A 56,442-nucleotide genomic window follows, 5' to 3' on the forward strand; every position below is an offset into this window, starting at 1 on the left:
AAATATCAAAGAAAGCATGATTCATTAAACCTGGCCAGATTCTTCGACAAATTTATTTAAAAGCTGTACTCATCAAAAAGCATTCACTTCCTGTGACCGTGACAATGAATTCACATTGTTTCCCTTCATCAACAGAAAAAAAAAAAACTTCAAATGCTCCTTAGTTAACCAAAACTGCCAAATGTACATCTGTTCTCCATAGCCTGTCCTTTGATCTGCACTTGAAGTATAAAGGTAACATGCAGCGACAAATACCTATGATTAGCAGTTGGTAAACAGTTGTACAATAGAGCATATTGTAGTATAAGTCATGCAACTGTAAAAAAATCAGAACAATGTAATATCGGACAAGGTAAAAAGTAATTAATATCCCGTCTGCAGCAAAGAAACAACTCCTTTGAATAACTGCAGTTTAGAGATCCTCGTCTGGTCTCTTAGCTATCGATTTTGTGCAGAACTGACCAAAACTGACTTGACCCATTTTGTTTCTCTAAAAAAGCCTGTCTCCCAGTTGGGTCTGCAAACCCCTGGTGTTCATGAGTGCCCCCTATTGGTGCATCAGGTGGCATGGTAACTTATCCAGTTAAATACATTTATAAAAAAACAAACAACCAGTAAGTAAAATATGCAAAGGCCTTGACTCTGGTAGCTTTCTTTACCTATTGGGTTAAAGAAAGCAAAATGTTAGCATTGTTATATGGGACATTGTTAAATATGTAATACAATTAATATTGAAATTCAAAGACATGGATGATAGGTGGATACAGAGCTTTAACTGTTTGTTTCTTTCGAGGACATGCAGTGTAAAGTGATAAGTGAGGACAGTCATAGAGTGAGTTTTTGTAATGGGGGTGGTCTTCTAGGGAACTCCAATACATAACTCCAACATGAAAACTAACCCACAAAGCAACCATTCATGCTGCTTGAGGAGTAGTGGGAAACGTTTCCCCCCTGACGGCGAAAACCGAGCAAGGGCCAAAGCTGCAAAGACAACAGACAGGGAGCAGTCCCCACCACTCCAGATTAGGATTTGCTTGCTGAGCTACATATTCATACTTTCACACAAGCAAACCTAACCAGACATGTGCACCACAGAGAGCAAAGTTGGGAGGAAATGAATGAATTATTTCTTCATGGGCAGAGGGATCATGTGGCCTCCATGGTTTAGGGACCCATTGGGGTACATAATCCTAAACAGAGCATTTATTGTAATGCTAGTGGTTACCACCGTGAATCTGATGTACATAAACTGCTTTTAAGTTACCTGTATAATCTCAAAGACTAAAGCAATTTTAATATGATGCAAAACAAACACTACTGAAACATTTCCATCGCAGTCATCAAAGCTTTTACATTTTGAAAGCACAGACAAGCATTCAGTGGTTGGTGTTTGTTATCTGATTGGCAGTTAGCTTGCCTACTAAACTCTTTAAAGACAGACTCACGCTGAGGTAGACCTCATGTAATTCAAAGACCTGATGTAAAAACATTTTTGCACTGTGTGGCATCAGTTTCAATTGAACTTATATTGGTTTGTTTTAATAGTTTATCATCTTCAATTTTTCAATGTTGCACATTATGATTTTACAAAATTGCTAACACACTTGAAACTGATACTGTACAGCTTTATGGGAATTATAAGCATTTAACATGTGTCAAAAAAAAAAAAATTACAACTAATGGTTAATCATTTCACAATGATTTTAACATAAAATCAAATAAAAGAGCTAGCAATTATAAAAATCTGAAAAAAATTAAAATCTCAAATCTAGAAACACCAAAACATAAAACCATTAGATGTGCTCTATTAAATATTAGATCACTGAGATCCAAATCTCTACTAGTAAATGACCTTATCTCAGAAAATAACTTTGATTTATTCTGTTTAACTGAAACATGGCTGTATCAAGATGAATATGTTAGTTTAAATGAAGCCACTCCTCCCAGTCATTTAAATACTCATATGCCACGAGACATAGGCCGTGGAGGTGGTGTAGCAGCTATTTATCATTCCTCTCTCCTAATCTATCCTAAACCAAAGGCCAGTTACACTTCCTTTGAAAGCCTGGTTCTAAATTTATCTCATATCGAATCAAAAACCTGCCAGCCAGTCTTATTTGCGATAATTTACCGTCCTCCAGGCCCTTATTCTGAATTTCTATCAGAATTCTCTGAGTTTATATCAAACTTAGTCCTCAGTTCTGATAAAATACTGATAGTAGGAGATTTTAATATCCATGTGGACAAAGATAGTGATAGCCTGAGCTCAGCCTTTATGTCCCTAATAGACTCAGTTGGCTTTTTTCAAACTATTAATGAAGCTACTCATCGTTTAAATCATACTCTTGATCTTGTTCTAACATATGGCCTTGATATTAATGAACTAAAAGTCTACCCTGAAAATCCTCTGCTATCAGATCACTTTTTAATATCTTTTAACATTATCCTAGAGGATCTCGCACTGTGCAATAAAATAGTTACAAGTAGAAATCTATCCAACAGTGCTGTGGCTAAATTTAAAGAGGCCATTCCTGCTGCCTTAAACTCAGTGCACCATCCAATAAATAACTATGATATTAATTATAGCCCCTCTCAACTGGATCTGCTTGTCGATAGCTCTGCTAGTCTACTAAAATCCACCTTGGACTCAATTGCCCCATTGAGGGAAAAAACTATTAAACGTCAGAGGAAAGCTCCGTGGTTTAGCTCTGAAACTCACACACTCAAACAGACAACCCGTAAATTAGAGAGAATGTGGCGCTCCAATAAAACAGAGGAGTCACGAATACTTTGGCAAGAAAGCCATAGTAAATACATGACAGCCTTACGACATAGTCGATCTACATACTACTCCTCACTAATTGAAGAAAATAAAAATAATCCGAGGTACCTTTTCAGCACTGTAGCCAGGCTAACACAAAGTCAGAGCTCTATTGAGCCCATGATTCCTCTAGCCCTCAGCTGTGAGGACTTTATGACATTTTTTAACGATAAAATTCACAAGATTAGAGATAAAATTAGCCACTCCCTGCCTTCACCTGGGCCTGCTGTACCATTAAATGTAAATAGGCCTAACCTAAACTGTTTCACACATATAGGACTTCAGGAACTTAACTCTATTATTTCATCCTCCAAACCATCGACCTGCCTTTCAGATCCGATCCCAACTAAGCTGTTTAAAGAAGTTATTCCCCTAGTCTGCCCATCTTTGTTGGAGACAATAAATATATCCCTATCAATAGGCTACGTGCCACAGTCCTTTAAAGTAGCTGTAATCAAACCCCTTCTCAAAAAACCTACTCTTGATTCCAGCACTTTAGCAAACTACAGGCCTATATCTAATCTTCCTTTTATTTCAAAGATTCTTGAGAAAGTTGTGGCAGCTCAGCTCTGTGAATTTCTTCAAAACAACAGCCTGTTCGAGGACTTCCAGTCAGGCTTTAGAGCTCAACACAGCACAGAGACTGCTTTAGTTAAAGTAACTAATGATCTACTCTGGGCGTCAGATGAAGGACGACTCTCAGTGCTGGTTTTATTAGATCTTAGTGCAGCTTTTGACACTATAGATCACTATATTCTACTAGAGAGATTAGAGAAATTACTTGGAATCACAGGGACTGCCCTAAACTGGTTTAAGTCCTACCTATCTGATAGGTACCAGTTTGTACACGTGAATAATAAGTCTTCTGTGTACACTAAAGTAAGCTACGGGGTTCCTCAGGGCTCTGTGCTAGGTCCAATCCTCTTCTGTATCTATATGATCCCCCTTGGTAATGTTATGAGAAAATACTCTGTTAACTTCCACTGCTATGCTGATGATACCCAACTGTATGTATCAATGAAGTCAGGTGAGACAAATCAGCTATCTAAACTTGAGGCCTGTCTAAAGGACATTAGGGCCTGGATGGACCAAAATTTTCTTCTTCTCAACTCAGACAAGACTGAGGTCATTGTACTGGGCCCCGCGACACCTTAGAGAAACCTATGCTAGCCTAACTGCCCTAGATGGCATTACTCTGGCACAAAGCACAACTGTTAGAAACCTTGGGGTTCTATTTGATCAGGACTTATCCTTCAACTCTCACATAAAACAAACTTCAAGAACTGCCTTCTTTCATCTCCGTAACATTGCTAAAATCAGATCTATCCTGTCTCAGGGCGACGCCGAAAAACTAGTCCATGCTTTTGTTACCTCTAGACTGGATTATTGTAATTCTCTTTTAGCAGGCTGCCCGAGCAAGTCGCTTAAGACACTTCAGCTGGTTCAAAATGCTGCAGCACGTGTACTGACTAAAACTAGGAGAAGAGATCACATTACTCCTGTATTAGCCTCTCTGCATTGGCTTCCCATAAAATATAGAATAGAATTCAAGATTCTTCTTCTCACTTATAAAGCCCTAAATGGACAGGCACCAGTCTATCTCAAGGAGCTTGTAGTGCCATACAATCCCCCCAGAACACTACGCTCTCAAAATGCTGGACTACTCGTTGTTCCATTCATCTCTAAAAGTAGTATAGGAGGAAGAGCTTTCAGTTATCAGGCCCCACTTCTCTGGAACCATCTACCAACCACGGTTCGGGGGGCAGACACCCTCTCTACCTTTAAGGTTAGGCTCAAAACATTCCTCTTTGATAAAGCTTTTAGTTAGGAACCAGCTCATAGCTCATAATTAAGATGCAATAGGCATAGACTGCCGGGGGGGGGGGGTCTGGCATGCTCGGTTGGAGAGAGGTTGGAGAGGGCGTTAAGAGAGAGGTCATTTAGGTTAGAGAGGGACCGGAGAGGGTCCCATTCCTCTTTCAAACACTCCCTCTATGTCTGCTTACTCCCTTGTGTGTTTGCTCCTGTACTCCTTCTGGCTTTTGTCTTGCAGGTCCGTGGGATCCTCAGTGTGGCGTTACAGAGACTCAGCGGCTCTGTCTCCACCCTTTTCTCTGCACACACCCAACACAGCATAACGTGGATGGCTGTTCATCATAGGAATGGGATCCACACAAGGTTCCTGCTGCTTAACAGAAGGTTTTCCTTGCCGCCATGATGAATTCATGTTGGGTGTGGGATACATATGTATGTGTATATACGTATATATGCATATGTGTGTATCCATAAAATGAAGAGTCCGTCCTTAAGACTGCTCTACTGTAAAGTGCCTTGAGATACCATTGGTTATGATTTGGCGCTATACAAATAAAGATTGATTGATTGATTGATTGATTAAGAAAATCCTCAATTTCAATTTTTTTTTTTAAATGAAGGTTTACACTGCTGTTTTTGGCAGCAGCCTTATAGAAAGATGGACACAATATCTGCAGCTCGAGGACTCACAAACTGATTGCAGGAAATTTCAGGAAAACAATAATCAAGACAGAATCTTTTTTCGTCGTGTAAATGGATGTGTTTACAGAACGTGTTACACTTGGAGCAGGATCTGTTTCTGGAATGATACAAATGTGTAGATTGCTGGAATGATCAAAAAGCTGAAACAACTGGGTGGCCATCAAGCTTTGATTGCTCCATAGAGTGTTTTGCAAATCTTTATTTTGTTTTGGGGTTCTGAGCGCTACTGTGAGTCGGGACTTCCTGTTTCCTGAGAAAGAGATGGTTGTTTGGTTTCTTCTCTGTCCTGGGGTGCTGCCTATAGTGCTGTAGAAACTTGAAGGCTATTGATGTTTTTAGAAGAAAGTCTAGGGTGTTGTTATTGGACATGAGATAAAGAAAAACATCACACGCTAAGAACTGCATTTAGGTTAAAACATCCTCAAGCTACACTCAGTATGTAAATAGTGAGCCAATGTGGATGATTAGCTAACAACCATTAGATCATATCCACTGCTTTAACTGAAGTCATGCAAACAGATGATCAAATCACCTGCTTCCATTTGGATAATAGTCTATGATACATCATTAGCCTCAGGAAGTAACGATTACCATTCAACTATATAGAATAACCAGTGATTATGTGTTTGTGCAGTAACTAATTTTTATTCTCAAACAAAAGAAAGAAAATGTGATGACTATTTCATAAATCTCTCAAAGTAAATCATTTTAGCAACATTAGCCTTCATAGACCAGTCCTGAATAAATTCTGAAAGGCATCACCATGTGCTCCTTGAGTGTGAAACAAACAAATGATTGAAAAATTATTATGTTGCTATTGATTAGGAACCAATTGTGATCAGCTGATATCAGCAAAAACAAATTGCATTCTCATTAAAGCCGATCTCATACAGGCCGATCGGTTGACGAAGCAAATACTACAACTGGTGTTTCATAAGTACAGATACATTTCTCTTTTACAGCACTTTGCACCACAAATTAAGTCTTAAAACACTTTACACTGATAGTCGCATTTAACCATTACCACACTGATTCAAACAACAATGACCAGGGGCGTAGCACCACATTTTCGGCCCTATAGTACAAACCATCTTGTTGGGGCCTAACAGAAAGTTATGCTTTTTGCCCAGAACCTATACTAGTATTCTTGCATTATTATATAAGCTTTCTTTATTCTTCAGAATAACCTATTGACTCCATATCACATGCACGTATAAATCTGTACTACTATATTAGAGTGGTTTATTGAATTTTGTGTTTGTGACATACTTTTGCTACAATTTAGTGGCAGCTGGTAATTTTAAATTTAATTACAATTTTTTGGGGGGGTATAACTAAATATATATATATATATATATATATATAGGAACAGCAAAGATACTGCGCAGAACCCTCAAGCTCCCAGGCCTCTGGTAGAGGACTCGAGCTTGAAGGAAAAAGAGACCGCCCGTGGTGGGTGAGGGAGAGTTTTTTTATTTTTTTTATTTTTATATATATATATATGAAAAGGGATAGCTTGGAAATGAACCGCTAATCTTCAGATTAGAAGGACAATTTATATTATACATTCAGAAACAAGAATGTTACATCTGTCCAACTTGAGATAAAGCAAGACATATTAGAATGCTGTCATTTTGTTACTCATGGTTTTTGCTAAATACTATGAAAAGTAACAGCTGATTGACATTAAACTCTTTAGGAAACATCCTTTTTTTGATTCAGGATTCAAATTTGAAACAAAAGACACAGAAATGTTTAAAAATAATGTCATGTTATGCTAAATAGTGTTGACTTTTATGTCACAGACTGATAAAATCATAATTAAACAACCTTATTCGATCTCACCATTATTCTAATAAAATCTAATTTGTCCATCCACTAATTTTCTTCTGCTCATCCGTTGCCGGATTGTGTGGGCAGCATCCTTAGCAGGGAGGCCCAGACTTCCCTTTCCCCAGCCACTTCTTCCAGCTCCTCCGGGGGAATCACGAGGCGTTCCCAGGCCAACCAAGAGACATAGACTCTTCAGCGTGTCCTGGGTCTTCCTTGAGGTCTCCTTTCGGAGGGACGTGCCCTGACCGTCTCACTAGGGAGGCGTCCGGGGGGCATCCTAATTAGGTGCCCAAGCCACCTCATCTGGCTCTTCTCAATGCAGAGGAGCATCGTCTCTAGTCTGAGCCCCTCTCAGATGACTGAGCTTCTCACCCTATCTCTAAGGGAGAGCCCAGCCACCCTATGGAGGAAAGTCATTTCAGCCGCTTGTATCCGCAGTCTTGTCCTTTCGGTCATTACCCAAAGCTCATAACCATAGGTGAGGGTAGGAACCTAGATTGACAGGTATAAATTCACCTTTCGGCTCAACTCTTTTTTCACCACGACGGATCGGTGCAGACTCCGCATCAGACGCCGCACCAATATGTCTGTCAATCTCTCCCTCCATCCTTCCCTCACTTGTGAACAAAACCCAGAGGTACTTGAACTCCTCCACTTGGGGCAGGATCTCACCCCCAACCTGGAGAAGGCACTCTACCTTTTTCTGGTCAAGAACCATGGACTCAGATTTAGAGGTGCTGATTTTCATCCCGGCCGCTTTACACTCGCAGTTTTGGAAGGAAGGAATGTGGTAATTTGAGAGGGTGGTGCTATTGGTAGATTGAGAGAAGTGGAACTAAGCGGAGTCTTAGAAATCACCTGAAGAACAACAGAGGATTAAGTGTACAGTTCTGTGTAGATAGAAGGAATTATAGAGACAGTTACATACAACATGCATTGATTCTGCTCTTTATCAAAAAGTTAGTTCACCATTATGTCCTCTAGACAATTTACAGACAACATTTTATCACTTACTCAAGTTTTTGGACAGTAGGAGTGATCCAAGTATCTTAATCTGATACTAACTTCAATTGGCTTTGCATACATAGTTCAGCCAAATAATGAGGCTGTTAATTCATTAAATTGTTCGTGGTTTGGAGTTTTAAGTAAAACTGTGAGAGAATAGAGATGAAGCATCTACAGTCATAGGGCGATAAGATTACAGAAACAGGAGAGTCAGACAGGTCTTTAGTGGCCCATTCTTGGGCGGCTGGATGTGAACACTGGGCACTCTGTGTCTGTGAAGGTGATGTCTGCTGAGAGATGCTATCTTCACCTCACCAGTACAATAGCCTCATACACAGCGGACATTAAGCCACAGCCACAACCAGGGAAACCATACCTTACATTCAATCCACAGCTACAGACAGGAAGTGTGCGCTGCCTGCAGGTGATGTCAGGAATTTTTTGTGGGTTATTTTGGTTCCCTGTGTTAGCTTATTTGAAGAGGTATGGTTTTAAGCATAGGACAGTGGCAGATTTTGACAAGACAATAAAATTTGGCAGTTTTGAACTCCTACTTCAGAAAGAGAAAAGATCAAGATCAGTGATGTACAAAAATAGAGGAAGGTGCAGAGAAGTTGACTAGAAGCGTTAAAGATGGAGCATCTGGCTGTTGGCTCAGACAACACACTAGGAAGCGTAGGATTTCTGATGAGTATTAAGGATGCCTGAAGAGTGGATAAGTATGCTGATGACATCTCTAAGAACAAGGAAGATGTCCAAAGTTGTATTAATTCCAGGGGAATCATATTGAACATATTGGAAAGAGCCGTCATGGCACAGATGCTGATGTTTGCATCAAGAATGTTGATGGGGATGCACAGAGAACGTTAAAAGTAGAGGAAAAACAGTGGAAAGCTTTAATATTTCATAAATAAACAAATGTACGTTTTTGCATTATATATATATTCTTTTAGAACTAAATTACATTTAATGTTTGAAGTTTGTGTTTTGTTGAATTTGAATACAATTAGAAAAATATCTCAACAAAACAGTAAACTTTGAATATAGCTTTGTGAATACACATGTTTGAATGATTGTGCTTGTGCACTCTATCAGTAATTTGGAATTCAAACCATTTCCATGATCATTTAAGTTAGACACAGTCAGTGGGAAGTTGTTGGATTTGTTTTGGGTGGGGAAGAAAATAGTCCACACCCCTGTTTAATGAGCTCTGACAGGCTCAACACCAGATGAAATTAAGTAGAAACGCAAAGTGGAAGACAACACCTAAGAAATGTTACACTGATTTACATTTGCCATGAATGTTTTGAACTGTTATGCCCAATGGCAAATAGGCAAAATACACTGAAGCACAATAAGGAAGACAGGACTGATATTGATTAAAGAATAAAGTTCTAAACTGTCATTTTAAACCCAATTTGCTTCCTAGTTTATCACTATTAAAGCTTACATCTCTTTCTTCCTGTAGTGAAGTTAATGACCACACTTCCCTCTGTGTTTGACCAGACTTTACAGGTCACATTCTTGAACAAAATCATGAGACAAATAGTCAGTGGAGGAACCCCTGACCAGGTTTGAGGATTACTGTCACACTTAATTTTTCAGAAAGCACCGTCAACATCTCTTCTATCCAAGTTGCACATGACTATCATTTTTGCATTCTGTCTATTTGACCTCAACTTGCCTTTAAGTTTGTGACTGGTTCTTCTTCATTTTTTCCCCACGAGGAATCAATCCTGGTTATTGGAGGTGTAAATCTACAAAATACACTTTTGTTTTATTGAACACACCTATAATCACACATAGTTTACTGAATGATTTAACATTATTCATCTAAACTAGCTGGTCCAGTGTTAAATATTGAAATATATTCCAGTGAATTTCTGTTGACAGATATGACACAGTTTCTAGATTCAAGTGCATAAGAAGTAAAAGAGAAAAAACAAATATAAAAAAATGTGTAGCGTCCCCTGGTGGACTTTCTGTATATTAGGTTGACTAAAGTCTCAAGAACTTGGTGAATGGTTTGTGATTGTATGTCTGTTTGTTGCCCTGTGGTGAATATATCAAATTGTGGGGAGTAGATGGAGATCCACATTTAGACATCCTTAACCTAGTCCTTTTTATGCATGCTTTAGATCAGGGGTTCTCAACTGGTCTCACCCTGGGAACCACATTTTTGCCTCAGACTTTTTTTTTTTAGAATTCAACCAACCAAATTGAGTTTTTCAAAAATAGTTGTTGAAAACAACAAGTCCAACATGAGACACATTAAGCATTTATTTATTTTTGACCAGCTGTCCGCGACCCACCCAGTACAGGTCCGCAGCCCACTTTTGGGTCCCGACCCACCAGTTGAGAATCGCTGCTTAGATGTTGGGATAAACCAATTATCAAGAAGACTACACCACTAAGGGGAGAACGTGCAAACACCACCCAGATAAGTGATTCATGGGTAAAGACATGGGTTAAATGCAAAAAGGTCATTTATTGTATTCCTGCAAATGTGTATGTGATAAAGTAACTTCACTGAAACATGGATAAACAATCAGACTTTTTGCTTCTGACTGAACAAAATCAACACATTTCTTCAATCTTTATCCAGTAGTAATAGCATTTTATTATTTTTTTTAAAACTTGTTTCTTATTCATGATATACATCAACGAATGGCTATTTGGCTCAAATGTCTGTGCTGTCACTGCTTGTCAATGACATTCAACATATTTCATCAGACTTGCATATTATCTGCTGTTCTTTATTTTACTTTCTGTCTTCTTGTCTCAGCTTGCCAATGAAGAATTCCATCTCCTTTGACCCGTCTATATGCTTAACCATTAAAGTGTAATTACACGCCACAGCATTGAGTGTCAAAACAGAAGGATGAATGTACATCACTTTTGCAAGGGGCCAAACAAGTGGCATACCTGAGTAATCACAGGCCTGGTAGAACATGTTGGATATAAAATGAAAAAGGAAACCATTGAATTGAACTGCATACAATATAAATGGAGCGTCCTTATATCATGCTAGCAACAATCATTATGGACGCCATCATAGGCAAATGCACCTCACCTCAGTGTAAAGCTCTGCACGTTAACACATCTCGGCAGTGTTTTCATTACATCCATCATGTGTTTAATTTTGTCAAACAAAATACGAGTGAGTAAAAATTGATTTGTTGTATGTCACTTGGCTGCAACTGGGTTTATATTGTATTTAAAAAATAAAATAATAATTTGAAGAACTCAAAACTGTAACAGGTAGTAATACACTCAGAGGCAACAGCTGCTTTAAGTTAGCTCAAGCTTTCATTATTATGTTGCATGCCTGCCGTATGAGCAAACAGTACACATTTTCAAAGTTTACAATTGCTACAAAAAAACAATTTCCAAACAAAAACTACAGGTAGCAGCACTGCCTGGAAAACCAGCCCTGACTACAGAAAACTAAATTAATTTAGAAACCTTAATGTTGCAGTAAGTAATGTTTATTCACAGTTAATAAGTATGTTTGTTAAGTTTTGTCATTCAGTTATCAGTATAAAGTGTAGCAGATAAATGGATGCACAATGTGTTGGAATCTGAACAACACACAATTCCTCTAGTGTACCCTTCTTTCTAATGTAATTTTAACTCGTATAGACCACCATGCGTTACATAGGAAATGAAAAGGGTTGACTTCATGAAACTCCTAAATAGTTATCAGGAAATCCATAGCTAATTTTTGACTCTGACAGATTAACAATGTCCCCTGGGGTTCCTCAGGGCTCTGTTCTTGGACCCTTTTTGTTCCGCCTTTATATACTTTATATTTTGGAGAACTGTACAGTTGATTATCAGAGCTACACAGATGAAATAACTATATCTATCACTGAACCCAGTTGACTATTGTCTGATAGAGGTATTGTGTGACTGCTTATAAAATCTAAACTGCTGCATAAGTAAAAGAAAAAAACTTCCATCCATCCATTTTCCAACCCATCCTTTTCAGGGTCACAAGGGTCTGCTGATGCCTATCTCTGGTCAAGGGCAATTTAGAGACCCCAATCAACCTAAAAGTCATGTTTTTTGAATTGTGGGAGAAACCCACACAAGCACAGGGATAACATTCATTATGAATGTAGTGTGTGAGTGAGTGTTGGTGGTGGTCGGAGTGCAGCTTCGCTTCCGTCAGTCTGCCCCAGGGCAGCTGTGTCTACAATAGTAGCTTACCACCACTAAGTGTGGAGTGAAAGAATAATGCCTTAATTCTGTAAAGCGCTTTGAGTGTCTATGATAAAATGCTGTATAAAATAAAATGCATTATTATTATTATTATTATTATGAAAACTCCACACAGAGCTGAACCAAGTGTCCACCCAGGGCTTGAACCCAGGACCTTCTTGGATGTGCTGACCACTATTCAACCATGCATGAGTATAACCTTCCTCCAACTTTTTTTTTTATTTATTCCTTATTTATTCCTCTAAATCCTTAGATGGAGTGCAAAAATATTATGAATGTTCATAATCACTGTCAAGCAACAGCGTATACATTTAATATGATGCTGCTTTTCCTTTTAAATAATACACATACATGATTCACATGTTCTCTTCTCCTCAGTTTCGGATAGAAATATTGAATCTTTCTATTCATTTGTGTACCAAATGTAATTTGTAAGTTTACCAACAACTAAAGGAGGAGTTGGCTCAAAGTTTGGGATATATAACTTAAAGCAGGTTCAGGCACAATTTGCCTAATGTATCACATGAGCCGGTATGTCTTTTATGAGAAGCCACATGTTGTGTTCTTTTCTCTCTGACATCTGGGAGGCAGCCATACAGACAGTAAAGAAATGTACTGTGCAATGCTTTCCCTCTCTTTCTTTGAAACTAAATGCATTTATTTCCACGAGACTTGCAAATCAATACAAATACATGGGGGTGTATAAGATGGTAAACAAAGCCAGTATTAAGATTTCCTCCTTATTTCTAAAAATTATGACTTTGAGTGAGTGATAGCTTTTTTGATGCTTTGTTTTTCTGCTTTAGCATTAGCATTCACTTCCATAACTTGGTATTTTTCTTGAAAACATCTGGATCGATCTATTGTTACCACAATGATGTTTCATGTTGTGTTGGATAAGAGCAATCCACTAAACATCCTCATCCTCATCTTCCTTTCGCTTCCAGTTTTGTTACACTGGCTGATGCTCTCTGAGCTTCTGCTAAGAAAGCAAGAATAAACTATATACATATTTTCATTTAATCTACCATTTGCCATGGTTCCAACTGTTTCTGTTGCTCTCCCAGTTCACTTTTAATGAAGCTGTTGTGAAATTCCTGAGGAACTTATTGGGCTGTTGGGGGACAAAACTGAAAACAACACTCGGTTGCTGAAGAACTTTGGGGCTTTCGTGTTTGCTTGACAAAATTTTTAGTCCAAGTGATTTAATTTGGGATTCAGTTGGTTGGGGTCACTTTCAACTGCTTTCTAAAAATTTCAACAAACAAACCAAAATGCAATCAATTCCATAAAATTTTCAATGAAGTCAGTCAAGAAGCCCCATCTTTTGTCGGTAAATACTGACATCTTGTGGCTAAAAAGGCAACATAATTTATAAATTTTTTGTAAAAATTATAAAGGACACAAACACACACGCAAACGCTATATTTGGTGAAAATTGGGAGAAAAACTCATATTAGACAAATTCAAATAACTATTTTTATTACAGTAATGCATAATTATTCAGACAAATCTTATATTCTTATTAATATAAGAAGTAAGTAGCTTGCATTTGACTTAAAAAGTGAGGAAGGGTCATGTACATGATCACGTCATGTACATTGTTGTTGGTGTTCAGATTTTTTAAAAAGGTCAAATGTTTGTCTAGTTGTTTGACATGTAGATGATGTATGTTTGACTGAGCCCATCTCATTTCATGGCTCCACCTCCACCACTGAGCCCCATGTCATGTGACTTTGTGACAGACAGGGTGAGGCTCTGGATCCACTTGTCCTTCTGCTCTTCAATACAGGGAGGCCAAGGCTCAAACGGAGGAAGAGGTGCAGTGAGGTCAAAGCCATGAACTACGAGCAGAAACTAGCTGAGAAGCTCAGCATTCTCAACGAGAGAGGGCATGGGGTGCTGATACGAATGAACTACATTAAAAAGGTGAGAGAGGCGTGAGAAAATATGATTTAAATGGTGCAAGATGAACTCCGAGTTTTGTTTTCAAAATATACACAGACCAAACAAGCACTTCTGCAAGTACTGGCGTTAAATGAATGGTTTCACAGTGACTCAAACTATCAAAATGTATATGTTTTAGTCAAAATTATATTTCATACAAGTCAAATTTTAAAAGAAAAAAAATTAAATGTGGTGATTTATTCCAACTGCCACCCTTTATGAACAAAAGTAACAGGTAGTGCACAAGTTTTGAATAGTCTGAATAACTTATTTGTAACATTTGTGCACTCTCCGTCAAATGAAACTAAGCCTTCATCGCTGCAGAGGAAGTGCAAACAGGAAGTCCCTCAACCTCGTCATTTACCCAATGTTGGTTTCAATGTGAATTGAAGGCTGCTAAACTTAGAGAAAAAAAACTGAACAACAGCTGGATAGGGTTTTAGATTAGTGTTTACTGTAATTAACTGATTTCACCACAATAATGCCATATAAAACTGCAAGGTCAGTGGGTTAGGTTGAGAATACCTCTACATTTCAGGACATTCTAACCAAACAAAGAGGTACATCTTGTGATATTTGTGACGTTGGTGCATTGCAACTTTCCAACATGCTTCTGATGTGGCTAGGGCTGTCATTTTGTATGTGTCTGGTCATTGTTTTACAATGTATTCATTCTGGTATTCTGGCTGAAAAATTCTTCAGCTCCACAAAGCAGAAATAGATTAATCAAATGAGCTTCTTCTTCTTCTTCTTCTTCTTCTTCTTCTTCTTCTTCTTCTTCTTCTTCTTCTTCTTCTTCTTCTTCTTCTTCTTCTTCTTCTTCTTCTTCTTCTTCTTCTTCTTCTTCTTCTTCAGGCTTTAGGATACAACTTGAAATGTTAATAAAAGCACTTAATTAAAAAAACTGTTTACAAATAATTCAAAAAATGAGACTCACCTTCATACTCTCTATTGAGCCTGTAAATCTTTTACAGTCATGTGCAGACGTCAAAACGAAGCCTTCCTTCCTGACTGACAAAAGCCACGAGTCTGCCGTCAAACATATTAACAAAAAGTTTCCAAACATCGACTTCAGAGGCAACATTGTAAGTAGCCCTGCCTCCTCTTGTTTATGTGTTCAATGTTTAACTATTGGTTCAATTGGAAGTTAAAAGCAAATCATAGACAACATACAGTTCAGCACTCTACTCTGGAATAAAGCCATGAAAATCAAATTAATATTTAAATTCAGCCTTAGGTTATCAAGCAATAGCCAAGTGTAAAATTAACAAAATGTGAAAGAATAACCAGTTAATGCATGTAGTTGCATAGTTATACTAGATACTACAACAGTGCACTCACATTTTCCTCTCAAATATCTATGTGTAAATATTTCAGCAAAATCTGACCAGTGTCCAGCGACAGAAATCAGAAGTCCTGGCTGCTGCATCAAGCTACTACGAGTCATTCCTGGATGTCATTGAGTTTCGGGTGATTCTTTTTTTTTTTTCCTTTAATTTTGTTCATGTGGAAAAAAACCCAACTTTAAATGTTAATTTTTAACTCTGATATAATAAACATTTAGTCTGTAGACTAAGGGCCCTATTCTACCGTCTTGACTTAAGCTCTTTTTTACGCGCCTAGGCGCTTCTCTCCTGCGCATATCCACCGCGCGTAAGTAGACCAAAACTGTGGCATGATGTCATTTTTTTGGGGCTGTCTAGAAATCATGGAACGTGGAGTTTTCCCAAAGCTCGTAAATGTAATTGAAATCCATGAAAATGATAAAACGCATTTTTAATTTGAAACGTCTTCATTGATAAACAATGCAACAGGTTGATTTGATCGGATTATTGCACTGTGAGGATTGGCCGCACTCTTCTGTCCGAGCCACAGTTAAAAACTCTATTTTTTTCCCTCCGAAACTAACGACAGATTAACGTTTGTTTGTGTGGAAAGCTTGATTTCGGAAATGATCAGCGCATCATCATCATCATCCATCATCAATGCGGCACCTACTCTAAAGCATGACCGTGTGATGCACTGCACGTTTGAGGAAATAACCACGCAGAGCGGCCTGCTTTAATACAGAGGAGACAGATGTTTACAGTGAAACAGAACCATTGGCTTCCAACATAATACGCAATTTTTATTATAAATTGTTTAAAGCCTTATAGAGCCGATGTGAGCAAGTCTTATTATTTACTTTGTAGAGGATCAAACTGTGGCTTTACGTTGGACATGGTATGAATATAGTTGGAGATCACTGTGACCAATGGACAGAAGTCTGTCAGAGTTTCATTGTCAAGCAGCAGCTGAAGCACAACTTTGGTGGTCACAGCTGATCAGCTTCACAACGCAGCACCCACTGCCCTACGGCAAAAGGAGAGGATGACACGAATAAAATATAATGTAATATAACACATTTTGTCCCGTGTAGAACTGTTAAATGCACATATTGAACCCCATGACAGCGTGACAGTGTCAGTTTGGAATATTATGAGTCCAAGTCCATATTTCTAGTGCAATATAATGTTTAACCTTATCGGGGCGCTGCACTTATTCCAGTGTCAGAAGTGCGTAAGAGGAAAATAACTTAAGTAGACGGGAAAATGCGCATAAGGCCAGATTTGAATGGGAACATCCACATTTCGTAAATTAAACAGCATCAGCGACAGTGATTTGTTGCTTTTATAACCAACTCTTGTTTGCTTGTTTTAGGACCACGTGTATGAGTTGTTAAACACCATTGATGCCTGCCAGTGCTTCTTCAATATTGTAAGTATTTTTTTTGTCACGTCATGTAATTCCATGTTGTGTAGGGATTTTTTCTGACAATCAGAGCAGTGCTGCCAAATAATATTTTTGCAAAAATGTCTCGCTAGTTACCATTTAATGGCATTAAAACATTAAAATTGCTCAAATTTTCATTTTAGACGGTGAACTTTGATTTTACCAAAAACTACTTGGATCTGATCACCACATACACCTCTGTTATTATTTTGCTCTCACGGATTGATGAGAAGAAGGCACTGGTGGGCATGTACAACTGTGCTCATGAGATGACAAATGGCAGCAGGTGAGAAAATGCAGATACAATTAAAGAAAAAGTTGAGAGAAAAGCAAAGATGGAGCAAATGGTTGGATGGATGGATGGATGGATGGATGGATGGTCAACAACTGTATGAAATAAAATTAAAGCTCCCAACTACTGTGCATGGTTCAAGCAACAAAAGGCAATTGGGCTTTAAAGACATGTTTGATGACAATTTTGCAAAAATCTTCTTTGTCGGTGGTTCACACCAAAAGTTTGTGTGTGCCACCAACAAAGACATACGGTAGTTTTAGCCTCTCTACATTTGTGTAAACCTAACTCTGGTTTACAATAATGAAAATGATTAATGTATTGTTTGCCACAGTGACCCTTCCTACCGACGGCTTGGTCAGATGTTTCTGGAATATGAGCATCCTTGGAAGAAGCTCACCGAAGAGTTTGGTCCTCACACTAGGGTAAACCAAATCAATGTTTAAACAATTTGTTTTTTAGCAAAACCTCATTAACGTTACTGTCCTGTACTTGTCACCCTGTAATTGTGGCGCATTATTCTTAATGTTCTCTCTCAGTCCGTAACAGCAGCATTGCTTTCGCTGAAAATTATCTACCCGCGCCGGAACCTTCCTGTTGAGCAGTGGCGGAGTGCCCAGCTCCTCAGTCTGCTCAGTGCTCCGGCTGCAATGCTGGACCCGGCCTGCAGTGATACTGTGAGTCTGGTCTCATGTCATGTCATTGTAAAGGCTTAGGTGGCAATTAAATACTATACAGATTACTATTTGTTTCCCATAGATGTCATGTGAGTTCCTGCCCATGGAGGTGATGGAGCGCTGGATTATTTGTAAGTGGTTTTCTTTCAAGCCCCATCTTGTCTCATTTTCAATACCTGCTTATCCTGTACAGGGTCACAGGGAATCTGGGAGCTTATCCCAGCAGACATAGAGTGTAAGGCAGTTTAAACCCAATAGGATGCCAGTCTATAGCAGGGCTTAATAGAGAGAAGTTGGGGACCACCAACGTGACTTGAACCCATGATCCCTGCCACAGAGTGACCCTCTTACAAGCCTTTAAAGTGTCATTAACCATAGTACCATAATCAGGATTACGTCCCAGCACCAAATGGTCCATGATCCAGCAGTGGGGAACCACCAATCGAAACGCTAAATTTGATTGGAATGATAAACAACGTAACCTTATGTCCCACTCCAGTCTTTTGAACGCAAACAACAGTAGGATTTATTTGGCACTAATTGTGACTTTGGTTTGTAGTCGGCTTCCTGTTGTGCCATGGCACTCTTAATACCAACCAGGCATCCTTAGAGCTGTGGAAAATGGGTCTACAAAGTGGCTTTTTCTTCACCCTTACAAGAGATGAAGTGATCAACATACACAAAGTCTCTGAGGACCTGTTTGACAGCTTTAAAGGGTAATATTCTCTATAGTACCATTATAGAATAACACATCTTATTTCCAGCCTAAAAAGTAACAGATTTACTTTGTTTAGAGGTCTGATGTGACATTAGAGCAACATTTGATAATAGAAGTACTTTGAGTGCACTTGTTAATTATTGTCATTCTGTCAGATATAGCAAACGAGTTGCCGACATCCGAGAATGTCGCGAGTATGTTTTAACCAACAGGTGAGCTGGTTAGGAACTCGAAGGTTCATGGTATCATGGATAAGTTGTAAGTGTCCACTATTCTGTGTAATTACCAGCGGAGCATTGCACAAAGAAAGGAGGCAGTATCTGAGAGGAGCGATGAAGGAACTTTTTGCAGTTCTGGAAGACGAACCCGGACTTTTGGGACCAAAGGTAAAAAAGCCTGTCAGGGATGTCTGAGGAATTCAAATTTTTCTCTACAGAGTTTCGACAGTACAAATAAATCTGTTTATGTGGTCGACCAAACTTCGTCCCTTTGATCTAGCTTCCACTGAGCTTACATTTGCTTGATTTCTAGTCATTTCATGTTTATGTATGTAAGTTTTACTCAGTCAACATTTGTCTTTTTCACTGCGTTTAAACCTCCAAGGCCCTGTTTGTGTTCATGGCTCTGTCGTTTTCCCGTGACGAGGTTCTTTGGCTTGTCAGACACTCTGAGAACATGCCAAAGATCAAGATGCCTGAGGACTTCATTGATAAGTATGTTACAGGCACACAGGATAGAATACTCAGACACAAATAACACTTTTCCCCGCTTACCTTGTGGTTATTGAACACTGTCACCAGCAGAACGTTTGATTTAAGGATGAATTTAATGATGTACTGTGCAGTTCATTAATAATGTGCTCTCTTTTAAAAACATGGTCATACAGTATGCTGTGCATCTCAAATGATTCTCATTTGTATCTTGTACTTGTTTCTGTTTTCCAGTCAGATGGCTGAGTTGCTTTTCTACATGGAGAAGTTTAGAAACCTGATTAGAAAATACAAGCATGTTATTCAGCGCTATCATGTTCAATACCTGGCCCAGTTCGATGCCCTCATTCTCAATGACACCATACAGGTACCCACAAAACAATAGGGAGTGTGTAGATCATCTATTCATCATCTTTCTGCCTTTTCAGAGAGAGTCTTACATTAATGGAAACATATTAGGTCTATATAGAGAGGCACACACACGTTTTTAAAAGGCTTACATGCACATAACAGACAAAAACCAACAAGACATCCACAATTTGATTTTATAAGTTTATACAGTTAGTTTAGCTACTATGAATACATAAATTAGCAATGCTTTTATTATTATTATTGTTTTTTATTGTTCTACAGAATATGTATGTGTGTCCAGAGGAGGAATCAATCCTTTTAAGCTCATTCGTCAGTACGCTTTCTGCTCTGCCAGTCAAGAATGGTAACATAATCAAACAGGTTTATCTTCAATGAATGAGAGCAAATGACACATTAATTTTGGTTTTTTGTATTGTGATTATCAGATGACAATGATGAGTTTGACTTCACAGCCCTGAGACTTGACTGGCTAAGGTTACAGGTAACCATATTTGCTCTGACGTACAACAAGGCCATGAAGTGTATGTGGAGTATGTGGGATTATTCTTCAAGCAGTGGAGCTAAATATGAATTATTGGGTGTTCTTTATTCTTTCATTTCAGGCCTACACAAGCGTAAATAAAGCCCCTCTTCCTATAAAGGATTATCCTGATCTTTCAAAGGTGATGAGCATGATTCAGTTTCACACCCAAATGGTGGACAGCATAGAAGAACTGTTGCAGGAGACGTCTGAAGTGTCCATTCTCTGGTCATTGTCTTCTCATCTGTCCTTTTCCTCCTTACATATACTGGATGTCTTCAATCTTTATCCTCCAACATCTGCTCACTCTCTCTGCTCCATAGTTTTTTCCCACGTGTCTTTGAGAAGATGTTCAGTCAGAGTAGTGAGGAGGTGAACATGAAGCGTTACCTCTTGTCCTTCCCGTCCGTCTGTTCTCAATTCAGTCAGTGTGGACATCCACTCTGCCCAGAAGAGGTCAGTGTTACTTCATCTGCTATACATAGGCTTCCATCCATCCATCCATCCATCCATCCATCCATCCATCCATCAGTCTCAATAGATACTCACAAAACTTACATTTAATTTCAGGACTGTTATATTGCATAGTTTTGTTTTCAACTTTATTTCAGTTAAACAGCATTGATAAACATGAAAAAAAAAAAAAAATTGATAATACATAGTACACATAGTACATACATTCAAATCACAAAGAGGATTTTAAAGCTTCATAAAAGTGTATTGTCCGGATGGCTTTCTTATTTGTCAGACCCCTTAATGTCTCAAAGTAAGATAGCATAGACTTAAAGACAGCCTATGTATGCTCAATGACAACATGCAGAGAAAGAAATAGGCGTGAATGAAACCATGATACATTAGTAGAGACTCAACTTTCCTATGTTTTGTTTCACAAAAGCATCTCTGATCCCGAAAAAGAGTCAAATTCCTAAATAATAAAAATGTTGAAATGATAGAAAAGTTGAAAAATGTGCAAAATCTGTGGTCAGAACAAAGCTTGCATTGAAATACATAAGTAAATAAAGATGTTCATTGAGAAAATTAAAGAACATGAGCATGAATAGTCACTTTTAACTCTTCTTTTTTTTTTTAAAAAAAAAAAAAATTGTGTTTAGATAGAGGAGATGGAGAAGAGGAGCCTGCGTCTTTGTGTAACCTTCTTAGAGCAGCTAGCCAAGCAGACCAGCAGCGTTCTGTTGGAGCTTTGTGCTGAACAGCACAAGCTATGTGACGAGGTGAAGTCTGTCTCTTGATATAAGTTTTTGTGTGTGTGTGTTTTTTTTTTTCAGATTATATTAAGTGTGTTTTTAGTATGAGTTTCTGTTTAGAGTTCTGATTGATTTCCATGTCATTAAAAGTTCTGCATTTGATGTTAGAATACAAATAGCTTTATGCTTTCATTGCTTTATTGTTCCTCAGCTGCAGCCCCAGCGCTGTGCAGAAACCATCAGCGCTGCTCGCTATAGAAAGCAGAAGAAGCCATTGCAAAAAAAAGGAGAAGCCCAAAAACAGAAACCAGGATCTGAGAGCCTGAGGAAAGACCGGGCAGTCATCACAAAGTCAGACTCAGGCTATTTTCTACCCACATGGTTACCAGTATTACTTGTATTTATATTCCTGCCAGATGTTTTACATCTAAACTGATTTATATTTAAAGTCAGGGTCTCCAAATTAAGATTGAGTGTTTTTTTTTGGATTGTTTTTGTGAAAAGCTGTAATTGGGGAGCAACTGCTTTTGTTTTGAACAGGGTTGTTGGCAGAATTGGGTTGTGTCAATAATGCACAAACTTTGCAGTCAATGTAGGAGGAAAGCGAAACACTTTTAAAACTCTTGGATTGGACAAAAACTACTCAAGTGTTGAAAATATTTACTTTATTATATTTACTGCATGCAGACTCTTTCAAATCCTTATTCTCACCTCAGGGAGCATTTTGTTGTGGCTTCTGTTATTAAGTCGATGGGATTAAACTGAATTTGAGGCATGACTGGTTTATGTTTTAAATAAGAAACCTTCAAATTGACAGTCAGGAGAAATTGCTTTTAGAATATATATCTATATCAGGGCGCTGCAAATATAGACCACCAATGTCAACACCAATGACAATTTCAATAGTTTTGGCTGGCAAGTGTTAACCTATGAAAAAATTCAAGATCGTAAAACACCATTAAATAAACATAAACAATTATTTAATATAGCCTCCATATTCTCCCAACAAGATATATCTCATGACACAGCAGCGCATCCGTTGTTTGTGTTGGAAACACACAAAAAAAGGAGAAAATGTCAACAACAACAACTCAGAACAGCCTCAGTGAGGTGCATCCACAAAGCCAATCCTTCCTTTTGTACCATTCACTGTGGAAAATATGAACAGTTTTCTGACCTTTGCTTTGCTGAAGGTCTGGTAGCTCAGGTGTTGGTCTCCCATCTTTTAAAAGCTGTGTTAAAAGAAAGTTTATTTATCGTCTCTAGCGCTGTCATCCTGCCTGTAGTGTTATCCCGCTTCTAGCTAGAAAACGTAGCAGCAGCCACGCTCTATCAATTCACTAAAGCACTGTAAACGGATGTATAGCATTTAGCATAACACGGTTACGTCCAAAGGCAGCGTAGCGATCTTCCTTTTTACATAAATAGTTTTCATATTAGGGAACTGACTGCACATGCTCAAACACATGGCAGAGCTGCAATGTGCTTTTGGGAGGGGGTGTGACCTCCTCCTGCCTTACAGCGGAGTGAGACTTGAGAAGCGTCTCTGCCGTACCAGGATTTAGCGATGTTTACTCAAATAGGCAATGAAAAGCACAAAATACTGACACTTTCAAACTTATAGGTACTGTAGGCTATCGGAAATTGAAAAATATATTGTAATTATATTATAATTAAAACAAATAATGAAAATATCAATTCACCCTTTGGTAGGCACTGCCTACCCTGCCTACCCTGACTGCACATCACTGATATATATCTATATATTTAGATATATATAGTGAAATAATACACAGTGTACTATGTCTGATCTTATCTACTGTATTTATGACAAATCATATTTGGTTTCTTTTTTGCAAATCAAATAAATCATATTTTTTGAGGGCAGATCCTCAGGACTGGGTCAATGTCCAAATATTTATCTTTTCTTTATAGCCATGCATCCTCATCTCTCACTCACTCTCTCTGTCTCTCCTCTTGTTCTCACAGTATGGATAAACTACACCTGATGCTGACAGAACTCTGCTCCTCCTACAGTCTCTGTAGTGACCTGGTTGTCTTCAATCACGCGGTTGTTCCTACAGAGTTCCTCCTCTCCCATCTGGAGAAGCGCCTCATTGAGTAAGACGAGGGTGGATGGGGTTATTCATATATTTGTGGATGCAATGAATATGGATGAGCCATGGAGGTGGAGAGCATCCTTCACCCAAGCCCAGTAAACAAAGTGCTGTCAGGGATATGCCAATTAGTACAATCACCTTCTCTCTATCTGACAGGATTATACATACTATGAATTTAATGATTTCATATATAACGGGGTTTAAAGTTTGTAATTAAGTGGACATTTTGTTGAAATGAATGTTGTAACAATGTTAGTTTGACTGATGCTTTAGTGCAGGAGTATCAAACTCATTTTAGTTCAGGGGCCAAATACAGAGCAGTTTGATCTCAAGAGGGCCACGGATTTTATGGTGGAAAACGATTAATTTCAACATTATTGTGCCCTGGTTGTACATATACATGATATACAAAAAATTTAAGAAACTGACAACAATAAGCAATGCATGACGGATGTCAGTCCCAACTGGGTCTTCTCTTTAAATTTCTTTGTGCACACACTTTAAAGGAAAATTATGCCATAACTTACATAACTTATGTCAACAGTTTAACATTAAAAATAACTGCCATCGTTCGATATATCACTATCCAAGCAAAAAGTGACTGATATCAGTCCCTGCAGGATCTTCACTTAAATTTCCTTTATTTTGTGACAAATTTTTATTTAATTTGTTGACATTTTGCAGAATGATTTGAGAAAAATCTTAGGATTTTGGAAAAATTGAGAGTTCTTTCAACAATTTAAGACTAAAAATGACTGCCATCTTGTGATATAAGCTTTGCGAAAACTGTGAGTCGTGCATATATTGAGGAGTTTCATTGAATGTGTGCATAGGGACTGAGATATGTACAAATGTATCCTTTGGTAATTACACGACTCAGATATTTATTTATTTTTTTGCTCCATTTTAGTTGAACTAGATTTATATTTCACACAGTAAAAGTATAGAAATACCATTGTTTAAAATTGTTTTAATAATAATAAAAAATAAAAAATAAACTTTGAAAAATTTCAAAAATCTAATTTATTTTTTCAGATAACCCCAAGGTTGAAAAAGACTGATTTTATGGCTCCGGAATATATTTATCATTTAAATAGTTTGTATCATTTGACACCCCCTGCAGTGCCATTGCGTACCCCCATTTAAGAAACATTGCTCTAAAGGGCCGGATTTGGCCCCCGGGCCTTGAGTTTGACACGTGCTTTGAAGTATTCTTCATCAGTTTTCGACTAAATAGGAAAACGTCTTGTCCATCACTTACTTGACTATTAATTTTCTGACTTTTCCTGTGAAAAATGCATCATTCTGACCAGAGATCTATCATGTCACATTTCAGCTCTGTGTCATTTCAGTGCTAACTGCTGTTTACAATAGAATTCAGTACCAGTGTAACATGGAGCAGTGTTTGGTCTTTCTGTCTCAGTTGATAGTCATCTCCTCTTCCACCATAAAATTAATACTCACAAGTAGCTGCACACTCACACTGATTGGATTTTCTTCCAGAGTTTTAAACATAGCCATGCAGGGAAAGTACCAGACTGAAGGACCGTGAGTGCACGCTGACCCAGTGAGGGTATAGTGCTGTGTCGTCATGGCTCGTTTGGTTTTAGAGGTCCATTTGCTCTCACTTACAAAGTGACGTTGGTAAAACGTGTTTCCTCCAGAGTCATCGTGAGAATGGCCAGGTACAACCAGACCACCCAGGAGATAGCCCGTCCCTCTGACCTTCTGGCAGGCATAAATGCCTATACCACCAATCTGCACAGCCTCTCCAGTTACATCAACATAGACGTCACCAGGCTGGTTAAAAGTGTCCTGCTGCAGCAAACGCATCCACAAGACTCTCACGGAGGAGAGACTCTAACAACCCTCTACACAAAATGGTGTGTATAGGACCTGACAGTGTTTTCTATCGTCTGTTAGAATGCAGGGTTGGGGTCAATTACATTTTTCAGTTACAATTACATTTTCAATTACTCATGTTCAATTACAATTCAATTAGGATTACAGTGATCGGCATTTTTCCATTTATAATTAAATTACAATACTTTTTTATTCTCAGAAAGTCAATTACAATTATGTTCACGATTACTAAAGTTCAATTACAATTATGTTCACGATTACTAAAGTTCAATTACAATAAATCACAATTACTGAGTCTGTGATAAATAAGCCCATAAAAGGTAACCTTTCTCTTGTGTTAGCTTTCTGTTAGCGTCTCTTATGTTAGCGTCACTATGTCTGGTGAGACATCTCAGTCTTAATCAGAGAACCGGGGGTTATGTGAATAACCTATATGTTACCTTGTTAGGCTTTCTAATCAATGACAACATAGGTTTTAATATTTTTGGCGTGGACATCTGAGCCTTTTTTCTGTCAGTATATTCTCGATTTCAATTTTTTTAAATATTAAAATGTGGGAAAGCTTGACATGAAACACATTTTAATCATTGTTAACTACATTTGTGTAGAACTGTTCATAGAACTGTAACATGATTACCCTGTTTTGCGTTAAATCATAATTGACAATTTTTATAGAATTTGCATGGCAATTACAATTACAAGGTCAATTATCTAAACTCAATTACAATTTAACTATGATTATGACAGCAACAGATTTTTTAAAATACAGTTTCAATTATAATTAAGCAATAATTGTAATTAATTATCAATTACGCGATTACAATTATAATTGACTCCAACCCTGGTTGAATGCAGATGTGTTTTTAAGATTGGGGTTGGTAGATGTAAACATGTTCATGTTTAAAATAAACCATCTAATTGTCAATTATTCAGTTTGGTTTGTTTCTTCAATCGTAAATGTATACATTTATTTATGTATATTTCATGGTTTCTGCTTTAGGTACCTGGAGAGTCTTTTGCGTCAGGCCAGCAATTCGCTGATCATCCACTGCCCTATGATGCACTGCTTTGTCAGCCATACTACTGAAAGCGAGCTGCCTTTCAGAGCAGAGGAGTTCTCAGATGTTTCAGGTCAGCTCAGCATTTCACATTATTATAGCAGCCAGCCAAATAATACTGACATTCATGATAGTAAATAAAACACTACCTGAGGAAACAACTCAAATAAAATATGTTTTTTTCTCTATCTGTTGGGATATTTCACCTAGTATTCTATTTTTTGTTGAAGGCAACCCCATTGCATACAGTAATATTGGGTTAATTGAACAAATCTTGTCTGTAGCAGTCGATGTGCTTCTAATATGCTCAGGTCATACACCGATGTATTTTTTCTTTTGACTTTACAATTATATTCAGCTTTACAAAGTGTCATAAATTGGTGAGGGACACAGAATACTATAGATTAGGGGTGTGTATTACCTGGCATCTGGCGATACAACTCATATTTCGATACATAGGTCACAATACGATGCAATACGATACGATATATCCCAATATTAAAGTATAAGGCAATTATTGAGATTTTTTTTTTTATATATGACTTAAGAAACAACTAATCTGTAAATGTTTACACCTTCATGAGAACATTATGTATAAAATATATTTTATTCGCATATTTTACCCTCAAAACATTGGCTTTAACATGCCATGTGCCAACAACCTAAAATAAAAAAAATTACATACAATCTGCCTGTTGCTTTTAACCAACTTTGGCTTTAGTGCAACATGACTTAAGTGCAACTTAACTCAGGTATATGCCTAGAACAATAAATAAATGCAGAAAGTTTAGAAAGTTAAGACTTTCTTTTTTCATATTATTGAAAAACACAAGCTGGTCAACATGCCCAGATTTCAGCGCACTTCTTTGTGGAGTTACTATGACTTCTGCAGTGGAAAAGACTTTATTAATAATAATAATAATAATAATAATAATAATAATAATAATAATAATAATAATAATAATAATAATAATAATAATAAATAAATAAATAAATAAATAAATAAATAAATAAATAAATAAATAAATAAATAAATAAATAAACACCCTTACTATAAATATAAAGTAAAACACAAATTATCTGCATTGCGGCATGAATGAAATGGTAGAAAATCACTCATTGTGTTAACATTGTGACCCATGGTGATGGATAAAGATAAACAGATATTTTATTCATCTCCAAGAGAAATTCCCATTTTCCAGCAGCATGTCAGGGACGAAGACACAAGAGAGCATGCAATGATCTAGAAAAATATAACAATCATGAAATAGCCTAAAAACTGAAAAATATGAACCGATATACTGTACGTAAGTATGAAACTTTACCACAGAATGAATGTAATTTCTAAAGATCAAGACAATCTGAACACATTTATCATCCATTTTTGTTAGAAGCCCATTTGAAACCAGAATATGGCAAAGCATGCTGGGAAAACTGTTCTTCAGATATTGTCATGAAATATTGTCATATTAGCAATATTTTCAACTTTACTCAATAATACTGACTTCACTTTCAAGCATTTTTCTGCTTTTGGTATAATTTAACCAAATTTTACTATTTCACATTTTTCTTTAAAGAAATGTGTCGAGAAGATAGGATTTAATTTATTCATCTTTTTGGAACAAACTATAATCTATTACCCAATTTAATAATGACTGCACCCTAAAATACAACGTACATACAAATAAATGATCTGCTGCTGATCACTTACATCAGTAATGATGTGTTATTGATGCAGCTGCACTTGCACTGTATAATGCGTATACCTGGTCTGTAAGTTAAGGTGACATTTCTCAAGTGACACAAAGCCCTTTGTCTCCTTAGCAACAGTGTTGCCTTGTTGGAGGCTTCTTAATGATACATCCTGTGTTGTGCGAGGAGTTTATAAGGATTTTAAAACCAAGTGCACAACGGAGAGCATCATAAGACTTTGGCAAAATGCATAATCTGAATATATCCTATAAATATTGAAACACATTTTGGTAAATGATTATAAAATGTATTGTTTAGATTGTTTTTCTTTTAAAATTGGTTAAAAAAAAAAAAAAAGTTGTGGAAAATAGGGCGTTCTTTTATTAATAGAAATATTCCAGTCATAAAGTCAACAGTACCAGCTTATGATTGTTCCTATTCCTAAAATATCTTTGTACATTCTGTGCAGAGTTACAGTCCCTGGCAGAGGTTTTGGGTCCTTATGGTTTGAAGTTTTTGAGTGAGAATCTGATGTGGCACATCACCTCTCAAGTCAGCGAGCTGAAGGTACAGCATGTGATGCATGTTTTTTTTTCATAGAGCTGGAGGTGGACAATCTTCTGTTAGATGATGTTAGATTTAGTAATTTTTTACATAAGCAGAAACAACTTTGGCTGCTGCACAATAGAATGTTATGACATGAAGATGAACAGTGTGTAAATATGCACTAAACCAATAACTAATGAATGGATTGTCTTCTCCGCTCTCTGTCAGACTTCATAGCTCAATTCTATTCAAGATTGAGTTATTTGATTATTTTAATTTATTTTGAATAGGCTGAGATTGAAACTGCTAAAAGTAATTTAATTCAGCTGTTCAAAAACAAACCAGCTTCTTCTTCCTCAAAAGTAAAATAAATGAATAAATTAATTGATTTACTGTTTGTGGGACTCAGCTAAACTAAAGGTTTGGGGTCGGTGTAAAGATAACATGTGACTATATGCTGCATTAGCAACAAACAAAAAAAAAAAAAAGGTAAATTTGTGCAAAGTTATGATAACACAAGGGGTAAAACACAGGTTTAGTAGTCTATCAGGATACATTACCACTTCAAATATGTTTGATGTATCACTGATACTTCTTTAGTTGTTAGCGGCGTCTATAATGAAATAAATGTTGCATGTTTTGGTCTCAATTTTACTTCCATCAGATTATAGAACAAACGAAAAAAGATATAGAAAAAGTTTTAAACATGCTAGACCGTCAGAATGCGCTCTATGTTAAAAGTAACAACATTATCACATTATCTAGCAATCTTTTTGTGAAATAGCTACCTTTTCTTGTCATAAATACATATTCAAGACTCCCCATTACATCATATATCGTAGTGTTTAACACCTCAAATTGAAATGGAGAGTTGCAAAGAGCCACTGTCTGTCAGAGCGTTAACATGTGTCACTTATTCTCTTTTTTTTTTCTCTTTTGGTAGAAAATGGTGATGGAGAACATGGACACCCTCGTGCAGATGAGGAACAGCTTTGATAAGCCAGAAGAAATGGCCAACCTTAAAAAAAGATTGACAGGTGAGAAGTGAAAAGGTGGGATTCAATGGGGAAAGTGTGAAGATGAAGACAAATGGTTGAAATGAGTTATAGAAATACAGGATGAAGGAGATCCAGCATCAAGCACCAGGTGAGGTGAAAGAAGGATGAAAACTGTTCAAAGATGATTTGAAATTGAAAGAGGAAGTTTAGGATTGACATATGAGCTCTTTTCACTTTACTAATCTCTACGTTATCTTAAAAACCACATGTATGAACACCTTACTGCCTCTGATTTATAAATACCTATTTGTCTGATAATATATGGCTTTTTAACCAGTTGAATCTGAAATATACATACATCTACATTTCACTTTCCACCATAAATATGCTTTTTTTTAAAAAATATGTGTCTGAGTTATAGTGGTACAGTTTTTCATTTTTTGCTGTGCTGATAGTAAAGTGGTTTTACTTCAAACTTTGTCCGTGCCGTGTAAAGGTGGAAATAACAAGCCAGCAAAGCAATAATGACCCCTCTTAAAAATTGTCTGATAATTTTTAGACATAAACATGTATCTGTATATATTTTATGTAATTTATTACTCATTAGATATTGACGTGCTGAAAGCTTTTTTGTACTCATTTTAGACACCCCACAGTTCATGTGCACTTCTTTGCCCGTCTGGGGCAAACAGTTTTATTTATTTTATTTTTTTTAATTTTTTTTATTTTTAAGTTTAGAAATTATTATGGCTACTTGCTTTGAAGAGGGAGACTCGTGTGCAAAAAGAACAACACACAGCATTTTAAAATAGTACTTGTACATTTATTATGTTTCCACTGAAGTGCTAAATATTATTTATTTTTTTCCATAGGTGGAGAGAACGTGCTGAAGAGAATGACCATCATTGGAGTGATTCTATCCTTCAGATCCATGACACAGGACTGTCTTAAATATGTAATATTCAGCAAGATTTTTGATGATTCAGAATTCTTTTTTTTTTTTTTTTTTTTTTTTTTTAGCATAAAATATAACATATTTTCAAATATAAACTCAATATTAATAATATTGATTACTAATTTTTGGTTCACCCAAAGTGGTCACACCACAATGATGTAAAGTTCTTTTTTTTTTTTTTTTTTAATACAAATGCTTTAGAAATGTTTTGAATTGAAATTCACAGGTCCTTCGTAAGCATTGCCCGTATTTGATGGGGCCCATTGAGTGTCTGAGAGACTTTGTCTTCCCTGAAGCTGACATCCAGGTAACACTGCTCTCAACATTAAGAGAACATTATAACAATACAGTCATTCACATTCTGTACAACATAGAACTAGGGTTAAATCTTTATCCTAAATTTAAGTCTGTGCACATACATAATAAATATGATTGTACAGGTAGGCATATATCATGATTTCAAAATATAGCAAAAATGTTATGATGTTCTGTTGTAAAATTTCAGGAACAATCTTTATAAAGTACCTATATTTTCAAATTATGAATTTTCTTTACTATTGCTAAACTTAATGGATTACTTTACTAAATGCAGAATTGTTTGAAAATGTATATGTTGTGGACCATAATCTTAATCTGTTTAAATAAAATAAAAAAAATATTCCAAAAATATAATTTTCTTAATTATGCCAAATGCATTTTGTGCCCTATCAGGTACAGTTTTTATAACTTTGTCAGTTTAATGCAGTCGTCACTGCAAAATGAAAGGGAAGGACATTACCACAGTACTCAAATTATCACTTTTATTTATCAAAATTATATTTAGTGTTTGTTTAAACTAGATTACATAGATTGTGTGCAGGACATTTTCCTCTAAGTGAACCGACAATTTTTTTTTCGACAGCAAGGTGAAAAAGCTGATAACAGCATGCATAAAAACGGCAGAACTTCAATGAGATCTGAGATCTTTAACATTTAAGACACAGTTTCATGATTCCATTTTGATGTCAGCCAAGTAAAATATCCTATCTCCCTTTGGAGCAATTTGTGCGACTGTCCCTCTCTTTTTCTTAAGTCTGGCCTGTGAGTGAGCCATGACAGCTTCGGCGTAGGTCAGTAGAGCTCCAAAGACGTCAGCAGGCCCCTCATGCCTTCCTGCGAGATGCCGTTCACTGCAGAGCTTCTGCTCTCTAAACCACATTAGTGGAAACTCTGTGCCCAGACAGAAGAAGCATGCATGCAGCCAGAAATAGGTCAAGAGCAAAAGCCATGTGTGAAGATAAAAGTGCAACCACAACTGACTTTGACAGACATATACTTAATGGGACTTAAATCTAGTCTGTAGAAAGAAGCATCTTTCTTTTGTGTTTGCTTATATTCATACGTTCAGGTCGTCATGCTTTTGTTAAAAATTTTATTTTCATTTATTTGTCAAAATGTACTCTATTCAAAAATGACATAAGGAGTTTCAGTCTTGCATTTCTTGCTATTGTGAAAACTCCTCTTACACCTTATTACTTATTATCCTTCTGGGTCTAAATTTTGATGGAAAATTGTCAGCAGAAAAGCATTTGATCATTGTATAAGCATCATGATTAACAGAGTTAAATACACAAAAACAAACATTGTGAAACACTCATGCATTAGGCTGGTTTTTAATTTAGATTCATTTAAATCATCATCATCCTCATCATCATCATCATCATCATCATCATCATCATCATCCATTCTATTCAACACTTTGTGTTGTTTTTACCTAATCATTGTTTTGACACCAGCCAAGGCAAATTTATTCATGATCAAAAAGTGCAACAAAAAACATTAAACAGTTTGAAAATCATTATTAACTTTTAAAATCAGCATTATAAACATTAAATCAACAACAACATGATTCAAAATCTCCCTCTCAGAAAAAGAGTGGCTTTATAAGGGTTAGGGTTAGGGTTAGGATGCTGAGCTGGCAGTTTGTTCCACTTTTTTGCAGCATAACAACTAAAAGCAGCGTCACCATACTGTATTTGCTGTGAGCTCTGGGCTCCACTATCTGACCTGTGTCCATAAATCTGAGAGACCTGCTGGGTTCATACCTGACTAACATCTCACTGATATATTCTGGACCAAACCCATTCACAGATTTATACACCAGCAGCAGAACTTTAAAGTCTATTCTGAGGCTCGAAGCCAGTGTAAAGACTTTGATTTGATTTAATTTTATTCCGAACACGACCACAACAGTACAAATTTTTGTTTAAGGCTTAAAGATATGAGCTGCATTTTATTCTCGATGCTTCCTGACCTTTCAGGAGACTCTGAGTGTGTTTGAGCTTGCATCAGCTGCAGGACTGAAGTGTGATATCGATCCTGCTCTCGTCGCAGCTATCAATAGCATGAAAACAGGTAACGCCTAATAACTACTCTGTATGATGGATATTTCTATCTGTTGGTATGAGATCTATTGTTTTGTAGGAGTGTTTTTAGTGTGTTTTCTTTTTCAATGCAGATAACACATCACTTGATGAAGAGTATAAGCTGTTCTGTTTGTTGCTCGTCTATATCGGCGTCTCCCTGCCGTTACTGGCCCTGAACCAAAACTCATCCTACAGCCAAGTGCATGGAGGTAAATGTTGACATGTTTACTGCACCATGGTTTTCTCCAGAAGGCACTCAACCTAAATACTGTTGTATTGTATTTACAGCTTATATTCACAAGCTCCTGAAAGTGTGAAACGACATGTTATCCCTTCTTAAACTGTTTGCCTTTTAGCAACATTGTGTGAGAAAACCATTTCCGTGGAGAAGCATTTACAGATGCCTCTGCGTATGTGCATTCATATAGTTAGTCGTAGCTTGTGTCCGTGCTGACCCCAACTGGTTGGCTCAGAGCCTGGGGCTGAAACATTAAGAGCTGAGATTTCTATCAAAGCCCATAATTGCTTTGTTGCCAGTGATGTTTTTGAGTTTATTTTCCAATCTCATTGATATGAATTTTCCCCAGGAGTTTTAAATATCGCTCTGTGACTTCCAGCTGCAGTCCTAAGTACCGCTTTGAGCCTCATTAGGTCTAAATGCTTTGGGTACACTGTCGTGTGTCTAAGTTGTTTTTTTTTTTTGCATTTGTTTGCAAAGGCCATAACAACAACATCCACTGTCTAGCGACAGCTGTCAACCAGCTGTCTGCTGCCATGTTCACTGTGCAGAACAAAAACATAGAGCAGGAGCTCAAAGAGTTTCTTCTGGTGAGTTTTGTTTTTATTTTTTTGTTTGTTTCTGAGCTGTTTTGTTTCATGAATTAACCACCAAGGAAGGTTTGTTAATATAACAGTTTAAAGCTTTTTCAGACTGAAACAACAAAACGATCAACAAACTAAAACACAAACTCTTATGCTTGGAATTGAAACGCTAAATAAATAAGGCAACAATTTCATAATAATAACTGTTTAAAAAAAACTGTTGGTCAATGTCAGAATCAGAATCAGATATACTTTATTTATCCTAGGGGGAAATTGCTTTTTTCTACTGATGCTCTAGAAATATTTTGAATAGTAAGAAGAAGCATTAAAACATACTGTAGAAAAGAAAGAAAAGAAAAAGAAAACATTCATAATTAAATAAAAGACTCTTGATTAAATAGGGATTAAATACAAGTGCACACCTCCAGGAAAATATAATACAAATGTACAAATATACAAATATAATACAGATAAATACAAGTATAGTATACTGAGCCATCTACCAACGACACTGTAAAATGGAGATGTCCATAACTCCATCAATCCATTTTCCAAGCCGCTTGCTCCTTTTTCATGGTCGCTAGGATGTCACACCTATACCTTTTAATTCCAAACAGGCTTTATTATATCAAGCCTTGCAGGATATTAATGGATGGCGTGGAACAGTACTCTCATCTTATGTATTCTCTTTTGCATTTGGCAACTTAAAAAAGGAAACATAGTCAAAAAAAAAAATAATAAAAACATATCTGTTTTTACAAGAAACAAAATGTCCTCGGATGAAAACAAAACAAAACATTATATTCAAAGCACTTATACGAAACTGACAAACCATTCTCCATCTCTGAGGTCGTAAAATATTCATTTTGTTTGACGTGTTTCCATCTTTTTTTCACAGCTGGCTTCGTCCACTCTCCTCCAGCTTGGACAAAATGTCGAAAAAATTGAGAGCAAAAACAGGGAGTCTGTGTACCTGCTTCTGCACATGGTAGGTTGTCACGTTACTCACTGTCTTTAATGTGTTTTTAAGTAACTAATAATTAATAAATTGAACTAGCCATTATTTAATGAGGCAGAAACAGGAGAAAACATGAGTCAGATTATTCAAAACTATTCTTACAAACCACAGATCAGTATTAACATCATCACCAGGACAGAGGAGGAGCACTCAATGTAGGCCAGATGGACATTGTCAAGGCAACAACAAACAACTTTCTATTAACGTAAAAGAAGTCTAAATTTATAGAAGCATAACTAGAGAAAATATTAGGATGACCTGAGACAGCACTAGAGGGATTGCTGGAAAGCCTGAAAGCTTAACGTTATGGTTCCCAGTCTACTTTAGTGGTTTTTCTTTCACATTTGGACCACAGGACAATTGTGGTTAAGGGTCTTGTCCAAGGACACACAAGGTCATGAAGATTAAACTGAATAAACCTGAAACAACTGTCTGTGTTATACAATTACAATGCAGGTTTTATTACCATAAACTAATATCTAATTTAAATGTATACAATAATGGATTATGAAAGTATTTTTTTTTCATTTTCTGCAATAAATGCACATTACTCATTGCCATTTCTTACTTTTACTGAAACGTTAAAGAGAAAAACAGTTATTTTCAGCAGTTTAAATCTAAGTATAGACTTGCTTTATTAACTTTACCACTGATTCTTTTAGATCGTGGAGGATTCTCCTTTTCTGAGCCAAGACATGTTGGAGAGCTGCTTCCCTTATGTTCTCCTCCGCAATGCCTACAGAGAGGTGCACAAACCCATCATTGTTACTCTGGGCTGAAGAACACGTTGCACACTTTAATCTTTATCCCTTATCAAGCCAAAGCCATCATTTTATCACCCACTTGCTTACATATAGAGTTTTACAGTTATACAATTATACAGTGCATACATACATACATACATACATACATACATACATACATTATTGCTTACTGCACTTTGATTTCTGTGATTTTTCAACTTTTTGTTTTAAAACCATTTTATAATGTCTTTTTAATAGATGAAAACATATAAAGAAATCAAATTTATGTGGTCTTTCAGTTTTATTTCAACATCTTTATTCCCAATTATTTCAACCATTCTTCCTTCCTGCATCAATTTTTTTGTGTGTTTCTACTTTGTGTTTAAATGATTCATTCCATTTTGGCAAAACATACGATGGACAAAATTTTCTGCAACCATGACTTTCATCACATTTCATTGGGTTGAGGTAATGTTTAAATACAAATCATTTCCTCCTCTTCTTGCACTTCCACACCCTCTGTTGCAGGTATATCTGTTCTGTTGCCACACTGGAGACATGCATGCTCACATCTGCTGGTGGCCAGGGTCGACATTAATGTGTGTGTACAAGTTGTGCATAGGGATTCAGTCACTGCCTGGGCCACCTCGAAATAGACTCAAATCCCGGCTGGGGTTTAACATTTGTGCGACTCTGCCTTAAAGAATAAACAAAAGTGCTGTCATTACTCAAGTATGACATGATACAGAAAATGTAATGTCTGTAACTTAAAGCTTTTCACATAAACTATCACTTTCAGTGTTTCCCAGTGGCTCTGTGCCCTAAGGACTGTTAATGGTGGAAACTGGTAGTGATAAAAGAACTCTCTAATGATTGTTGGGGTGACGCAAGTGCTCTTCTACTGGCTTAAACACTTTGGAATCATGTTCATAAAGCACCTGCTGCAAAACAAACAAACACACACACACACGCACACACACACACACACGGCTTTTGTGGGTGTGAGAAAAAAAACCTGCATATTGCAGAAACACAGTCAAACATACACACACACGTTGGATTTACAGCAACACACAGAGGAATAAACATGTATATGTCTCAGACCAAAGACAAACATTCACGTAGTGTTGTGCAGCATTGCAACCCTGAGGTCATAACACCAAGATGTAAGATGAACAGAGCAGCTGATGGAAAGCTCAGCTCCCTGACATGGACGATCGCACTGGAACGGTAAGGATGTCTTTCATGGTGCATTTGCATTTCTTGGCATTACACACTCACACTGTCACTGCTGTAATTGAGACGTTACACTCTGTGCCCCTTGTGGATCGTAAAATATGCAGAGGGATAGATTTGTATATGGTGTATGTTATTTAAAATGTATCTGTTTTTCCTTTGGCATGGAGTTATTTGACATATGTCATATAATGTATGCAATTTGAAATGTATAGAGTGTTTTCAGAACTTTGTACCATTTGTTGTGAATATAATTTTAGGCCAAAGCAAACAGTCTAATGCTTTAGAGCAATTTATTCTATCTTTATTCTATTTTAGCGCATGGCTTAGTTTAAGGACAAAAGGATGATAAGTAGTTTAAATGTAATTAAAATTAGCAACAAATATTGCCCACAAACATGCAATTTAAGCGCATATGAATGTCAAAAGCTGTGGCTTTACACTCAGCAATGCATTGAGATTTATACAACATTTGGATTTACATAGCATTTACATTTCTATAAAATTTAGATTTAGGTAAGATTTAGATTTAGATATAACGTTTAGATTTAGGTAGCATTTACATTTATATGACATTTACATTTCTATAAAATTTAGATTTAGGTAAGATTTAGATTTAGATATAACATTTAGATTTAGGTAGCATTTACATTTATATGACATTTACATTTATATAAAATTTTGATTTATATAACATTTAGATTTATATAACATTTAGATTTAGATGTAACATTTGACATTTAGGGGCAGATTCACTAAAGGTTTAGGGGTATTAAACGTGCAAACGTCACTCTGCTAATAAAAGCTACAAACCCCAGAGAATCAGGATTGCACTGCTGCTGCGTGTCAAAATGCGCCCTCAATCCATTGAGTGAGTTTCCCTCCAATGTAAAGTAGGCGAATCTGACAAGGGGAGCAAAAAAATGTGAGGTGGAAATACAAATGAATGAATGCAGGGGACGCAATGCCATTCATCAAACCAGGAAGTGTTTGTGGTGACTTTTTCATGCACTGAAAATAGTACAACTCAAAAGCAGACAAAGAGATCACGGCTGCACTGAATGTTGACACAAAACATAGCGGAGATGGAAAAAAATGCTCCAGTTGACATTTCTAGTATAAGAAAATAATTCAAATGAAACAATAGTTAATATTTAACAGCTACTGAATAAGAAAATGCAGAGTAAAGTGTGTTCAAGAGAGAGGATGCTGTGCGCGGAGCTCTGTCGCTATCCGCTTCAGTGATGTTTTGACCATTAAACTCTCGTGTCTCGTTAATGGCAGGAGCATCAGGCCAGAATCAGATGCGTAATTTACGCAGTGATGGCACAATGTTCACATATGAGAGTGTGCATGACACAGCGCTGCTCGGCGGCTCAGACCTGCTGGATGATGGTCAGGAAATCTGGTGCCAATCGACTGATTGACAGACTCAGATCAGTGACAGATCAATAGGATGGTTTCTGTCCAAATCTGCCTGTTTTTCATGAACTGATCAGAGCAAAGTTACAGGACCTGACGGAACACCCACATTAGGGGCAAAATTAGGGGAAAAATAAGTAGGTTTTAAAGTTGTTTTAGGAAAAAAATAAATAAAATTTTATTTGTTTATTTCGTTTTCTACAATCTGAAATGTTTGTGCAGCAGACAGAGTCATCGTGTGCTTCTTGTGCTCTCACCTCTCCACATTGAATGAGCAAAACACTCATTTATATAGGGTGGTCTCCACCACTTCTGCACGTGCACTAATCATTGCTGCAATCTTAGTGAATTCCTTGCAGCAGGTGAGGAAACTGCATCACCAAAGGATTTAGGGACGCAACTAGTTTACCACCCTTTATTTCAGATTTTAGTGTATTCGCCCCTGATTCCTTTTACATAAAAACATTGTTGACAATTACATATAACATGTTGTTTTACATGCATTTCTGTCTTAAATGTGAGGAAAATGAGCAAAACATAAAGAATGTAAGCTAAATAATGAAAAATAAAAAAACTACATATTAGCTATAACATCATCACTAAATTTTTATATTCAACCCACCATATCTTTGCATTTGATGTAAACTTGGACTGGCACCAGCAGATGCCCCAGGCCTGTAGATAATAAAGCTGTTACAGAAGATGACATTTTTCCGAATAAATATGGCCTGAATTTACCTTGCTACATGTATCTATTTGTATTGAAAAAAAAAAAAACTGAAGTAGATCTATGTAGGCAAAAGCAATATATTTGGCAGACCTTGTCTTGGGCAGAGAAAAATGGTATGCATAGGGATATAGTTTAATCCTATCGCAGACACATTTGGCACAGGGCAATGAAGCCAGTAGTGATCAAATGTGAAAAGCAAACAAAAAACACTAAATTTACCCGAACATGAAGTTATACAGTGAAACAGGATAACTAAATGATTCTTAAATGAGACTAATGTCTATCTATCTGTGTCTGTATGTAAGCTACCAAATTACATTTGGGGTTTCAGTTTTCACCTAAGGGGCTTTTACTCCCCTTTTGGACGAGAATATATGCACAGACTTGCAGTAAGTAAACAAACATCCTCATTTAGGTCATAATGAAGGGTGTTTGTTTTTGCAAGCCTCTGTATATTTTGGTGATCGAGCCCCTAATTCTTGTCAAAGACACATCAAACCTTTGAACCTATGATCCCAATGAATTTAGAAAAAAAAAAAAAAAAACCCTTCCGATGTGACTTAACTATTGTTAAAACAACACAAAAGTCTTTCAAGGCTATACTCAGCATTTTTTCCCCAAAAGATTTAATTCCCATGAAGAGATACATTATATTGACAAGTTGATTTATGAGGCCATAAAGATTTTCCCTTTGAAGTTGAAAGTGGGCGTAAGAATTGGTGTAGATCTGGAGTAACTTGAGGCAGAGGAAGATCAGATGTATATATGTGTATATATATATATATGAAAACAAACGAATGGAGTAAACGAAAATAAAGCACCAGTGTTTTTACAGTTGTTAAAGGTAATGAATTAAAGAAAAGACAAGGCTTTGTATTTGTACATGTTGATTCTCTTTCTTATTTGTACCAATTTTTATTTTTAATTGGATGAGGCCACAGCAACCACAAAAACAACAAAAAACAGGGCTGAAGTTGGAGAATTGTATGTCTTGGTGTGACTTCTGCTTGTCATAATATGCTGTGCCATGTCAAAGAGCATGGGAGCATGAGAGTCAGTCTGACCCAACAGCAGAGTCAAGACAACCAGGGAGGAAGACGGACAGCAGCCAGGGGTTTTCCCAAGTGATGTTGTTGCACAGCTCTCACCAAACTCTATAAATAAAAACTAGCTGTAGATTGAAGTAATGGAGCTGTAAAAGTGGTTAACGAGGATTGCCACTGTCTTTTTCTGATCTTTTAGGTTCAATTTCTGTCTTTTTATGGAGCCCAATAGTACGTTGTACATTTTAGGACATCCTCAGGTCTCAGAGTGAGGTATCAGGTATCAGCAAAACATTCGTCAAATGAAACGCCATCAACTGACACGGCCTCAGGCTTCAAAATGAAAGTAATCAGAATCAATGGCCTCGAGACGTAAAACACTATATGACGTATTTTGAAGAAACCAAATACACACGATGTCATCAATATGTGCTGCTTCGGGTACGAGAGTAATTCGTTTTTTAAAGGTTGAGCGATATCAATGTTTAATTCAACTATGTATTTATTAATCAAACAATACATTGATATATCTGAACTTTTTTTTTATAAAAGGAAAGAACTGCTTTTCAACTTAGCTTGCCATGACTTGTTTTACTGACTGAGGACGCTGAGTCTGACAACATCTATTTCGAAGCCTGAGGCCATGTTATTTTACGGCGCTTCATTTGACAAGTGAGACCTTTTCATCTGGCAGAGGTTTTGCTGAAACATGAGTCAGTTTGGTTTGATAAATGACAGAGGTTTTCCTGTTACCCGATACTTCATTCTGAGGCCTGAGGATGTCCCAAAACAGGGGTCACCAACCTTTTTGAAGCCGTGAGCTACTTCATCTTCATAGGTACTGTATAGTCCAAAGGGCTACCAGTTAGAAAAGCACTTCTACAGGCAAGATAATAAGGAAGGCTAACAGTAACTTGAAATAGAGGAAAATGTTGAGGTTTCAACACGAAACACTTTTTTTCATGCAATTGTTTCATTTTGATTGCATTTTATTGAAAATCCACCTTGCGTTTTTCAAAATCTATATCATTATCACAATGTTTCAGTGAAAATTCACATTTAAAGATGGTTAATTTATTACCAATACTTTATCAGCAGTATTTCACTTAAAGGTGCGGTATTATGCTATTTTTCACCCATATTTTTGATTTGAGCTTTATTTTCCCAAACTCGCCTGTTTGCCAGACTTTTAGCCTTCTGAAAAGTGATTTTCTGAGCAGTTTTAAAAAGGGGCTGTTTTGTGCCCTACTTATGCATATTCATGAGTAGGCGTCTCTGTAGATGCAGACTCCACACAACAGTTTGCTATCCACACACTCTGGTTTATTGTTTTCAGCCAAAAAACTGCACATTATGGTAAAACACATGGCTATGTAAGCGGCTATTGTGATTGTGAGTCAGACAAACACTGCTTTACGACGTGGGTGTGTGTTTGTGTGGCAGCAGCAGCAGAGTTAGTGAGTTAGTCAGCTGCTGCTGCTGCTTCAAACACTCACCGGAGCTGCTACGTCGCTTTCTTCTTCTCCTCACCACTACTTATTACAGGAATAGTGTATTGAAGATGATAGTCCAATGTTTTGTCCAACCGCTGCATCGCACTGGGTCACTAACACGTCAGATCAATTCAAAGGCGATACGAGGCAATATAACTGGTACTAAAAATGGAACTGCTCTGGGTGCTACAACGTGGCTGCCCACTGCTTCTCAGGGAGGGGTTAAATGCTGAGAACACATTTTGTGTGTGTAGCTTTACATGACAATAAAGTATTCTATACTGCAGTGTTTGTTTTACTTGTGAGACAGTTTGAGAGGGAGGAGCTCACATTCTTATATAGAGGAGGAGGAGCCAGCATTGTCGGGGCAGGAGTTTCCGCTCGCTGACGTCATCCAACTTCCCCGTTTGGAGCTGACTTTTTACAAAATGTGGGATAACAAGGGAGGGAGGAAACAGAACTTTTTCAACTTTGGCCCTCTGAATGAGGCTAAATGGATGTATATCACTGTTGTAAAACCATTATAAAAGGATTTTTTCATAATAGTACCCCTTTAAGTACTAACGGATGGAGCTCATTGGTGACAAGACCTCCTGAGGTCTTCTTTTCAACAAATACTATTAGTGTATTTCAGAGAATAGATGAGCCACTTGGTTGCTGAGATTGGATGATAAAAATGAAAAATGAATGCCAAAAGTACAACACTGTGTTGATCTAAGTGTTGCACAGTGTTGATATAATGTGTGACCTTTTGTGCATAACAGCAGTCAGCCTAAAACACTGCTGGGGACGCCTTGTGAAGACAAGTTTTGTTTACGGGTTTTGGTTTTGGGTGCCTCTGTTTGACTGAAAGGCTCTCTGTGTGGTTCCCTAAGTTGCGGCTGCGGTGGAAAAATCTCATTTGGGAATTGAGTACGTTGGGCTTGAAAGCCGTGCAGTCAACACTTCATCAGTGGGGTGAGGTCAGCTCACTCACACTTCGCACAACGACTGTACACAAACACTCAGGGTAGGAGACACCCACAGCAGCCCTCCCCTCCTTTTTTTCTATGTAAAGCACAGATACACACTCACATGAGCACACACACTGACACAATTTGGGCCTGCGCAGCCAATGAGAGAGAAGTGGAGTAGGTCCCCCCAGAAGTGGGTGGGAGATGTGCTGAAACTGAAGTCTGTCTTCATACAGGAAAAGTTGTATCTGGTGGTTTGGAGGAACTTTAAAGATCGCTACTCGGCTGCAGGAAATCCACAACTGTTGCATTCTAACAGAACTCTGGGTTCAATCAGAGCACAGATTAAGAGTGGAATGGCTGAACTGGTGCGAATTCGTAGGAAAAAGCTTCAGATTCCCATCACTAGGTAAGACAAGGAAGTTTGACAGTTGTTTTGCAGACTTTGTAAATTTCCTGATTAACCTTTCAGTGACTTATTCGTCAAGATCAGAAGACAAAGAGACCAAATCAATGTTTAGAGATGTTCAGCTTTTTCTGCCTTTACTGGATAAGGTAGAAAGAGCAACTATCAATCACATGACGGCTGTTATCAGCAAATCTCTGCAATCCCACTATTTATTGCACCTTATCACATTCAGTAGCACTTCCTTCAAGTGGTCTCTGCCCTGCTTTCATGAGATTATATGTGGTTCTGTGGTGATGCCATGAATTAGTTTCAGCAAAACAAGATTTTGAATTTTTTTTGTTAGATAATTTTTTTCACTTGAAATAAGTTAAATTTTTACCCCTTGATTTATTCTAACAAAGACACTTTCTGGGTACTTGCCTAACAAAGTTGTCTGCATTATTATTACAGATTTCAACAAGTCTGATCCAAAGCCAACTTGTGATTTTTACTCTTTAAACAAATGCGCTTTGATGACTAATGTCCCATAAACATCCTGTCAGGGACTGGTTAGCCGTGAACAGCCAAATCAAAAAGATTTTATCGTCAAAGATAAGTATGGATTGAAAGTGAGCCGTGGCATTCAGATACATGCTATTTCTGTGCACTGACAGCTTTTAAAAGCCCTTACTAGCTTGATGAACTCTTGAAAAGCTGTGTCTCATCTCTACAAGATAGCTCTATGGTGTTGTAGTCTGAGGCTGTTTGATAGCTGGTTGCCACATACATCAGAGAGGGTTTTAAAAGTTCAGATATAATTCAGACAGAGGAAATGGTAAGTAAAGAGGATGTAGTTTTGAGATTGTGTTCAATGGAGCTGATGGAAACCAAATCTGAGATGAAATGACTACCTTAGCCAACAAGCTTTTCAAAGAGAAATGTGCTTCTGCTAATACTCATCATGATTTGATAAAATGTTTTAAAAGTGAGCTGTTTGTTATTAGAAAACAGATCAGATTGTGGACAGCAAACTCCAAATTCTTGTGACTAAACATTAGTTACATAAGAACTGAGCTATGGGAAGTTTTCCCCTCTTGGAAGGTTTAGCAATGATGCCCTTTTGCCACTGGCTTCTTTTTTGGTGAGCTTGGCATTTAAATCATTTCCAGCTGGACTCTTTGTTTTCACTTCTGCTTTAATCAGAGATGAAAGCACTTCTCTTATGCTGTATGTGTTGTTTACATCTATTCACAAAACTCTTCGTCTATTGCCTGCTATTAGACGAAGGTTGTCTATTGTCACTTTGACAATAGGAGAATGTCCCACACCGTACACTTTTAAACTTCACCTTAAACTGTGGATGAAAGAAAGCCAAGTCTGTGAACACTTTTAACTGTCTGTTATTGTTATATGTAATATTTGTAAATGTATTTCTATTTTGTGTTACCTGCCTACGGACAAAAGTAAGTACGTAAGTAAGTAAGTAGTTTATTTATAAAGCGCTTTTTGCAGATAAAATCACAAAATGCTGTCCAGCGTTGTGGTAAAAGTACAAGTGCAACACAATAGAATAATAAAACGAGAGTGCATAAATATCATAAGAACAGCAACATTAAAGGACAAAAGGACAAATAAAAATTAAAATCCAGTTAACTAAAAGCTTTACTGTAAAGTGTAGTCTTCAGCAGTTTTTTAAAAGTGACCACACAGTTGAGCTCCCTGAGAGACTGGTGCAGGTTATTCCAGAGTCTGGGAGCTACAGCCTGGAACGCCAGGTCTCCTCTCGTCTTAAATTTAGTTTTTGGGGTCTTTAGGAGACCCTGACCCGAAGACCGAAGGCATCGCCCTGATGAGTAGGGGCACAACAAGTCCGAGATATATTTAGGGGCCTGACCATGTAATGCACGGAACGTGAGAACTAATATTTTATATTCTATGCAAAACTTAACTGGAAGCCAGTGCACAGTAGCAAGAATGGGGGTAATATGGGATGTTCTAGAAGCACCAGTTAAAAGTCTGGCAGCAGTGTTCTGAACTTATTAAAACAAGTAAAAACAGAATTACAGTAGTCAATACGTGATGATATAAATGCGTGTATGACCAGTTCCAGATCTGATTTTGATAATAGATGCCTCACTTTAGAGAGATTTCTCAGGTGGTAAAAACAGTTTTTAGTCAGTTGACGACAATGTCCCTCCAAAGACATGGACTGATCAAAAACAACCCCAAGATTTCTGAGGCTGGTTTTAACAGATGAGCCCAGATCACCAAGAGAGTTTTTAATTAGAGAGATGTTTTTATCAGGAGCAATGATCAGAGTTTCTGTTTTGTTTGAATTTATCTGGAGATAATTTGATGACAGCCAGTTTTTGATACAGGATATACAATCTAAGAACTCTGATAAAAAGTGAAACTCAGAGTCATTAAAGGAGCAGTACAACTGGATATCGTCAGCATAAAAATGATAAGACACATTTTTAAAACCACGGATCAACTGACCAAGAGGCATCAGATACAATAAAAACAAAACAGGCCCCAGAACAGAGCCCTGGGCTACTCCACATGACAGGTTGGACACATTAGACATTACATCATTAATAGCAACATTAAAGGTTCTTCCATTAATGTAAGAGGTAAACCATTGGAGAACAGCACCAGAAAACCCCATCTCAGATTTGAGTCGATCAACCAGTATACTGTGATCTACAGTATCAAAGGCAGCTGTCAGATCAAGTAAAACTAAAAGATGGAAACGAGCTCTTTTGCTATAATCTGGCATATTTACACTGTATTACAGATGTTCATGACTATGCACTGTCCCTATCTCTCAAATGAATAAATTTTGTAAATAAATAAAATAATGATAAGGTGTAGCCCAAATAAATTAGCATCTTAGCTCTTTCTGCTAAGAGGGCAACTTTTATTGTCAAATGGTTCCGTTTTTTGTTTGTTTTAAATACTTTTTCTACTTTACATCACATCCTATAAACATATTTACTTTCAGACTGAAGTGCACGCTGAAGCAGCTGGAAGAGAAAGACATTGACTTTGAGGAAATCAAAAAGAATTTGGATTTCACAGCTTCATTACTGGAGGCAGTGTATCTGGATGGAACAAGGTATTTATGATGAGTGCACACCACTAATGAATCAGGTGTGCATTATGTTAGGGGTGTGGCCTTCTCAGCAATTATGTTCATGCGAACAAATAATAAGCATTTGGACACTCATTTTAACAATCTAAAACAATAAATACATTAAAAAATGAAGGTAACTTTATAATAACCATCATCTATAAATTAATGGTAAATAGATAGTTAATTAACCTTTTGTTAATAGTTATTTACTGTTAACAAAATTAAATGATAATTAATTTTTTAATGATTTGTAATGTTTTAATTGATGTTTTAATAATAGTTTATTGATGCACACATTATAACAATTTATACACTTTATATAATGTTTGTTAATGATTAACAAAGAAATAGTAAACATTGATGATGTTTATAAAACATCTATAAACAATAGAGACACATGGACAACATATTTGTTAATGGTTTATAAACATTTTAGGAAGCATCTAATATCCTTATTTTGCCGTGAGCACTAGGATTGGGTAGGCAGGGCGTTGCAAATTGAGACCACTAATGTCAACACCAATGGCAATTTATATATGTTTCTGCTGTCAAGTGTTAATTCAATTCAATTCAACTTTATTTGTATAGCGCAATTTACAACCAAGTCATCTCGATGCGCTTATCAAAATATAAAATTCATAATAAGAAAGAAAAAACCCAACAAGATCCACATGAACAAGTATTTAGCGATCTAACAAAATCAACATTGTAACACACCAGTAAAGAAACATAAACACTTATTTAATATAGCCTCCATACTCTCCCAACAAGATATATCTCATGAAACGGTAGTGCATCTGCTGTTTGTGTTGAAACACAGAAACATGGAGAAAATGACAACAACAACAACTCGGAACAGCTTCAGTTAGGTGCATCCACAAAGCCAATCCTACCATTCACTGTGGAAAGTATGAACAATGTTCTGACCTTTCCTTTGCTGAAGGTCTGGTAGCTCAGGTGTTGGTCTCCCATCTTTTAAAAGCTGTCATTTTTCATCAAAAAAAAAAGTTTCTTCATCGTCTCATGCGTCCTGCTTGTAGTGTTATCCCGCCCACTAGCTAGAGAACATATCAGCAGCTAGCTACGTTGGATCAATTCACTAATGCACTCTGAACTTACATATAGCAATTAGCATAGAGCGGTTACGTCCAAAGGCAGCATAGAGAGCTGCCTTTTTATGTAAATGGGTGGAACAAATGGCTAATTAGTTATGAATATTACAGTAACTTTATATTATTCATTAACATATATTTAAATGGTTTATAATCCATGTGTAAAACAAATGTTAAAGTTTTAAAAACATCAATTAAACTAATGTTTATGAACGCTCTACACAGTATTTATTAACCATTTACAAAGTGTTGTAAACATCTGTTCCAACTTTACAATAACCATCCACGTAATGATTGTAGATGATTTATAAACCAATTATTAATCATGAGTAAAGTATTATTTATCTATCTAAAACATGTATATAGATGCTTTATAAAGCATTAGTAAGGGACTATAATCTTCAGTTCCAACTTTATAATAACCATCAAAATAATGGTAATGGATGCTTCATAAAACATTTATAAACCATTAACAAAAATCTGGTCCATGTGTCTGTAATGTTTTATAAACATCATGTTTACTAATCCTTTATCCTTTGTTCATCATCAACAAACACTTAAGTGTATAAAATGTTACAACGTGTGCATCAATAAACTGTTAATATAACATCAATTATAGCATTACAAATCATTAAAAAATATTTTTAACATTTAATTGTTTGTTAACAGTAAATAACTATAAACTAAAGGCTAATTTACTATCTATTTACCATTATTTACCCTTTGTAGATGATGGTTATTATAAAGTGTTACTGAAATGAAAAACAAAAATAAATAAATGAATGAATAAACAAATAAATGAATACAATTTTGAAATAAAATACAATAAAAGTAACCAAAATTAAGCAGATCCTTTTGTAACAAAGATTTTTATGGAATATTTTTTGCATTTGACAACAAGTTTAGTGCTAAGAAGAGAAAAAAGAAGTGTTTTTGTATTTTAAAAAAATGCAGAGGACTTGCTAAACTTATTAAGATGCTTCATTCTTTTTAAAATGCTATTTACAGATGATTAGTAGCAATTCCGTGTGCATAATTATGGTGACTTTTCATCAACTGAATTTGAGCATACTTTCTAGGAATGTTCCATAAATCAACAATAAATGGTTGCAGTGCTTGTTGAAAACACAGTGGTAGTTTGGCAGCTTCCCATTCAGTGAGCGCTCCATAATGTGTGATAAAAAAAAACACAATCAAACAGTTGGGTTTCATCAACAATAATGAGAGCAATGAGGGACAACAACAAAAAAAAGTATCCAGTTGTACTAAAAGCCTAACTTTTTATTACGTGTATCACTACCATATCATTGACAGGCAGAGTCTGGAATCTGAAGATGATCTTCACCAGCTTCAATCCGATGGGGTCCCTACTGAGGTCACTGATTGGTTGGCATCCACCTTTACAAAGAAAGTTCAACGCCCCGTGAGGCGCTCAGACGAGAAGCCCAAGTTTCGTAGCATTGTGCACGCGGTGCAAGCTGGGATATTTGTGGAGAGGTACAGTATATTGATGATCCACACTGTGTTATTGAGCTTTTTCTACTGATTTTATTCCTGAACACTGACATGATAAAGCAACAGACACAAAAATAAACACTATTTTTATCGCTCAGAAATTAAATAATAATGAAGTGTCTCCTCATACAATAAAATGCTTATTGTAAATCATTTTCTTTTCCATCCTCTAAGCCCCATTACAGGCTCACACAGTTTTACGATTATTTCCATAAAACACGGAGCGCAACACCGGATTTTATAACATCTCTCTGAAACATTGCAGACAGATAGGGGACATTACACAAACAGTCCTTGAGTTGAATTTGCTGTACAATGTCAACATCTGAACTTTAACCGAACTTTACATAAACATCACATTATTCCAGGATGTTCAAGAGGGCCTGCACTGCAGCCATGCCAGACCAGCCTGCAGTGGTCGTAAACTGCCTCAGGGTGAGCCTCTGCTCAGCATTAATCTCACAAGACGTTCACCTGTTTGTTCACTAAATCACACATCACGAAAGGGATGGTATACACTGCACAAGTGTTCTTTAGTGTGGCAATACATTTCCTCTCTTTCTTCCTTTTAGGATGTTGACCGCTGGGGCTTTGACGTGTTTGCTCTGAACCAGGCCAGCTCCGATCATGCACTGCAAACTTTGTTCTTTGAACTCATTGCCAGATATGGGCTCAGCAGCCGTTTTAAGGTGCATTAACATCAAATGACATTTACATGTGACATTCAGGAGTTCTAATTTTAATATTTTTCCCTTGATTTAAGTTTTATGAAGAGATGGAATGTTATAATTCAAAAGATAATTATTTAGATGGCAAAACATTGCATTAGGTGAGCTTGCCACGGGTTTAGTTTTACTGTTGGGGGGGAAAACCTTCAATCTTGCACACAGGCCAAACTACTTGTGGTAAATGTGTCTTTGGGTTGTGTGGATGGTGAACTAAAAAAGAGGTATGGTCAATTGCAAGCCAGAGCTACCTTAACATGGTGCAAAAGCACTTTAAATTAAAAAAAAATAAAGATAACCTTTGTTAGTCCCACAAAGGGGACATTTGCAGAGCTTCAGCAGCAGATAAATAAAACAGCCTAATAAAAAAAAGGAAAAAGGTATATATGCATGTTAGTAATGATGATAATAATAGAAATTACAATAGCTTGGTTTAAATATTCATAAAAAGTAAATTGATAGAGAGGTCTACAACTATAATGGTAAATTAATTATTGAATGAAGAACAGCCTAAGCCCTTTATTTATCTATACTTCAGTTTATCTATAATACCATAATCGTGTCACGCAAATTAGTTGGTGAGCAGCCAAGACATCTTAACTTCTACAATCATACACATGTTGACTTTGTTAAATTCAATTTGAGACAAAAAGTGTTTTCTTTTGCAGGGCCGGCTTTAGGTCATTCGATGTCCTAAGCAAGAGTGAACAAAACAATGCAATTCTGCGACACAACAAACATTGAAAAAAAAAATACAGCCTAATTTTAAATATACAATATTGCACTATAATACAATATAACACCTACAGGTATAGTGCAAATGTCTCGAGGGAACAATAACAACAAAATCCAAAAGTAATGCAAAACAGTGGAATCAAAAATTAAAATAAAATTTACTGTAAAAGTTTCAGTTGAAGGAAATGTCTACTTTCTGGTTTGGATTTACTAGTCTAACACAAATCTTAAAACCAAAAAACACAATGTGCAAATGCCACAATATAATTATATAGAATAGAACAAAAATTAAAATAAAATGAATATAAATATGGGCAAAAGCTTAGCAGGTGTAGTTACAGATTTTTAATATTAATATTCAATTAAGAGAAATGATTATACCTTTTTACATTATTATTTAAAAAAAAAATAAAAAATTGTGGAGGTGCAATTTGGCAGATGGCCCGAGGCAGCCTCCTTTTCTTTTGTACTGTGGCAGCCATTTCTTTTACCTTGTTACTGAATCCAAGATGTTGGTTTTTATATTATTTGATCGAAGTGAGTGATTTCTTTTTTCAATCAGATCAATCTCTATATTTGATGTGCAATGTTTTTTGCAGATTCCCTTCCTAAGTCTTACAGAGCTCCTGTCTACGCTGGAGAGAGGATACTGTAAACACAACAACCCCTACCACAACCACGTTCATGCAGCTGATGTGACACAGACCCTTCACTGCCTCCTGCTGCGCTCTGGACTTGTGGTGAGTGAGAGTTCACTTGGCCGTCATCACATATCTCACATACTTTCCATTTTGTAACAAAACAGAACACATTTTAGAGATTATTTTTGTCTTTTTTAAAGTGTGTCAATGTCACTGTAACAAAACAAAAAAAAAAAGTCTTTTGATGGTGCATTGTGTTTCTGTTAGAGCATGTTTTATTGGGTTTGTTCGTTTGCATCCATCAAGCATTGGTTAACAGAGCTGGAGGTGATGGCGTCACTGTTTGCTGCAGCCATCCATGACTATGAACACACGGGAACCACAAATAACTTCCACATCCACACAAAGTACGTCTTCATTTTGCTTTCTTTCTGGTACTGTATAGGCTCTTTTGTGTGTGTGTGTGTGTGTGTGTGTGTGTGTGTGTGTGTGTGTGTGTGTGTGTGTGTGTGTGTGTGTGTGTGTGTGTGTGTGTGTGTGTGTGTGTGTGTGTATGTGTGTGTGTGCGTGTGTGTCACAGTACGACCATTGAGAAAACTTGCCTAATACTCTTTATTTAGTTTTCTTTAGTTTTGTGTTTTATACAAATGTTATGCATGTAACGTTCACATGTCACATATCATAGGTTATTAAAATGTGCACGTAATTTCCGGCTGTGTTTTTAGGATTTCAGTGAAAAATAATTAATAGAAATATCTGATTGAGATATAGTTTATTTCATCCTGCTCGAAGACATTTGATCTAATTATAAATTTGATCACATCCTACTCTCTTTTCAATACTTTGATTCCATCTTTACAGACCTCGAATGTCAGACCTTTCAGCCATCAACCTTTAATGTCATTTTATCGTAGCTGAAATAAATTACCGCTACCAGTCAGTGTTTCTATTCACTTCAACATTTTTACCCTTACTGTCTCACTTACTGTCATCTCTTGTACAGGTCAGAGTTTGCTTTGATCTACAATGATCGCTCTGTACAAGAAAGCCATCACCTCAGTGCTGCCTTTCGTCTGCTGCAGGACGACAGAATGAACATCTTTATTAATCTGACACGAGAGGAATGGATGTAAATTCACACAATGTCTCTGTTGCTTTCCAAGTGTTCATATATATATATATATATATATATATATATATATATATATATATATATATATATAAATAATAGGACAAACACACCATCATCTATAAATACATGTCCAATAGGCTTCCCTATAGCAGTAGTTGATAACATGGGAACATTGAGTTATCCCACCATGTCATTTTTACACCGTTTTTACACTCTTGCCAGAGTGAAAGGTCAAGAAGCCAACAGTGTGTTGAATCTTGATGTATGATTGTGTAACCATGTGTCTTTGTGTGTAGGGAGCTACGATCATTGGTTATAGAAATGGTTCTCTCCACTGACATGTCCTCCCACCTGCTGCAAGTGAAAGCAATAAAATCCAGTCTTCAGCAACAAGAACGGTAACAGTAACAGCACAACCGAGATCACATCACATATTCAATGCTGAGGACTCACTCAGCTGATTGAAACTTATTGCAAAAACAGAACAACAGAGAAAAAGTGATAATAGTGGTGTTGGTCAGTGTAATGCCAAGAGGTTTTATATGCTATGATAAATGTGTGGTATTTTCTCTTCGACAGGATTGACAAACCCAAAGCACTTTCTTTTTTACTGCACACGGCTGACATAAGCCATCCGTCCAAGCCTTGGGCGCTGCACTCCCGCTGGACTAAGGCCTTGATGGAGGAGTTTTTTCGGCAGGTATGTTTACAGCCTGCCACTGAGGAGGCGGAGCAGGGTTCATCAGGGTTCAACGGGGTAATAAGGTCACCTTCGTAAAGCTTATGTCAAACTGAAGTGGACTGGAGATCTCACGTCTCAATAAAAGATAGGTAGAGTCATTTATGGATACATTTTAACTGACTTCCAAGTGTTTTCCTGACTACTTTAAAACTAATGACATTTTAAATCAACATGTACTGTATAAAGATTTGTTTTTTCTTCAAATAATTACTTTACATAGACTAAACATAACTATTAGATAAGGAAGGATTAAACTGATATTGTAGAAAAACATTATTGTTTATTTATTTGTTATGGTTAAGGTTTTTAACAAAGATTTGTGTTTTTCCTTTCAAAATCTTTTATAATTGTACCCTAAAGCAATTCTAATGTAACCCTTTAGATATTTATCAGACATTGTTACATATGATGTCACTTTTTCCTTCCCCACATCACCAGGCATAAAAACTGAATCGCTAATTTTGCTAGAGATTGACTGATTAGAAAATTTACAATGAAAATATTAGAGGCTTCCCTTCCAATATAATGATAATTCGTGTTTATTGTCACGTACTACATACAAAAAACTATAATCTGTTTTTAACCCATCCCTGAGGAGCAGTGGGCAACCAGTGTGCTGATTTGAACAAGCTACGTATAGGCTTCCTTAAAGGGACACTGTGTCGCACCTGTGTCAAACTAGAGGCCTGCTCGAGATAGTAAAAAATAATTGGAAAAAACATGAAAGATTTTTTACATGACCAACTAATTCAGTTATAGATATCTGAGCTCTATCCAAATACTACATTTTTAATGAAAATCCACTATATTTGCCGATCTCCATTTTCCAATTCTTATATCACATCACGCCAGTCATTTTTAATCTGAAATTGTTGAAAGAACTCTGCATTTTTCCAAAATCTGGCAAGTTTTCCTCAAATTATTCCACAAAATGTCCCCAAATTCCCCAAATCAGGGAAATTTAAGTGAAGATCCTGCCGCGACTGATGTACTCAAATACTTTATCAATTATATATCATTTATACGTGGAAGTGCAACCAGGGCACATTCATGTTGAATTAGCTTTTTTCCCCCACCGAAAATCTGTGGCCCACTTAAGGTCAAAGTTATCCACATTTGGCCCCTGAACTACAATTAGTTTGACACCCCTGTTGTACAGGACGCCATTAGACTAATATTGTGGCTGCAGTTTTAGCTGAGAAGGCGTAGAGCAGGTGGGGCAGGCTAATGTGTGGAATGTTGGATTTCCAAACCCAGCACAGAAACATTAATGTCATTATCGCAGTCAGCAATGTTGGGAAGAACATCCTTTGACTCTGGAACACTTTTACAGAAGGCAATTGGAATTTTTAACTTAGAAATGCTGATTTTGAAGCTAATTTTTTCCCACTCAATTAATTCAAAAACTGCTTGTTTTTCCTCCAAGACATGCTGTTTGCACATGTTATATTTCCAGCTGGCCTGCATGCTATAGCTGCTCTGGTAATTGGTAGCTATTGAAAGTTTTTTTTTCTGATCTGTGTTTTAAATCTTGTTTCTTCTGTCTTTGTGAGGGTGATAGAGAGGCAGAGCTTGGCCTGCCCTTCTCGCCACTGTGTGATCGAAAAAGCACCCTCGTCGCTGAGTCCCAGATTGGTATGTTTAATAGAGTCACCATGTGCTTTATTATTCATTTTACACCTATGACACGTTTTTTGTATATTTTAGTGTCAACATTATACTTTGACATGTTTTAATGAAATTGAAAAAAAAAAAAGACTATTTACTGTCACATTTTCTCTTGAAGGTTTCATCGACTTCATAGTTTATCCTTCATTTTCTCTACTGACGGAGATGGCTGAAAAAATTGTCATTCCTTTAGTGGAGGAGAAGCCCGGTCCACTAGATCCCTGCAACAAACACAGGTTAAACACACACAAGCTTGAAAAGTCTCCAAGGAAATGAAAATGAAATCCATTCCAAATATTGGTATTGTTCATTCTCATCAGTAATCTGTGGAAGGAAAGCTCCAGAGGTCTGCAATGGAGTCTCGCTCACATCACGGCTGAGTTGGTGAGTTTCCGTTCAACTTGGACTCGACACACTGAAGACAACAAAGTCCAATGGAAAGAAAGTGGATCTAATGGTACGTTGAATTTCTGTTTATATATATATGCAATCAAATTACTATTATTACTGTTTTAAAATATGTGTTTGCACATTTTCTGTAATTTTTTTAATGAGTTTTGAAGAAAATTATTGACAACTTTGATCTTTTTCAATAAAGAAATTTTGTTCTATTGTTTTATTGTTCAAAGGGAGCACAACAGAAAAAGATTAGGAATCACTGTCTTATCTTTTTCATTTCAAAAGTGAATGTTAGCTAATTTCTTTTATATATGGTACAATGTATAAAAAATACATAAAAAAAAAAAAAACTAAAACTAAATGTTTGAATCTCACTTTTATTCCAACAGGATTTTCAGAGTCGATATCCAGGCAGGAAGTTCAATCAGAAAAAAGGCTGCAAACCTCCACAACTGAGACAAATTAAAATAAGAGAGTGTGTCTCCTTGGATGTGTAGATAAGAGTTTACTGAATAACTTTTTGAAATAAAAAAAAGTTTTATTTTAATAAATATACTTAATATCATATGTCTTCTTATCTTCCCAAGGTAAGATAAGGAACTGGTTCATAAACACCTTTGAGTGTAACTGCATGTGTACATTACTGTAGTAATTTAATGCAAACATGCTGGTCATGTTTATGGCATATGTCACTAAATTAATTATCTGTATAATAAAAAAAAACACTTTGCAAATGTTTCATTGTTTAAAATGTTGAGTTATTTTCTTTGCAGTGCCTTGTGTTCATAGTCACAGTCACCCAATCATTCACTTAAAGAGGGTCACTTACTGTATATCCATACCACCGATAATTCTTTAGTGTTTTTAGCATGCACATTGCGGGACTTTGAAAAATGTAAATACAAGAGAATGCAAATATTACATAAATTATTATACCTTAAGTATCATAGTACTTGTGAATTGATTTTGAGCATAATGAGTAATACACACCTTTTCAGACAGTATACGTGCTGATTCGGAAGCTTTTCTACCCATTGACAATAAGCACCATCAATAATGAGGGCGTATTTTCCTAAAATATTGTTAATAGCATGTTGAAAATGATCAAACTTCTATCTATAAAGCAAGAAATCTCTGTCTGTGTGTCTGTCTTTGTGTGTGTTCCTCAAATATCTTAGCGCATCAGGATCAGACTGACCTGAGAGTTTCAACATGGCTGCTGTTTGGTTCAAGGGTGTGCAAAGTTTCAACTGTAATGAAACAGTTCAAAAATTATTTCATAAATGCAGCTTTCCAGGACAGCTCAATGTTAAGAAATTTGTTCATGATTTCACAGGTTCTCTCGAATAAAGCAGGTTCATTTGCTGATGATGATGTCATAGGTTTGTTTTAGCGAGCAATTCCACCCCGCATAACAGTCTTAAATAAATTTGATTTGATTTCTAATATTTAACAATACAGGACAAAATGTATTTATGTTATGCGGGTCTAAAATATCAAAGTCATGAAGTAATTAGATAACAAACAGGAAGGTATTTT

At 36.7% G+C, this 56,442-nt stretch overlaps 2 protein-coding genes across 2 annotated transcripts; both read left to right on the plus strand.

Annotated features, from left to right (window-relative positions):
- The first annotated feature begins 14,148 nt into the window (after nucleotides 1-14,148).
- nckap1l (NCK associated protein 1 like) lies at nucleotides 14,149-36,119 on the plus strand. Its single transcript, XM_028447624.1, has 31 exons — nucleotides 14,149-14,329; nucleotides 15,322-15,432; nucleotides 15,725-15,817; nucleotides 17,048-17,104; nucleotides 17,263-17,405; nucleotides 17,746-17,836; nucleotides 17,951-18,088; nucleotides 18,171-18,219; nucleotides 18,648-18,804; nucleotides 18,962-19,018; nucleotides 19,096-19,192; nucleotides 19,410-19,519; nucleotides 19,751-19,883; nucleotides 20,150-20,231; nucleotides 20,314-20,369; nucleotides 20,491-20,636; nucleotides 20,732-20,864; nucleotides 21,521-21,640; nucleotides 21,825-21,964; nucleotides 23,603-23,734; nucleotides 25,398-25,616; nucleotides 26,597-26,727; nucleotides 28,816-28,913; nucleotides 29,836-29,929; nucleotides 30,763-30,845; nucleotides 31,072-31,152; nucleotides 33,146-33,239; nucleotides 33,343-33,459; nucleotides 33,969-34,078; nucleotides 34,971-35,060; nucleotides 35,753-36,119. The coding sequence occupies exons 1-31, from the start codon at nucleotides 14,240-14,242 to the stop codon at nucleotides 35,867-35,869; spliced, it is 3,369 nt and encodes a 1,122-aa protein (XP_028303425.1). The 5' UTR covers nucleotides 14,149-14,239; the 3' UTR covers nucleotides 35,870-36,119.
- Nucleotides 36,120-42,856: 6,737 nt separating this feature from the next.
- On the plus strand, nucleotides 42,857-55,448 carry LOC114463251 (calcium/calmodulin-dependent 3',5'-cyclic nucleotide phosphodiesterase 1B-like). Its single transcript, XM_028446670.1, has 14 exons — nucleotides 42,857-43,119; nucleotides 46,103-46,216; nucleotides 48,661-48,843; nucleotides 49,230-49,296; nucleotides 49,434-49,550; nucleotides 50,921-51,061; nucleotides 51,269-51,369; nucleotides 51,966-52,091; nucleotides 52,391-52,492; nucleotides 52,674-52,794; nucleotides 54,390-54,471; nucleotides 54,623-54,740; nucleotides 54,825-54,961; nucleotides 55,293-55,448. Exons 1-14 carry the CDS (start codon nucleotides 42,872-42,874, stop codon nucleotides 55,367-55,369), a joined length of 1,734 nt encoding a protein of 577 aa, XP_028302471.1. The 5' UTR covers nucleotides 42,857-42,871; the 3' UTR covers nucleotides 55,370-55,448.
- Nucleotides 55,449-56,442: the final 994 nt, after the last annotated feature.

Source organism: Gouania willdenowi, chromosome 5, assembly GCF_900634775.1.
Source record: "Gouania willdenowi chromosome 5, fGouWil2.1, whole genome shotgun sequence".
In the NCBI taxonomy this organism is placed as follows: Eukaryota; Metazoa; Chordata; class Actinopteri; order Blenniiformes; family Gobiesocidae; genus Gouania; species Gouania willdenowi.

Bases quoted from the DNA above. Each gene is read 5' to 3' on its own strand.
- LOC114463251 (XM_028446670.1), top strand. From the start codon at position 42,872: ATGAGAGAGAAGTGGAGTAGGTCCCCCCAGAAGTGGGTGGGAGATGTG. The intron at 49,297-49,433 runs GTGAGCCTCTGC...TCTTCCTTTTAG, and splicing joins TGGTCGTAAACTGCCTCAGG to GATGTTGACCGCTGGGGCTT. The intron at 52,092-52,390 runs GTAAATTCACAC...CTTTGTGTGTAG, and splicing joins CTGACACGAGAGGAATGGAT to GGAGCTACGATCATTGGTTA.
- nckap1l (XM_028447624.1), top strand. From the start codon at position 14,240: ATGAACTACGAGCAGAAACTAGCTGAGAAGCTCAGCATTCTCAACGAG. The intron at 15,433-15,724 runs GTAAGTAGCCCT...TAAATATTTCAG, and splicing joins TCGACTTCAGAGGCAACATT to CAAAATCTGACCAGTGTCCA. The intron at 19,019-19,095 runs GTGAGCTGGTTA...TGTAATTACCAG, and splicing joins GAGTATGTTTTAACCAACAG to CGGAGCATTGCACAAAGAAA.